Genomic DNA, 67815 nt, shown 5'->3' on the forward strand with positions numbered 1-67815 from the left:
TTCATCCACCAAACCGTCAACGCAAAGTGTGACAAGTTCTTCAGTGCCTAACAAACTTCTGAAGAAAATCCTGCCAATATTCGACACGAAGTTTAGAATCTTGCAAGAGGTGGGTAAATACCCTGAAAACCACAGCGCCGACTTAAGGCAGACGCTCACCAGCGAGGTTAACATCACCAGGGTAAATGCTTTTGTTCTATTTGATAGTGGCGCTGAAACAGACGCCCTATCTCCAGATTTTGTCCGAGCAGTGCACATTCCACTGCTCGAGTTGCCAAACCCCTTGGTTCTCCAGATGGGGACCAAAAACAGTCGTTCATGCATAATGTACGGCACAAATACTCCCATAACCATTCATGGGGTTACGACTACTCACTACTTTGACGTTGTCAACATTGACCGCTATGACACCATTCTCGGAGCTCCTTGGCTGAATGCCAATGGAGCGTCCCTCAATTTCGAATCCCACACCGTCCACATAAGGACGGGCATTTGATGTTCTAACAGAACGGGGTAAAACTTCTGTGGGGGCTGCTGCATGTGGTTGCCCCAAACTTCCCCATGCACCGAGGACTGAACTGTCATCTAAACAAACGGCATGACGCAATACGGCGAAGGCTGTTAACCCTTTGCCACGCGTACTTGCCATCTCCGCTCAAAAAGACGCAGACACCCCCCAGTGGCCCAATCACTGGCCAAGCCCAAGGTCGAAAGACCTCAGGCTTCCCGACTGTTCCCATTTAGAAGGGCTGCCAATGACAGACCCTGAATTCGTGCCACTCAGGAATTGGTGGTGTGAACGTTTCAACGACGTCATGGCACCAGCCCCTAGGTCCTACCCCCGTTCAGGGAGGTTAACCACCGGATCAACTTGATTGATCTGAATAAAAAATATATAGAAAGAAGGGCTACGTGCCCTCAAGCCCTCGAACTGCAGCTTCAAGAAAAGATCGCTCATTATGAGCAAGCCAAGTGGTGGGAATGCAAGGCAGTCGCGATGGCTGCTCCACTTCTTTGTCTTGCAAAGAAGGATGGTTCTTTACGTGGGGGTCGGCAATCCATGTTGAAGCGTGCCACCCCCATGTGACCCACTTTTCCCCGTGAAACCTGGCGAGTCCTTTGATCATCTAACAAAGTGCTCAAACTCTCTCCAATCTCTTAATTATTGTTATTGGAGCCTATATGCATTTAGCTGAGGCTTAGGCTGCCAGCTGCACGATAGTTGTCTTTGGGTTTCTTGCCCATTCTATGTCATTGTGTCACGGCCGTGCATTCCGGCCCGTTCCCGGCCCGTCCCGATGCCGCCCGAGCCCGTTCCTGCTATGCGAGCATGAGCGCGAGCCCCGACCCCGGCTCTATCCTCCATGAGGACTCCCTGCTCACTCCCCTGCTTGCCCCTAGGCTCCCCTGCCCCTGGCCGACTCCCCTGCTGCCACACCAACCTTCCTACCCCGAGTCCGCCTCTGGCACCGTGCCCAGCGCGACTCCTCTACCCCGCCCACTTGGCCCCTACAGGGCCACTACCATTCCCACACCCGACTCCGGCCCAACTCCGAGTCCAGCACTGCTATGATACCATCGCCACTATCGTGGCCCTACGCTCCTTCCTTTATTTATCTGTTATTGTTTGTTTTGACCCTCGGTCATTGCCAGCCGCTATGCGGCCAACCCCACTCCTTATTCTTGCTTGCTTCCAGACCCTTCGGCCTTCGGCCCGGGTCCACTTCCATTCATTCTTCCTCCTATATATGTATATCCTGTATGATACTTTATTGTACCTTAGCTCTAATATCGATGTGACCACGACCCCTAAGTCCTGACCCCAACAAGGCAACCCCAGTGAGTCTGAAATGAGGGCCAAGAGACAGCTAGGGGGCACAGCACTCCCTTTAGAGTTGCTGAGGCCAAATGCCCTACCCTCAGGCCTTGTTCAAGGCATCGTGGCCATCGTGGCCTATAGCGGCCTGCAACGGCGACCCTTGGTGCCGACCCCGGACCAGTGTCTAACACATTGGTGAGTTCAACCACCTTTAATGCCTCGATTTTAGCGGTGTATTTGAGTTCCTTAAACTTCCTTTATCTGCCTTTCCCTCCTATTTTCTGCAACCTTCGCTATTCCAGCATCTGCAAGCAATTTTCTACAAGCTTTCTCGGATCCTGACGTGCTGATACATTGACCGGCTGCCCGCAAGATCTTGTGTTTTCTTGGTGTAAGCTTTGCTGTGATGAATTCATCGACAATTGATGCAGCTTTTTGATTACAAGAATGGCCATTCCTTTTGACCTGGTTCCACTGTGAAGCCATGATACAATGGGATCCCTCATCAGTGCCCAACCCCAGTGTGTGAATGCACTTAAAAGAGCAAAAAAGGCCCACTTTGCGTGCAAATTCAGGCTTTGGCAACTGCTGCATGCACTCGATAACCACAAACCCTGCTGCCCAAATTTCTCCTTCATCTCATAGTGTCTTGACTTTACAGATGAATTGAATATATATTGTATTGGATGTATCTAGGTATCTGTAGGTTTCGTTTTCAAAATTAATGGCATCTTTCATGTTTTTCACTGTGATTTCTTGCCATATCTCAACAAAGAAGCATATTTCAAAATGAAAAAACCTAAGGTGCACTGGTATGGGTCACCAAGAACACTATTTTGCAATCACTTGAGTTCTATATTTGTTGTGTAGAGAGTCAAATGTCCTGCCGTTCCCAGCTTTATTCGCAATAGACAGCACAGCCACGGGTGGGTGAACAGTCGTCAACCTGAATTGCCGACCCCCACTTTACGGACTGTAATCGATGCGAGAAATCACAATGCGAACTCTATTCTCGATGTCACACCCATGCCTGACATGCGTTTCATCATGGATAGTATGGCTCAGGTAACTTATCGATCAAAAATCGATATGACGGACGCATACGAACAGATTCGTATCGAAATAGACTGCATACAATACACAGGGATGAGTACCCCATACAGTACTTTCATATCGAATGTGCTGCAACAAGGGGACTGTAATGGCCCTTCCACGTTCCAGCGCATTTTGACTTGGATCCTAAGGGACCAAATCGGTCGAGCCGTCCACATATAGTTCGACGACATCTTCACTGGAACTACAACAGTGAAGCAACACAACGAGAAATTCTTGTGGATATATACTCGTCTAAAGGATGAGAAGCTCTATGTGAGCCCAAGAAAATTTGAGCCATTCACCCCCATACTCGACATACTGGGGTGTAAAGTGGACTCAAACAGAATCCACGCAGATTCCGACAAACTAGACAAAATAAGAAACTGGCAGATGCCAGAGAACCACACTGAGGTTCTTCGATTCCTAGGTCTCATTGAGTACCTAGCAAAATTCCTGCCCAACGTCAGTGCATACACTGGGCCGTTGCAATCCATATGTACCAACCATATGCCGTTCCGCTGGAGCGCCCTACACGAAAAATGTTTCACACAAATCAAAGTAATCGCATGCAAGACGCCGATTCTAAAGCCCATAATCGGGATATACCAGATTCAATTGGTTCAGAAAACCGAGGGAAGTACCGTGTCTGGGTGATCACCGATGCCTGCCCTGCTGGCATCAGGGCCATGCTCGCACAGGGTGAGGAATGGCAAACCTCTAACCCTGCTGCATTTATGTCAAAGAAATTCACCCCGACTCAACAGGCGTATTTCACCTATGAGCTGGAAGCTCTAGGCGTTCTGGAAGCGCTCACCAAATGGCTCGACGAGCTGACTGGTGGGCGAAAATTCACTGTGGTCACTGACCACAAGGCGCTTACTTACTTCAAAGAGAAGAATCACACTGCGCTGCATCACATTCGTTGGCAAAATTTCTTTCATGGTTTCAATTGTGACATTGTGTATGTACAGGGCCACACAAACAAAGTGGCTGACACCCTGTCGCGATACTATGAATCCTTGTCAGACGAGGATGTCCACTACGACGATTATGTATCCACAGATATACGGATTGATAAAGAGGGTGACGACCTGCCCTTGGTGCGTGCTGAAGAAGCACGAGAATTATTACACCTGCACAGGTTAAAACTGCAGTGCATATGCCTGGGTGCGTCTCACTCTATCGGAGACACTCAGGAGCCATGAGATCTTGAGGCATCCGAGCTCGATCCCCCTGACGATCGTCAAGGGAGGAGGGAGCTTTCCCTTGAAGATGTACTGCCGCCATTGGCAGAACTACATCCTCATGTAGAGGACAAGGCTTTCATCATGAGTGTGAAAGATGGCTACTCCAAGCACACTGCTTGGAAAGGGATCCTCGCAAAACCTGAGGATTTCCCTAAGTTCTCAATCGTCGATGGCCTAATTTTTTGTCTGAATGATTCAGGCGAACCACGACTTGTCCTCCCTGAATCTATTCATAAAGGGGAGAGGATTACGGGCATCGCGATCGAGCACACACACCAAATCCTTGGTCACCTCAGCGTCAAGAAGACGCTCGAGTACATACGCAAACACTACTGGTGGTCTTCGATGTCAAAAGACATCGAGAAATTCTGCACGTCCTGCAGGACGTGCCAGATGACCAAGAAAAGCAAACTCAGATATCCAGGACTGCTTCACCAGCTCCCAGTCCCTGAGAAACCTTGGGAGTCAATCGCCATGAATTTCGTCGGACCATTCCCGACGAGCCTGAGTTATAACTACCTTTGGGTAGTTCTGTGCCATCTAACGTGCCAGGTTCACCTAGTGCCTGTGACGACCCAGGTCAAGACAATTGAGCTGGCGCATCTGTTCCTGCAACATGTCGTGCACTTGCACAGCATGCCAACATCCATCGTGTCAGACCGCAACACAAAGTTTACGTCTCAATTTTGGACTGAGTTACACCGACTAATGGGTGTTAAACTCAAGTTAACTACCACGTTCCATCCTCAAGGGGATGGCCAAGCAGAACAAGCTATCCAGATGGTGGTCCAGATCCTTTGGTCATTCATCCAACCTGATCAACGAGATTGGGCCATGCATATACCCATGGTAGAATTCGCATTGAACTCAAGTGCAAATAAATCAATGGGATTCACCCCGTTTGAGTTGGTATATGGATACCTCCCACAGATGACTGTGTCTCTGCTGTCATCCAAATTGCCAGGGGTAAAATCCTTTGCCCAGCAGGCCCTGGACAACATCCAGGCCGCTCATGACGCTATTATTAAGAGTCGTGTAGAACAGGGTATCCAGGTGAACCGACATTGGCGCCCTGATTCCCCCAAACTAAAGAAAGGGGACTATGCATATCTTTCAACAAAAGATCTGAACCTCCCCAAGGGGAGGGCGCATAAGCTGTTGCCAACTTACATTGGCCCCTACGGAATACTGGAGGTATTTGAAGACTCATCAAACTACATCCTCAGGCTTCCCCCAGTGTTGATGCAAAGAAATATCTTTGCAAAGTTCCACGTCTCACAGCTTGCACCTCATGAGCCGAATGATTCTGTGCTGTTCCCTGGGTGTGCCGTAGAAGTATTTTATGACTTTGGCAACGACCCAGAACGGGAATACCAGGTTAAGGAAATCGTTGACCATTGGTGGGACAACGATAAGTCTTTATGGTTCTGTGTCCAATGGGGACTTGGTGACCTTACTTGGGAACCCTTGGCCAACGTAAACGATCTAATTGCATTGGATGACTACCTAACAGTACAAGGGGTAGAGAACATCGAGGAACTGAACCATCAACGATGGGATCAGATGCCAGACAATAGATCCAGCAGACCATCACGACCACGGCGTGAACGTCGCCTACTGGTCTGATACCAGTGGATATCAATGCCTTATCACAGCCAACTATGGCGTTGAAGCCATGAGTTGCCTAAACTGGCAAGTCCGGGAATGTCCGAATAATATCGGATAAATGCGACGAAAGCGGGATCAAATCCTGCTTCCTACCATCAAATTTGAAATTGCTCAAATGAATGTGACTGAATCCCCCCTCGCTGATTCTTCCCTCGACCTTTCCCCCATCAAGGAGGCCCTTGTAGACTCCAGTCCAAACTCCCCACCTGTAAGTCCCACCACAGATGCTGCCATGTCATTGATGGACGACAACTCCACAGTCGCTCAGACTGTCACCCCTGAAGCACCCAGCACGGGCGTTTTAACCCCAAAACAGGACCATTTGGTCCGCCCACTCGTGTAAGTGCGAGTGAGAAATACCCCCACCTGCTGCGTTCCATGCAGACAGGGCTCAATCAACTCGAAATGATTATGGAAGTCATGTGGGCCCGTATCAAGAAGAAACTCGAGAAACGTAAAGAGACTACGTTCGAAGACGAATGTAGGAATGATGAGCTCAATGAGCTCAGGAATAAGTATGAGATGCTGCAGAACAAGGCTGACGACCTGCGTTCTGAAAACGACCATCTTCATCGATGGATCAAATCCCTCCAAAAGGCCAACGACAAACTCAACGAGGACATCTTTAGAGTCACACGCATGGCAAGGGGATGCCCTGCGTCTCCCAAACCCGCCCTGATCCAATCTTCTGCTCCCTCGTCGTCACGGCCCACTGTTCCCCAAACCATCGTTATCCCCAGGGTTGGCCTGGTGGATCCTGTGTCAGCCAAGTCTGCGCTGTCAAAAAAATCACCTCTTACAAGAGATGGGCTCCCATGTCCAACGATGACGGGATGGAAGGTGAATGGGTCATCGACCCTGATGCCCCCTTCGAAGAATTCGTTGCGAACTGTCCACCCGGCTACCACTACTACGAGTACTATGATGCCAAACTCACTGAAGTGCATGGCAAACCCCTACCCCCACCAACGTATTGTCGATCAGTGGCCCTTCCTACCTGTCATGACCCGGCGTTCCCCAGGGTCAGATGACCTCCTCCCCGGCCTTCTCCCACGCCCAAACACTCCCCACACACTCCGCTCACCGCCCGTCGCCGTCTAACCCCTTCCCGCCACCTCTCCACAACCCCTCTCCTAATTGTCGTTGAACGATCTAGCGGTGCAGAGCGCCGTGACCTGTTGTTCCATGTTTCGCCGCACCTTGTTATCTCGTGGCGAAGGTCACACTTGACCTTCGCTGTCTTGAACATGTGCTTCTTGTTTGTTTTCCTCCTTCTTTTCTCTGCCCGCAATCTCCGCGAGATCTGGCGACTTATTCCCTATTCAGTTCCCTAGCGCTTATATACAGCTTGTAACTAATGCTTGTACTGTAGTTCGAAATCAACTAGAATTCACCCCTAAGCTTACCTCTGTCCCCCCATAAGACCTCCGACCTTCTGAAGTATCGCGACCGCGTCGAGAACGAGGCGCAACGCTCCTCCTCGAGTCGTTGAAGCCGAAATCCCGGCTCACTCGCCTAAGTAGCCTCGGCCTCGAGATCAGTGGGGTTTATCCCTCGCTAAAGCTCGGTCATGTGTAGGACGCCTTTACCACTAGCAGGCAACGTTCGGTCGCCTACGGCTACCATCGGCGAAGATTTGCACGGTTCTGACAGTATTTCGAACTCCCTATCACTCTTGACACCCTTACGATGTCACGGCGTATGACTCGCTCGCAGGTCAGGAACGCTGTGGCAGGACCTTCTATGACGCCTTATAGAGACTACAGCTCTAGTACGCCATTTGAAAGAGGTAGGACAGAGGAGAGACAATTTGAGAGTTTTACGGCGGGCGATGAGTACTACCCACGCTCCTCAACCCCGAGAAGGCGACGCCGAGACGCTAGCAAAAGCGACTCGGATGACGACTTTAAGGGTGGTAACGAGGGCGAGGAAACAGCTCAGGCTCCGCCACCGCCGGTGACTGAGAGAAGGACTTCAGGCGCTGCAGCTGAAGCAGCCGCTGCGGCTACCGAAGACAATGGTGAGGATGACATCGAGGAAATCAATCCCGAGGAAGTCGATCCGAAGGATAAAGTCAACTTCATGCTCACCAGAGCAATCTCGGAACTAACCCACACTACCCGCAGCATCCGCCTGATCATCCCTACGCCTCTGCCACCAGCACCACCTCCTCTGCCTCCACACCACGAACCCCCCCGTAAAAAAGTCCGCAAACCCAACCAGTTCAATGGATCAGACCCTAAAAAACTCCGCACGTTCTTCGTTCAATGTGAAGTAAATTTCAAAACTCGAGCCTACGCCTTCCCCGACGAATCCGACAAGGTGTTGTATGCAGTGTCATACCTAAAAGGGCCGGCCCTCAACTTATTCGAGCCTGACCTCCTCCGCTGTCATCGCCTAGGTCAAGAACCACGTTGGATGAACGACTGGGAAAGGTTTGTGCACGAGTTAGAGCACAACTTCGGCCCGCACGACCCTATTGGCGAGGCTGAAGAGTTGTTATTCAACCTCACGATGAAGGATGGGCAGCGAGTTGGTAAATACGTAATCGAATTCAACCGCTATGCGGGCAAATTGGATAATTTCGGCGAAGGGGCACTCCGCGCCATGTTCTATCGCGGATTACCCGATCGAATTAGGGATGAGATCACTCGTTTCAGTAAGCCCACATCGTTATACGACTTACGAGACCTAGCCGAAGATATCGACGGCCGTTACTGGGATCGTAAGGTTCAGACCGAGCGGTGCAACAAGCCCGTTCACGACACTAACGACAAATCACCGCATAAATCCTCTCCCGCAAAACACCAACGCCCTTCCGACCCCCCACCTAACCCTAGTAACAAAATGCCGAAGGACAAGGAGTCCAACGGCAAACCAAAATCCGACCTCGCCGCAAAACTCGACAAAAATGGCAGGCTCACAAAGGAAGAGCGCCAACGCTGTAACAGGGATTTGCCGGTGTACCCTAAACGAGCCAAATCCCGCGATTCTACCACCCTCAGCAAGCACCTCACATCCATCACATGGAGCCTATATCCCCTCACACTCTTTACACACATTTCCTATTTTTCCTAATTTTTCTGATTCCATTTCCGATGTCTAGAGGCCAATGTTTCCATTTTCTTATTGTCATGTGATATTCTTTCCTATTTTGTCTATCGGACTCTTCCGTGACCCGCTGTACAGTAGCGAGAGAGTATCAGCACCACACTCTAGAGGACCAATATACGACCTCTTACCTGACCTCAGTGAGATTTCTATCCCCCTCCTTCCTGTTGCGAGTCTAGTTGGATAGACCCGTTACAACGCCGCTTCGATAATAAGCTTTGTATGTTCTGCGGAAAGGCCGGTCATGTAGCTAAGGATTGCTACAAGGCTGGCTCTAGCGCTTCCAAGGCTAGAGCAGCCAAGGTGGCAACACCTGAACCGGAGTCAGACTTGTCGTCTGACCCAAAAAATTAGCCGGCAACCATCCGGACCACGCACGATCAGACGGTTGCGGTCAACCGGTTCATGTGCAGAGGGAGGTGCGCTTGAACACGTCCGCCCTCTCCAGCCCCAATTCTTTCCCTGTCCTGGTTTCCTTTTGTTCCATTGATGGTCGATTTCCTAGTTCAAGGGGGAATGCCCCCGGCTTTCCTTTGTTTTCCACTTCCGGGACTTCTGTCTCCCATTCGCATATGTTCTCTCCTGATGGTCTACTTTCGCCAGACAAATGTGATCCCTCTGTTGTTTTCTCTGCTCTCATAGATTCAGGTTCCTCTGACTGTTTTATTGATACAGAATTGATTAATAAAATAAAGATCCTGACCTATACCGTGACCCCTATGCAGCTCCGCTTATTTGATGGCACCACAAACAATGTGATAACCCGCGCTGTCGATCTTTTATTACCGGTGATGTTACCCCGATGACATTCTTTGTCACCCCATTGGATGGCTCTTGTGCTATCGTCCTTGGACATAACTGGCTCGCCCGATACAATCCGTTGATTGACTGGGTAAAGAGCAGTTTAACTTTCCAGACATCTGAACAATCCAGTCTGATCCCCCAGAGCTCTCCTGAACCATTGCCGAATGCTGTTCCTCCAGCGGACACATCGGTTCCCGTACCCAAAGACACACCGAGTAATCCTGACCGCCAGGCTCCTTTGATCGAGTTAGTCAGCCCTGCAGCATTTGTCCGCGCTGCCCAACTAGAAGGTTCTGTAACCTTCAGCCTGAGCATCCCGTCCCAAGCGAGCGAGCTGCACTCATCCACCTTGTCCGAGCCCGCCGACCTCGAAGCCGTACCGAAGGTCTATCACGAATTCGCCGATGTGTTTAGCAAAAGCAAGGCTAACACTCTGGCGCCACATTGTGAGTTCGACCTGAAGATCGAGCTAGAGGAAGGTGCGCACCCCCCGTTGGGAACCCTGTATTCCCTATCCCCGACCGAACTTGAGGCTCTTCGAGCATTCCTAGACGAGCACCTGGCAACCGGCTTCATTAGGCCGTCTTCATCGGCTCACGCCGCGCTGGTGCTCTTCGTCTGCAAGAAAGATGGATCGCTCCGTCTTTGCATGGATTTCAGGGGCCTCAATCGGATTACAAAGAAAGATAGATACCCGCTGCCTCGCATAGCAGACCTGCTAGATGCCCCGAGCCGAGCGAAGGTCTATACAAAACTCGACCTGCGGCATGCCTACCACCTTGTGCGCATCGCTGCAGGCGACGAGTGGAAGACCTTGTTCAACCCGCTATGGTTCCTATGAATGGCTAGTCATGCCATTCAGGCTCACCAATGCACCTGCGGCGTTTCAGCATTTCATCAACTCTATCTTCACCGACCTCTTAGACGTCTGTGTTGTTGTATACCTGGATGATATCCTAGTGTACTCTGAGGATGAAGCCTCCCATGAGGAGCACGTCCGGGAAGTCCTCTGAAGGCTTCGACAGCATGGGCTGTTCGCCAACCCGAAGAAATGTGAGTTCCATACCGAGACTATGGAGTACCTCAGGTACGTACTTTCTCCTAGCGGACTTGCCATGTCCTCAGAGAAGGTGAAGGCCATCCAAGATTGGCCTGAGCCCCGTAAGGTAAAAGACATTCAGTCTTTCTTGGGATTCGCCAATTTCTATCGGCGATTCATCCACAAGTATTCCGATATTGTGGTACCACTGACCCGGCTCACCCGAAAGGGGGCCCCTTGGGTATTCACTGACGATTGTCGTTCGGCTTTCCAACGACTTAAGGACACCTTCACTTCCGCCCCCATTTTGACCCATTGGGTTCCCAACGTGCCGATCATAGTCGAAACCGATGCCTCCAATTACACGATTTCAGGCATTATCTCTATCTGCTGTGCGGATGACGAGATACACCCTGTCGCTTTTCGTTTGAGGACATTGATGGCACCGGAACTCAACTACGACACCCACGACAAGGAGCTTCTAGCAATCTATGAAGCATTCCGAGGGTGGCGGCATTATTTGGAAGGTTCCGGTACCCCTGTCGATGTGGTTACTGACCACAAGAATTTGGAATACTTCTGCACCACGAAGCTCCTAACGCGCCGCCAGGCTCGTTGGTCTGAGTTTCTCTCTCATTTAACTTGGTTGTCCGTTTCCGCCCAGGAAGACTTGGTGCGAAACCAGATGCGTTGACTAGACACTGGGACGTCTACCCCAAAGAGGGGGATAGGGACTACGCTCGCGTAAACCCTCAGAATTTCCGACCGGTGTTCACGCAGGAGCAGCTCGTGTCCTCCCTAAGAGCTACATACCTCACCGAACCTGTGCTCCGAGCGAGCTCCCTCGTCAACGTCGACGCCATCCACAAAGACATCCTAGCCGCCCTCCCCGCTGATCCCGCCATTGCCGACTACCTCACCGGCCCGATCCCAGAGGACTCCCATTGGTCTCGAGACGTAGATGGCCTATTACAGCTAGACAACCGAATCTACGTCCCCGATGCCAATGACCTCCGGCTTCGCATCCTGAGGTATAAGCATGACCACCCGCTCTCTGGCCACTTTGGGCAGAACCGAACCTTGGATCTGTTACGCCGAGAGTACACCTGGCCAGGCGTCTGCACGTTCATCAAGGACTATGTGTCCTCCTGTACAGCTTGCACCCGCACTAAGGCCCCACAACACAAGCCGTATGGCTTGCTCAAACAGCTACCTATTCCTGAACGCCCATGGCACTCCATATCAATGGATTTCATTGAGCAACTTCCCGACTCCTCCAGCTTCACGGCTATCTTGGTTATCGTCGACTGGCTATCAAAGCAGTGCGTCTTCGTGCCAACGACCGATACCATAACAGCCCCGGAGTTAGCGAAGTTGTTCCTCCTTCACGTCTTCTCCAAGCACGGCGTTCCATCCCACATAACCTCTGATAGGGGTTCAGAATTCATCTCCCACTTCTTCCGCTCCCTCAGCAAGGCTCTGGACATTCGCCTACACTTCACCTCGGGTTACCATCCCGAAGGCGACGGTCAGACCGAACGAATGAACCAAACACTGGAGCAGTATCTGCACGTCTATTGTAACTACCAGCAGGACAATTGGTCTAAGCTCCTGCCTCTGGCGGAGTTCGCCTACAATAACGCGCTGAATGCTACAACCGGTGTTTCACCATTCTTCGCGAACAAAGGTTACCACCCGAACCTTGCCATACACCCCGAGCGAGATCTGACTTCGGCACGAGCCCAGGAGTACTCAGTCGATCTCGACTCTCTCCACCAATTCCTACGCGAGGAAATGAACCACGCACAGCAATGCTACCAAGGCCCTGCGGATGCTCGACGGCTACCTGCTCCCCCATTCAACATTGGCAGCTCCGCATTTGTGAAGGCCAAGTACTTCCGCACCACTAGGCCTTTGGTGAAGCTCGCCGATAAGAACCTTGGGCCGTTCGAGATCATCATGCAGCCAGGTTCTCATTCTCGTACTCTCTGCCTCCCCAACACCATGAAGGCTGTGCACCCAGTCTTTCATGTCTCCCAACTTGAGCCCACTGTCCCCAACCCCATCCCGAACCGCACGCAGCCGCCACTGCCGCCAATCGAAATCGACGGCGAACTTGAGTATGAGATCGCCGAGATCCTCAACTCTAAAATCGATCGCTGGCGAAGCTGCAAACTGTTGTACCTCGTACGTTGGGATGGTTACGAAGGGACTACAGAAGAGACTGAGTGGCTCCCTGCGACCAAACTTGGTCACGCTTCAGACCTCATTGCGGACTTTCACTCACGATACCCGGATAAGCCGGGACCAAATCGCGCCTAAGGCACGGGACGGAATGGATGGATTGCACTTAAGGATCATGTAAGAACAAAGTGGAGTAGGAGTCGGAAGTAGACGTCGTGGGACGATCGACCCTAGACCCCGTCACGCTTGCCTCCCTCTCCCCCACTTCCCTCGCCTCACGCCTCACCCTTGCCTCCATCAACCACCTCTCTTCAGTGTCACAAACGTGTTCCAACAATCGTCCCGCCACGGCGGTTAGACCAGAGATCGCTTGATGGATGTCGCGAAGCACATCATAGATCCTGTCCTTGTCGTTGACCACCTCATCTTCCTCCGTCTCCACATTGTCCACATCCATCATTGACCCCTCTCCTTTCGGCGCTTTGATATGGGTCGCTTCGTAGATTGAGGCGTCCCCGCTCCGCATACACACTTCTGCCTGGACTTCTGACATGCAGTGCAGATGCCATGATTGCTGTTGCCTTTAACACACTCCACGCCTCTCTTCACGCAATGTTCGCAGGGGGGCAGTCCTTCCCCCACCACTGATGTAGCAGCAGGACGCTTTGATCAGGACGATCAGTAAGGGTTCCTGGCAAAGATCACACTGATCGGGATACTCACCTTGCCTGCGACCACATCTGACGCCTTCGATCGCCTCTCCTCCTCAGCGGTGAGACGTGCAGCCTCAGCTCGAGCCCTGGCCGCCTCCTCTTGTTGTTGGGCCTCACAACGCGCAATCTCAGCCCTGCAACGCCGCAACCTCTCCACCTGCTTCTGTTCCATCAGCTCTACATCGTCATCGGACTGATCGATGATCTCCTCCTTGCTCCACGTCCTTATATCCGCTGGATTTTTCTTGGGAGCCATGAGGATGGAAGATCAGGTTGTTGTGGTGGTAAGTTCGATCACCGCACCGGCGGAACCAAAATTTCGGGCTCAGCCGAACCGGTTCCCACGCCAGTTCCCTGGGACTTCAAGGGTTCAGTCCTAAGAGGGGGATACTGTCACGACCCAGCATTCCCCGGGGTCAGACCACCTCCTCCCCAGCCTTCTCCCATGCCCGAACACTCCCCGCACACTCTGCTCGCCGCCTGTCGCCATCTAACCCCTTCCCGCCACCTCTCCACAACCCCTCTCCTAATTGTCGTTGAACGACCTAGCGGTGCAGAGCGCTGCGACCTGTTGTTCCATGTTTCGCCACACCTTGTTATCTCGCGGCGAAGGTCACGCTTGACCTTCACTGTCTTGAACACGTGCTTCTTGTTTGTTTTCCTCCTTCTTTTCTCCGCCTGCAATCTCTGTGAGATCTGGCAACTTATTCCCTGTTCCCTAGCGCTTATATACAGCTTGTAACTAATGCTTGTACTGTAGTTCGAAATCAACTAGAATTCACCCCTAAGCTTACCTCTGTCCCCCCGTAAGACCTCCGACCTTCTGAAGTATTGGGACCGCGTCGAGAACGAGGCGCAACGCTCCTCCTCGAGTCGTTGAAGCCGAAATCCCGGCTCACTTGCCTAAGTAGCCTCGGCCTCGAGATCGGTGGGGTTTATCCCTCGCTAAAGCTCGGTCGTGTGTAGGATGCCTTTACCACTAGTGGGCAACGTTCAGTCACCTATGGCTACCATCGGCGAAGATTCGCACGGTTCTGACACTACCCACTTCTACGACATCGACCATGTCGATAGAATCGAATTCCCAGACGCGGCTGCGCTCGTCCGTGACAAAGAACCTAAGTGGTTTGAGTTGGTTCGAAACTACATACACACCGAAGAAGGTGTGAGGTTCTATGCTACAATGTACCATCTTGCCTGGTCATTCAAGACAGGCAAGCCCTCGCAAGAGGATGTCGACACCTGTACCGACTGGTACAGGGTGGCTACAAACAACCGCACCTCATGGATGCATATGTTGCGCGATGACATTGAGACGGAGGCAAAAAGACTTCCCAACCAGTACCCCCCGGCTCGTATTGCACGGATGTACATCCTCACGTGTCGATGGATAAACCAATGACTGACAACGCTCATGAGCGTCATAAAATTCAATGTCAGGAATGAGCACTTATGTACTCGAACCCTCCCCCAACGTCATACTCAAACCCACCTATGATGTACATGAGCCCACACCCTGTGGCGTATGCAAACGCCCCACCTCCGCTGCAATACCCCCCTCCAACATATGCACACTCGTCAGTGTACAAATCCGCCCACGCACCACCAGTGTGTGGGCATGCTCCCTCCTCTTCTCATGGACGCGGCCATCCTGCACACCTTGCCCATTACTCGCACCGTCGTCAAGACGAGGATTCATCCATGAATGACGCTGACATTGAGACTCATCACTACGACAACAACTATCTCAGCGACGATGTCGCTGTCGACGCAGCTAGGTCCATGACGATGTAACAGGTCTATTGCCTAGACTTGAGACAGAGAGAAGGGGGAGGGTGGTAGTGTGCGTGGGTGTGGTTCGTGGGGCCGGGTTTTGGTCCGTGGGTGCTACTGAGTCTGCAAAAACCTCAAACAAACACTCACCTACATCTCTCTTGGACGTCAAGGCTGAGTATTATGATGTGAGGGGTCTTAGACGTGAGCAACTGGGCGTTAGGGTCGTGGATGGCGTCTTTGCCACTTGGATGTAACTTCTGCTTGTCCCTTCACGGGTCTATTCAATACTAACTTGTTATGTACAAGCTGTTATCTAGTTTATATATGTTTGAAATGGAATGAATGGCATGGGGGAATGTAAACGGGCCGTTAGGCAACCGTAAATGATGAATATCCAATTGGGAACAAAGAAACAATAAAAGAAATATGAATGAATGGGGAAAATGTGACAACGGGTCCGAAATGGGAATTGTGAAAATTAACTCCGCAACAGTTCGCCACAGCGCCCGCCTATCCTCCCGTCAGCAACCTCCTCGTCTCCAGCTTTCCAACGAGCCCCTATTCGTCCCATTTGGTGCAGTACTTCTTGAGATGTGGCCATTGACAGGTGCTGTCAAGACCATGTGAGAGTATACTCCATGCTGAACCATCCGGATATGGGATTGCCATTCTGGGAAATGCTCCGGGGGTGAAGAAGGGTGGTAGAGCATCACTATCGGGTGGAAAAATGGCTGGGTTGTATGTGTAGGTATGGAGATCTGGAGAGGGGGTGAAATTGGCGGCGTGGTTGGGCGTGGGAATTTTGCTTGGGGTTGTCGGGAATGATGGGGAAAATAGGGAAAAATAAGGAATGAGTTTGTAGAGTGTTAGATAGTGATAGAATGAACATCGGGAGCGTCAGAGGGTACGTGGTATATGTTGGTGGCCAAATTCCGCAGAATCCGACTTTTTGCGGTACACGGAGTTGTCCCCACAACAACAACTCGTAGGACTATGTCGAATCGCCCATCCGGCTCTGGCCCGTCCGGGTCCATGCTGCATAAACAGATGAGGAACTGACCCCCTCATATCCATACCTTCGTCAACGACAATGCCATCGTTGATTACTCACTTTCGTCAACGACAAGGCCGTCGTTGATTAATAACTTCTTACCTTCGTCAACGACAATGCTGTCATTGATTGTCTATTCTGTACCCTTCCTCTTTCGTCAATGACAACGTCGTTGATTATTCATTTTCTTCGACGACGACAACTCTGCCATCAACGACCTGCACTGTCAACATCGTCACGGTGGACGATGGTATTTAATAAACTCACAACGACGAGAAAATCGTTTCATCGTTGACAACTCTGTCGTCGAGATCTGGGTGCATATGTTCCAGGAGAAACTCTAAGTGGGCTTCGCCTACAAACTACTATTATAGCCTCCTGCAATGAGTGTGCCCCCGTTTGCATACATCTTTCGTATGTAGAACGTTAAAATTTAATTTCCTTAAAATGCTTGCTTTCCCCTTGTGTATATATGCTTGTACCCTGTCTGCGATTTAATATCGCAAGGGAGGAGGATGTGAGGCCCCGGCCCATGTCTATATTCCGCCTACAACATCAGTTGATGTTGTGTTGTCTAATAATTATGTCGCGACGCTAATTTAGCGTTGCGGAAGCTTCTCTATTTATTTGTGCCAAGAATGCATTAGATTGTATATAAACCCTCGGGGTAGCTGTAAAAGGCAGATCAGCCTTTACTTCTACCCCGTTAATATACAGCAAACCAAAGCATATACTTAGATGGACAACTGAGGCCTGAGGCGAATGGGGGAACGGAACGTTACCGTCCCCAAATAGTAAGATACCTTTCACCGCATCAGGCCGTCTAAGTCCCCAATGGGGGCCCCCGTGTTTTTTGTCAAAAAGAAAGATGGATCCCTCCGACTTGTTCAAGACTACCAAAAGCTGAACGAGATCACAGTGAAGAACTCATACCCTCTCCCACTTGTATCAGATGTGCTCAACTGTCTTCGCGGTTCGAGGTACTTCTCTGTCCTGGACCTCAGATGGGGTTTCAACAATGTCCAGATCAAGGAAGGGCACAAGTGGAAAGCTGCTTTCCGCACCAACCAAGGACTGTTTGAACCCCTGGTCATGTTCTTTGGTCTTTGTAACTCCCCCACAACCTTTCAGACGATGATGAATGATATTCTTCGAGAGTTTATCGACAGAGGTGTTGCCATCTGTTACATGGATGACATCCTGCTCTTCACATTGACTCTCAAAGAACATCGCCAGGTTGTCCTGGAGGTGCTAGCCACCCTGCAGAGACACAAACTCTTTCTTAAACCAGAAAAGTGCAAGTTTGAGCAAACTCAGATAGAGTACCTAGGGCTGGTGATATCGGAGAACCAGGTAGAGATGGACCCAGTGAAAATCAAAGGCGTCATGGACTGGCCCATCCCAAAGCGAGTGAAAGAGGTACAATCCTTCCTTGGGTTTGTGAACTTCTACCGGAAGTTCATCTGCAACTTCTCTGAGATTGCAAGGCCCCTGAATGCACTGACGCAAAAGTCTAAGCCCTGGAGGTGGGGTAGAGAGGAACAAGAAGGGTTCAATGCCTTGAAGAAGGCGGTTACCTCAGCTCCGGTCCTCGCTTTCCCATCAGACCATGGGCATTTTCGTCTTGAATGCGATGCCTCTAATTTTGCAATGGGAGCCATTCTCTCTCAACTCCAGGAAGACCAACAATACCACCCAGTGGGGTTCATGTCCCGAAGTCTCAATGATGTCGAATGAAACTGCCAGATCCATGACAAGGAGATGCTCGCGATAATCTGTGCCCTGGAGGAGTGGAGACATTTCCTGGAAGGAGCAGCGGAGCCTTTCGAGGTCTTCACAGATCATCGAAACCTCTCCCACTTTCGGTTGGCCCAGAAGCTCAACAGGTGCCAAGCTCGCTGGTCTCTATACCTTTCTCGCTTCAACTTCACACTCACACACAGACCAGGGAGACTCATGCGAAAAGCAGATGCCCTCTCGCAACGAGCAGACCACCCATGAGGAGAAGAGGACAACTCTGAGGTCACACTGCTATGCCCAGACCTTTTCCGCATCTGAGCTGCAGCGGCTGTCTCTCTCCCAGCAGAAGAGGAGAGATTGCTGCAGCGGATCAGAAGGTGCAAAAGGATCGAGGGCTTGGTAGCAAGCGTTACCCGTGAGTTAGAATCTGGACCTGAGGTGCCTCCAGGGTGGGAGCTACACAAAGGGCTTACACTCTATCAAGGGAGGGTCTATGTCCCCCAGGACCCCCTTCTCTGCCATGACATAGTCCATGCTCATCATGACACTCCAATAGCTGGACACCCTGGTTGGTGGAAGACATTAGAACTTGTGTCTCAGAACTACTGGTGGCCAGGGCTCTCTCACTATATCGCCAAATATGTATCTGGATGTGACACTTGTCAATGGGTGAAATCTTTCCCAGCCTGGAAGACTGGGAAGCTCATGCCAAACAAAGTACCAGACCAACAATGGCAGGTTGTCTCAGTAGATGTCATAGGAGAGCTTCCCCTATCTCGAGGGTTTGATGCAATCATGGTAGTGGTTGATTGCCTGTCTAAAAGGATACACGCAATACCCACTACCACTCAAATGGATTCTGCAGGTGTAGCCCATCTCTTCCTTGAGCATGTTTGGCAGCACCATGGCCTCCCAGATGAGGTTATCAGTGACAGGGGAACCACATTCATCTCTAAGTTCTCCCAAGAGTTAAGTAGACTCTTAGGTATTAGACCCACTCCATCCACTGCCTACCACCCTCAGACAGATGGGCAAACAGAGCAAGTCAACCAAGAGATTGAAACCTATCTTCAGGTCTTTGTGAACCACAGACAAGATGACTGGGCAGACTGGTTACCCATTGCAGAGTTCAGTTACAACAACCATGTCCACTCAGCCACCTGTCACACACCATTTGAACTTGACACAGGTCGACACCCATGCATGGGGACAGAACCCCCTAAAACCACAATGGTGGAAGAAAAATTGGAAAAAACATGGGAATGGTATCTGGGACTGTTTTCAATGTGTTTTGGGAGTGGGGTGCTTAATGAGGGTGGTAGAATTGCGATAATTGGCTTGTTTGCATGGTACCAGCTGTGCCTGCTGTCAGAGACCAGGTTGAGACGAAGGAGTGTCTCCGTGACAGAGGGCTTTGGCCTCAGCGACTTGTGCCAGGAGTGCTGTGCCAAGTAACATGTCCGTGCCCTAACTTACTAACTGGCAACCAGAACTGAAGGGGGGTAAACTCTAGTCGATTTTATTACTGAGGTGTAACCTATGTACAAGTTGAATATATATAGTTACAATGAGGGCAGGCCCGCAAATGGCAGAGCAGAGCTAACGGGGTTAAACATTAGCCAATTGAATATTACCGACAAGTCGGGTTATGGGGTTAACAGAATGGTAGGTGATAACCCAGAAATGGGAAGGAGGAATAGGCCCGAAGGTGGGCTTGCAGGGCAAGCGAGTGTATTGCCCAGCAGAGGTGGGAGTGCGCTAGCGGACGTCGGAGCTGTCCAGAAGCCTTCAGGGTTCCATACTTAGGGAGGCATAGGTAATAAATTGAAAAGAGGGGTGGTGACCATCAAGGGATACCGAGGTGATTGCGGAATACAGGAGCTCCGAGGTTAGTGAAGAAGGAGCGGAGGTAGTCCGGAGAGATCAGAGGTAGTGGAAGTCGATGGCCATGGATGGATATGACAGATGAGGCAAAAGCAGCTCTCACACAGGCAGCAGAAGAGATGTCGAAATACTATGACAGGAAGCGGGATGAAGTGCCTGAGTACCGTGAGGGAGAGAAGGTGTGGCTCAGTGCACGTAACCACTCAACCAATCGGCCAACTAAGAAACTGGACCACAAATGGCTGGGCCCTTTCAAGATCCTTAAGGTAGTTTCATGGGCTGCACTGAAACTCCAACTCCCCAAAGGATATCGAATGCACCCTGTTGTATCAGTCTCAGATGTTTGCAAGTACCAACCAAATGAGATAGCAGAGCGCTCCACACATCCAGAACCAGGCCCCACCATCATTGATGGAGGTGAAGAGTACGAAGTAGAGAAAATCCTCGACTCCAAACACATACAGCGCCGACTTCATTACCTTGTCCAGTGGAAGGGCTACCCAAGTTCCAAGAACAGCTGGGTACCTGATCATGATATCCAGAATGCCCCAGACCTCATCACAGAATTCCACCAACTGCACCCCTCTGCCCCACAGGTAACCTCAGCCACTCCGAGGCGTAGTGGCATAAGGGGGGGTGATGTCAGAGTATGGCTACTTACGCACCACTGATGACACTATAGAGCACCTGACCTATCCTGATCACCATCCCCAGACCGGCATAGCCTGATCACACCCCCGGACTAGTACTGCATTTCTTTCTGTGAAGCGGCCCTGCATAGCTGGGTGTGCCGACCTTATCATTCTCTGGGTAGTGAGTGAGGAAGGTAGTTTTCTTCTTTCACTTCCCCCTCGCTGCTCAGCTGGAGTCCTCAGCACGGTGTAACGGGTCTATCCAACTAGACTTGCGACAGGAAAGAGGGGGGGATAAGGATCTCACTACAAGTCAGGTCTGAAGTGGGGTATATTGGTCCAGTCGAGTATGGTGCTGATAACTCTCTAGCTGTACAGCGGGTCCCAGAAGAGTCCGATACAAATATAAAAGGAAAGTCACATGCGTGAATGAATGAAAATAGTAAAGAAAATAAAGAAAATGTCAGATCTCCTCAACTACTCCGCCAAATCCGACGATCTTGGGCTCGTCAGAACCACCTCCACAGTCTCTACAACTCCTACTATTACCACGACTCACCAATCCTAGTCCCTGATGCAGTAGGGGGTGAAATGTGTGATAAGTGTTGGTTTGACCTGCATGGACTTGTCCCCACAACAACGGACCGCATCCTCAGGGTCTCCCATTGAAGTGGACCTCCATCCTTCTAGCGACAACTCTGTCAACACCTCCGAGATCCTTGATTTGGATTCAGAGCAGCTCGGTGCCCTGACAGCCCGGCTCCACCTGGGCTGACATGGCACCCCCCATGTGACCCATTCCTGCCTGTATATAAACCAAGCCGGAGCAGAACCAAAGAAGTAGCCTTCTTCTCACTACTGCTTCAGGCAAGTATCTTACTCTAGTTTAGCCTTTCACCCTAATAACAATCACTACTGCTTCAGCCTAAGGAGCCAGACAGGGATGTAAGCCCAAGTGAGGGCCACCCACCATACATTCCCATTACTCCATTGCCACCTGGGCCGCTAGTGCCAGGGGCTACGCTGCTACCCCTGCCTCTCCCGTACCGTCCCTGACAGTAAGTCAACCTCTGCAGCCTAGAAATCAAGGACCCCTGACAACAGCAGTGGCACAGTGCTCTGCTTGAGTTGCTGAGGCCAAAGCCCTTTCCCCTCAAGTCTTCTTTCCATCTGAACCACCTTGCATCCTCCTCTCCTCTCCTTCCATTTGCCCCACATCATGCCTGCATCTCCTAACACTGAGAGCATGATCCTCAACTTAATGTTGGCTCACACTGCTCAGGCAAGCCCACATCATCTGTGAGGCCCCAGCCCATGTCTATATTCCACCCACAACATCAATTGATGTTGTGTTGTCTGATGTCATATCCATCCACAGCCATCGTCCCATATTCCACAATCACCTCCGCTTCCCTCAATGGTCACCACCCCCTCTTTTCAATATATTACCTACGCCTCCCTAAGTACAGAGCCCTGAAGGCTTCTGGACAGCTCCGACGTCCGCTAGCGCACTCCTGCCTCCACTGGGCAATTCACTCACTTGCCCTGCAAGCCCACCTTCAGGCCTATCCCTCCTTTCCGTTTCTGGGTTATCGCCTACCATTCTGCTAACCCCGTAACCTGACTTGTTGGTAATATTCAATCGGCTAATGTTTAACTCTGTTAGCTCCGCTCTGCTTGGCCCCACCATTTACAGGCCTGCCCTCGCTGTAACTATATATACTCAACTTGTACATAGGTTACAGTCATGGACAGGCAAACCCATTAAGGTTTTAAGGGAGGCTAAATATATTTGCGAAAAGTCTCAAACACTGGGAAACAGTTAATTACATCCCTAGTAATCATTTCCCACCAACCATAAGTGTGAATTCAAAGATTTGATTTCTTGATTTTGGAGAAAAATTGTCCGCACGCTCAAAAATAAGCGCCTATGCTCAAAAAATACATCAAATTAAAGACAATTGCAAGCAGAATGTGATTTTGAATTCAGATTTCCAGGGGAGATGGGTTTGAAGCATGAATGTGATGATCAACATGCTGCGAGGGTTTTGCTTCCGAAGTAGCGGAGCGCTGCCTTCCCTGTTTAGTATCCGGCACTTGATGTCACTCCTCAGCTGGCTCCAATCTGTCCCAGAAGCAGTTGATAATAGCGAAAATGATGATTGGGGCCCTGACTACAGTCAAAACTCAGAATCATACCTGCTAATCCCATTCCTTGCTTCCGAAGATGAGGATTTCAGTGTGTCGGACTCTGGTGAAGACATCAATTCATACATGGACAATGGAGAGAGCAAGGAGGATACAAGCTTACAAAACACAATGGCAAAGAGGGTGGCAGCAATAGTGGAGTATGTCGACAAACTCGATTATATCCCCAAGAAGGGTGTGAGTCCGGCAAGTTTGAAAGTGCGCGCAAAAGCTGCACAGGTGGCTGGAGAAAGGGAAAATAGTGAGTGTCCCTTATATTGGAATCCTAGTTGACCATAGGAACCTACAGAGTTGCATGAGGCAAAGATGCCTTACTCCACCGGGCCTGTCATAGCAAACAAGTGTGAATGGTCAAAGCGCAGATGGAGAGCGAAGGAAAAGAAAGAAAGACTGACACAGACGAGTTTAACTGGGCTCAAATGCACTCCCTGGGCCCAATCCTTCCATAAACCCTGTCCCTCATCTTTTACTTCAAATCCATCCTATCTTGCAAGTGCAGTTGAGTCCCTGAATTCTGAGTCCAGTGAGGTCGGCCCCAATCCCACTCCTTGCGACACACCAGCGGTGGCACTGGTAGATGACAATGACCCACTTCCAACCCCACTTCCAGCAAAGCGAAGGCGCTGCAGGCGGGATAATTGCCCATGCGCAGAGCCGGCTCGGATACCCGCTTCCACCATTCAGAAAACCCCTTCCATCTATGCGACGACTCAGTACAGATTTGGTATCTAAAAACAGTGCTAATTCGTGCGATTCCGACGATATCAAGAACATCCCAATCGGTGGAGATTTGATGGAGTTCCGTGTTGGAGAAGTTAGGCACAGCAGGTCACGAGTATGTGCAGGTGTGGGAATCTCAAGCGGCAACCCAGAATTCCAGCCTCACTCATTCCCACAGCGTCTGATAAATTGGTAAAAATGCTCATTGGCTGCGGGAGAGTTATCTCCGGCTACATTTTCAATTTCGGCTTTTAATTCCGTAAATCCGTTGAGAAATCGCTGATTTTCTTATATTTTTATATTTTGCCATCATTTCAGTTATTGATTGATGTTCTTTTATTGTTACTGTTACCCTTTTTATTATTTCGCCTAATAAGGTATGCAGGTGCCATATGGTACCAATATTCCCCATCAATTATTTCTAAAAATAATTATTTCTTATAATCCTGTACATACCGGATTTTTGAAAAGAAGTTCTCCCTTCCCCCAAAATTCTCTAAGGTGCTAGGATGCGCTAGAGTTGGAGTGAGTGTGTGGATTCCAACAGTAGGAATAAGGGCAGTGATCTAGCTCACAACGAGTGAGTAGTGGACACTGAGCCCGGACCTTGCGGAAATCCCAGAGAACTCACCACGGAGTTAAGGATCGAGATAAGCAGAGTATAGTCAAGAAAGTAGGAGTTTAGGGAGTTTGGCCCCACAAGCTTAGTCGGCATAGAGAGCTGCGAGCCCTCGTTCAGTGTGTGCCGCATATTATGGGAATACCACTTCCGCTGACTGAACCCGAGTCCATGGGGAAGCGCCAGCATCAGATCCCAGACCAACACACTGAGATGGATGAAAGTGATGGTGTGGGTGACAGAATTGATGCTATGGATGGGGTTGATGATGAAGAAGTGAATGATTTGATGAACAATGTTGCACAACCATCACTGGTGAAGCCGAAATTGAAATTGTGGGAGGAGTTGTGGGATGGAATCGATGATATCCTGGATCAACAGAAGAAGAAGAAGAAAGTTAGCTTGTCATTACACCAAGTAAGCAACTATGAGCCCTTACTTTAGGGATGTGATGCTGACTTCAGATGAAGTTGCATCAATATGAGCTGCTCCGAAGCTTTGCGACTCTGCATATCAAAGGCTATAAATGGATTGCAGCAAGTATTCACATAGCCATTGACCGGCATGATGGAGATGGTGCATACTTTGCATCGCGTGTTCGGGCTCTTGCACGATATTATGAAAAACATGAAACTCTTCCAATTGAGTGGCGTGGCAGATACAGAAAAAGCTCATCTCACCTGGAAGACCCAGATGTTTCAGCTGCTGTCCATGTGTGGCTGGCAAACCAAAGTTCAAAGGAGATGACACCCTCAACATTCTGCTGAGCCCTCAACACCACTATACTGCCAGAACTCGGTATCGCACTTAAGCACCCACTCTCACATCAGACAGCTAGGTGGTGGCTTCTGAAGATGGGATATCGGCAATGTGTGCTGAGAAAGGGTGTATATATGGATGGTCATGAGTGGGAGGATGTGGTAAAATATCGCAATGAAGTGTTTTTGCCCCAGATGAAAGGGCTTGAGCGCCACATGACTCAATATCATGGCTATAACCTGGAGTGCAAAGAGCCCATTCTAGAAGAGGGGAGAAGTGCCTCATTCCCTTATTCCATGATGAGACTTGCTTCCGTTCAAACAAAGCATGTGGTATGAAATACCGATTATTTTGTGGCACTCAATTCATTAACAATTCACATTGCATTTCTCTAATCTAGGCTCAAACCAGGGGAGACAATCCTTCAAAAGAAGAGCCATGGCCGGCTCATTCATGTCTCTGACTTCATTAACGAGGAGAGTGGCCGGCTCGTGGTTGCCAACTCAGATGGGACAATATCGGAAGACAACGATGCTCAAAAAATAATCTATCCTGGGACTGGTGGTGATTCTTGGTGGGACACTAATCAACTGTTGGATGACCAAGGCCATTCCAATTTTTGAGCATGCTTATCCAGGATGTCAGGCTCTATTCATTTTTGACCAGTCCTCAGCCCATGCATCACTTGGCCCTGATGCCCTGAATGCTTTTGACATGAATCGATCTGATGGTGGAAAACAGAGAATTTGACATGATACAGTGATCCCAAATGATGAGAGTGTCCCAGACATCTCCCAGTGCGGAAAGAAGCAAGCAATGAAAACCCCTGATGGCAAAGCAAAAGGTCTAGAGTCAGTGTTGACAGAGCATGGCTTTGATACAAAAGGGATAAATGCAAAATGCAAGCCAGTCTGTTCATTTGAGAACACAGACTGCTGCCTTGCATGCATTCTTAGTCAGCAATCTGATTTCATTAATCAGAAATCTATGCTCAAGGAACTAATTGAGAAAGCCAGACATCTTTGCATGTTCTTGCCAAAGTTTCACTGCAAGCTCAATCTGATTGAAATGGTATGTTTTGTTTTCAAATATTCCTTGGCATGTGTCTAATGGTTTCACAGTACTGGGGGTATTGCAAGTACTGATATCGTGACATTTGGAAACCTTCCTTTGCAGCTGCCAAGACAGCAGTGCTTGAGTGTTTGAACTCATGCCCCCTCAGCACTATTCGCAAGTTTATTAATCATGCATAGATGCATGTTGTAGTGGGTTGACTGGGAAGGCTGCAGAGTGGGCAGTAAAAAAACAGAAGGGCCATCGCACTGCATCTGGAGCAGCAATGGCTGCAATGGAGGCCATTCTCAACTTAAATTCACCTGAGCCTTCTAAATGTTGATATACTCTTGCAAAGTCACTCAAATACTCATAACATGTGAAAATTTTTGCTCAAAAAATTGTCCAGGGCTAAAAAAAAAAAAGAGAGAAAAATCTAAAAACACCGTTTTTGGGTAGCTGCACCCAATAAGAATTTGTTTCCCTCAAAATTGAGCTTATTGTGATGAAAAATTCCAGTCTGGAAACTTTAATGTATTTGCCTGTCCACGACTGTACACCTCAGTAATAAAATCAACTAGAGTTGATCCCCCTTAGTTCTTGTTGCCAGTAAGTAAATTAGGGCATGGATGTGTAACTTGGCACAGCGCTCCTGGCTTGAGTCGCTGAGGCCAAAGCCCTCCACCATGGAGACAATCCTTCGTCTCGATCCAGTCTCTGACATCTGATATCTATGTTGCAATGCTAAATTAGCGTCATGGAAGCTTCTTTATTTATTTGTGCCGAGAATGTATTCAAATGTATATAAACCCTCGGGTAGCTGTAAAAGGCAGACCGGCCTTTACTTCTACCCCATCAATATACAGCAACTAAAAGCATATAACTAGATGGACTAGGCCTGAGGTGAACAGGGGAATGGAACATACCATCCCCAAACAAGTAAGAAACCCTTCATCATCTCTACCACTTGTACATATATAATCAACTTAACATTGGCTCATGCTGCTTAGTGATCATCCTTCCATGCTATTATCACACATCACTCTAACAAGCTTCAACCTTTGGAGGCCTGTGCTCAAATTTAGCTAAAATGACAGTTTAGGTGCAGTTAAGGATTGGCAGTTTTGATGCACTTTAGGCTAGTTTAGCCCATCATGAAACCCCTAATGGATTACAGATGAATCTAGATTGAATCTATATAGAGCCAAGCTTATCAAGGGCAGATGAGATATCAAGAATGAGGACTTTCCCAGACCTAGTTCCAATGGCTGTGAGAGACTCATGGGAAACCCATGTGGTCAGAGACAAGTGGGAGGGTATAGAGAAAATGTAAGCAGCATCAACACAGAACCATTTCCCTTCCTTGATGTGTATTAGAGCCTTTCCCTGGAAGGCCACATCAAAAGCCACAGAAGCCACTGAATGAGAATGGCCCTCAAGTGTCTTGAGGTGACTCCCAGTGTGAGGGTCCCACAGCCTGATGGTATGATCATTTGATGCTGATGCAAGGAGTAATCCATCTGGGGAGAAGGCCACAGATGTCACCAAACGAAAATGGCCCTCAAGTGTCTTGAGGTGACTCCCAGTGTGAGGGTCCCACAGCCTGATGGTATCACCACCTGATGCTGATGCAAGGAGCAATCCCTCTGGGGAGAAGGCCACAGATGTCACCCAATCAGAATGGCCCTCAAGTGTCTTGAGGTGGCTCCCAGTGTGAGGGTCCCACAGCCTGATGGTATGATCACCTGATGCTGATGCAAGGAGCAATCCATCTGGGGAGAAGGCCACAGATGTCACCCAATCAGAATGGCCCTCAAGTGTCTTGAGGTGGCTCCCAGTGTGAGGGTCCCACAGCCTGATGGTATGATCATGTGATGCTGATGCAAGGAGCAATCCATCTGGGGAGAAGGCCACAGATCTCACCCAATCAGAATGGCCCTCAAGTGTCTTGAGGTGGCTCCCCATGTGAGGGTCCCACAGCCTGATGGTATGATCATGTGATGCTGATGCAAGGAGCGATCCATCTGGGGAGAAGGCCACAGATCTCACCCAATCAGAATGGCCCTCAAGTGTCTTGAGGTGGCTCCCAGTGTGAGGGTCCCACAGCCTGATGGTATGATCATTTGATGCTGATGCAAGGAGCAATCCATCTGGGGAGAAGGCCACAGATATCACCAAATCAGAATGGCCCTCAAGTGTCTTGAGGTGGCTCCCAGTGTGAGGGTCCCACAGCCTGATGGTATGATCATTTGATGCTGATGCAAGGAGCAATCCATCTGGGGAGAAGGCCACAGATGTCACCAAACGAAAATGGCCCTCAAGTGTCTTGAGGTGACTCCCAGTGTGAGGGTCCCACAGCCTGATGGTATGATCATTTGATGCTGATGCAAGGAGCAATCCATCTGGGGAGAAGGCCACAGATGTCACCAAATGAAAATGGCCCTCAAGTGTCTTGAGGTGACTCCCAGTGTGAGGGTCCCACAGCCTGATGGTATCATCACCTGATGCTGATGCAAGGAGCAATCCATCTGGGGAGAAGGCCACAGATGTCACCCAATCAGAATGGCCCTCAAGTGTCTTGAGGTGGCTCCCAGTGTGAGGGTCCCACAGCCTGATGGTATGATCACCTGATGCTGATGCAAGGAGCAATCCATCTGGGGAGAAGGCCACAGATGTCACTGAATTGGAATGGCCAATCAGAGTTGCAATGTTGGAAGGCCATTCCAAATCATGCCCAGCATGTACAGTTACAGTTGGATTGGGTCCTTGTTGGAAGGCAGGCAACAGCTGGCTTTTGGGGGAAGGAATGGCAAAACAGACTGGCTGATGTGTGCTGCAGTCGCTTCAATGGTTGGTGCATGGGCCATAATCATACGGTAGGCTTCATGCAAAATATGGCCAATATGAGCCAGGTGACTTCTCCTTCTCTAATATAATAGTCAGTAATAGAGTCCTCAAGCAAGCAGCATCATCACTAACCATCCAAGGAAGAATGTCCAATATACCTCTAGCAGCATCACTGACATGCCCCATCATACTCATCACAGCAATCCATCGTAACAAAAGCCCTTTTCCAGCATTCCCAAGACCAGTGAACTTCTCCAGTGCATCCCTAATTTCACCATCATCAACCTCCTGAAGCTTCCCCAAATGGGCTGTCCAAAAGCGGCATGCATACTGCACTTCTTCCCCCACCACTGAAGTAAGCTTGGCACTTAGGTTCACCACCCCCACATTGAGTGAATTCCATGGGACAATCTCATCAATAGATGGAATGAGATTGGTATTGAGCAGAGTAAGGCAGCGAAGGGCCATCCACCTCTCATGCTTCTCCACATCAACCCTAAGCTCAGGGTTCCTGCACCGTTCTATGATGAAATCTGGAAAGGAAGGGTGGTAGACTTCAACTCTGCCCTTCGGCTCTGAAGGCAGTGGTATGATGGATTGTATGCGATCAAGCAACGGTGTAGGATTGGAGACCATGGCAAAAGCACCGAGTGCTTTCACAGGCAACGGATCCTTAAGCAGAACAACAGCATGTAGAAGACGGTAGAGCTGGGTGGGGATATCTTGGGGGGTTCCGAAAACACTGGCAGACAAGACCGCTTCATAAAGATTATCCAGCTCAGCATAAGGACTCGCATCATGCGGATCCACACCACCCATGATGGTGTCCAATCGACGCACAGGATCCCTGACATTATCATCTCCGATGAATTTGACTGCAGTAGCGGCCCAGATGAATAGCCCATCAGCTTTGTTTGTGAGGCCAGAGACCATTTCAGATGATGGCCATCCGTCTGGGACGAAACGACTAAAATCTTCGTGAATAGATTTGAGCCGATCTTGCAGATATAACTTAATGTCATGCGAAGCAATGTTTTTATCCACTTCATGAACCATGATCTTGTCAACATTCATCGCTGGGTCAAGTTTGTTAGTGATATGGTACTCTGGCCGGCTTGTTATGAGTATCCGGAGGCCCGGGATGCCAGTGCAACGAGGGATGAGATGGTGGAGTATTTCTTTCGCATCTTCTCGGCTACACTCATCCAGAGCGTCAATTACTAGGAGAAGAGGCGCAGAAAGCTCGAGCTGTCCAACGGGCGCGAAGAAAAGCTCGGAGCATTGGGTGGAAATGGAGACATGGGCAAGCTTCTCATTTTTCTTCAGCGCGTCTGCAACAGCCGTGCCGAAACTCGGAAGCTTTTTGGCGAAGTCCCGTATGATCGTCCCAAGGAAGAACTTCGCATTGGATAATTCGGCATGTTGACGGACAAAGAAGAAACTCGATCCGAGGAGGCCAGATTCCTCGGCGTACTGCGCGATGGTGCGGGCGATAGTCGACTTGCCGATCCCGGCCAGACCGTTTGCCCAGAACACGGATTTAGTCGTATCGTTGGCTGGTCGGTGTAACCATTGCTTGATGTTATGAAGAATCTCAGTTCGCGTTCCTTGGAAGCAATTGGATGGGGCCCCTGCCTGCTGGTGTCATAGCCGGCGTCGAGGGTATAATGAAGAGTGTCAAGTAACCGATTTGCTTCTTCATCCATGCGGAGTTGCTAGAGGATTGGTTAGCCTGAAGGCTGACAGAGCAGGTACAAACTGAACCGCACCTCAATCCCTAAGGCAAGCCGGACTACTTGCGCAGCCTATGCCCATTAATTAGCGTTTGGCGCACGGCTTACAGGTAGCGAAGGATACCTACTTGAAAGGCCCTCACTGCATCACGTATCCCTTCCCCAGCTGCCTGGACATCACCTCCGATTTTGTTATGATCCGCCCACTGGAGAACAAGACCTCGATCTAGGTACAATTTCAGCGGCGAAACAACCTTATCAAGATCACTGAAAAGGACAGTCAGACTATTTCGACTCCGAGACACTCTTAGGAGACGTAAACGCACGCCGATAAGTCATCAATTGCCTGGGCAAGTTCGGGTGGAACAGGCCCTTTCCCTTGAACTGTTCGAGCGGCTTCGATACTGACTGATTAAAGAATTCGACACTGTTCTCGAGTTGACGAATTGCACCAGCGTTGCCACTGACTTGCTGTAAGAGCGGAAATTATTGGCATAAAGGCCGATTGAAACAGTTTTAGTAACTCACTTTCAGCTGGTTAACTACTTCGAGGAAGCCGCCGACCGCGCTCTTGAGTCCAGGGACCGGGACAACATCCAGAGTCTCTTTAGCAACACTCAGCAGGTTCAAAACGCCATTCCAAACGGTATCGAGACCCGTTTCTTGGCTTGACGGTGGCAGCGTGGGTGCGACAGTTAATGACCCGCCTGCAAGAGGCTGGCTTTGCTGATTTTGCGATGATCCGTCTTTCTTGAAGAGTTTCCCTTTGACTTTCTCCTTGCCTTCCTTGACTTTCTTAACAGTTTGGACATTTTGGACAAATTGGAGTGACGGTTTCAACAACACGTTGTCAGGACTCAGGTGCAATGTCAGTTCAGCAACAGCCTTCAAGTCGCCTAATCAGGAAGTCCTCACAAGCGCGCCTGTTCTGGCAGAGAGCGCTAATACACGGCTAGAACATTCATCATACTCTCACGCCGCAACTTGAGTTTGATCAGTGGCGTGTTGTTCCGCACGAGAAATCCACCAAGAATAGTGCCTGCAATATGACCAAAGGAACTCTGGCACGCAGTCTCCCCTTTCAAATGGCCAACACATAGTTATTCATTGCGACACCCCAGCACGATGACGAATCAAGGGCATTTGGACAACAGATGGGACCCGATCGGAGGTCTTGTGACTGCAACAAGATCGAGCCCTCAAATATTGACTCCAATATTCATTCAGCCCTCCCATGTTTTGCTCCAATGCCTCTCAACTCAATTTGCATATCCCCCTCGATAATGCACCATTCATAGCAAGTTCATAGATCTATTCACCACCAACGACTGAAGTTCGAACCCAGCTCCACCTAACTCGTACTCGCTGGAGTCGACCAGAACCTAGCAGCCACAGTCCCTCAACGATCCACAACGCACCTGGCCTGAGTCATAACCTGTCATTTTAAAGCGTTTGGACTTCACTTGTAGACTTCACGTTCAAATGAGCAGCATTTTCAGCTTTGACTCCGTTTTATCTTCTAACATGTTAGCGGCGTTCGGCGCAGCACTCGCCTTGTCAAGACCTTGAACTCGTGACGTTTTCGCTCTTCGCTCCTGGTTCTAGATCTATTGCCGACGGTAGTGGCGGTCGGGTCGGCCTTCCACACATCCACCGAAACCCTGATTTGCCAGCACGTTCCGCCGTCCCACAGTTCTCGTTGGGCCACTTATGCTAATGAGGGTTTTCGTTGCCGTTGCCACCCAAGCCGAACAACCTTCACTCAACGTCACCGATGCCGACCACCGTATATGCTGTTCACCACTCTTTCCCCTTCTCCTCCCGTCATAAACACCGTTGAAATAACCCATTTTCATTACGTTGGAGAATTATCCTTGCAGTCTATCGGCGCCAGTTATTTTTGGGCATAGTGAGCAGTTGTTGGTTCTGTGTTTTTTTTTTGCTCTCACATTATATCACATCACTTCTGTATATCTCTCACTCCGCGCTTTTGCTTTTACTTTCTGGCTTCACTCGATGCCTGCGCACCTGGTGGCAGATGGCTTCACGCAATTTTGAGATATGGTGATCCTGGTCCGCCGGGGCCGACCGCTGTTTGGGTGTTGTACAACAATCGCGTACCTTGACCTCGTGCTGAATCGTGCATACCGGCAGGTGGATTTCCTTTTTTATTCTGTAATTGGGTCATCGGAGGAGTCGTGCATCTGAAGGATTGCATCGCTGACATGTTCTCTCATCTTGTTTCTTGTCAATTTGCAGACCCAGTTTGTTGTTGGATCAGCGAATTAGGCGTCTGCGGTACGCATGCGCAGTCACCATTCGTCCGGAATGCTCGCTATTGGCTTGCTCTTCTCCTCCAATGAGGGGCCCGATTCGTTCACCCAGCTGTTTGCTTGTCGATCGTTGCATTCGACAGAACGTGGTATTGAGGCTGCCATTTCACGTGTGCATGCAATTGGTCTCATATCGCACGGACATACATCAGTTCGTCCTTTGTTTCCACCTTCCGACTGGATTTACTATTGGACTTTATTGGGATATCTCAATGGCAGCCTACTGGGAATTGGTATGACCTTTCATTCGGAATGCAAGGGACATATTCGTTGTAATTCCCAGGCACCCGCCCCTTCAATTGGCAGCGAAGAGCGCAAAGGAGTTATTACTCGTAGTGGCCTAGGGGTGGTTCGGTTCTGGGGCGATTTTTTGAGAACCAAGTTCCGGTGATGACATTGAACCGCTAAACTACAATACATATTACGATGTGAAATTGCCGCTACTCTGCAGCGGGTCTTGGACGCGTAGACTGAATGGCCGTGCACAAATATTGGTTATACCCCGGTTATACCCTTTTTTTGCCTCAGCTTGCTGACATACGATTTTAGCTCATCACGCTTGCCGACAGCTGAACGCTGGAAACCTCCTTGTTCATGTCCACGTGCTTTACAACCTGGCTTATCCGATCTCCCCCTCGACACCAAGTGCACTCTCCCCTCTCCGTACTCTTGCACTACACCATGTCGTCTTCTCCCAACTTAGCGTTTTTTCACGGTTCGTGGCCATTAATTTTCCTAACCAATGACGGGGTTTCCAATTACCATCTCACCAAAGAAACGATAGCTCACGGCCTGTATGACTTCTCATTGACGATCAACGATCAACGGATTTTGCTCTTACGCCACATTCTCTGTGCTCATTGCTATTCCAGCTGTCTAGATGCGTGTGTTGCTCACCGCTCTCAATATCCTTCGCGTGATCTCTTTTGCCGCGCTCTGTTTGAGTACCTCCTGTCTTCTCATGCTTCGCACGCTCTTCGTTACTCCGTGTGCATCGCTCTTTATGCTATCGACCCTAATCAATCGCTCCCCTCTTTCGATGCCTGCCGTGAGTTTTTGCTAGGTTTCAATAACATCCACCAACAATTCCCCAATTTCACGCTGGCGTTATCTGATAAGTCCGCGGAAGATACTTTTAGAGGACCTCTTGCACAGATCGCGAAAACTGCTACGGAATAGCGGGAATATTCCTCGCGTTCGATCTTTCTCCCTGAGACATGATGGATACTGAATGTCATGGGCATATTTCCGATCTGGTCTGCGTGGGGTTCGGCCCCGCCGCCCTGGCCCTTGCAATAGCTTTCCTTGAAAAGAAACGCGCATATATCGTATGTGAAGTGCGCTCTTACACATCATACACACTCCAAAGTCCAAGCATTAGGCACGAGGAAAACCACTACCCCTAGATACCATAACATTCATAGAAAAAAGCTCGTCATTTCAGTGGCATCCGGGCATGCTCCTGCCAGGCGCAAGCATGCAAATCAGGCGAGTCTTGTGAACCTTTTTCTCCTTTCATGGCGAAATTTACAGACCACAGCTTCCTAAAAGATCTAGCCATGCTACGATCGCCAACCTCTTCAGACACTTTCCTCTCCTACCTTCACGAACACAATCGCCTCGTCACATTCATTAACCGAGGCTCTTTCATCCCCAGTCGACGTGAATATTCCGACTATCTGATATGGGCTGCGGAAAAAGTTGCCCGCGAGCCCGGTGTATTGGTTCATTACGGCGAGAGGGTCCTGAGCATTCAAAGCGATGGCCTAGTCGTCTCAGTAACCTCGCTTTCCGAAAGTGGACACCCCGTAAAACGCGTCCGGAGAGGAAAGCATCTTGTTATCGCGCCCGGAGGAACACCGAGAGTACCTCCCTCGCTATCTGCGCTTGCTGTCAGAGCTCCCAGTCGAACTATCCACACCTCAGTATATGCGCACCGCATCGACGGCATTATGCATGATATCCTCAGTGACATCATCTTCAAACGCCCCTCAACTACGACTGGGAGTGGGAGTACCAATTTCCGACCAGTCCGTATCGCTGTCGTTGGAAGCGGTCAGAGCGCAGCCGAAGTCCTCCTCGACATCCAAGCCCGTTTGGGTGTCTTCCCTCCACCTGCCCCTAGCTCCGAGCACTCAGTTCCATCCAACCATTCCGTCGATCTCATCATTCACCGAGGAAGTCTCAAACCATCGGACGATTCTCCATCCGCAAACGAAATCTTCGACCCCGCTTTCGACGGATTTTTTCTTTAATCTTAACAGCAAAAGAAGCTAGATCAGAGGTAAAGCGAGAGTATGAAAATACGAATTATGGTGTCGTCAATCCCAACACCCTGGCCAAGGTCAGTAGCACTGGTATTCTTTGTGCAATGGCAGCTGAGCGTGTCAATATGTCCAGATATATGAGCATATATACGACCAGAAAGTGGAAGACGGAGCACATGCCCGGGGCGCACCTTCCGATGCATTGAAGACCCCTCGGATTAACATTTTCAGATACCGAACCATAGTTGCAGCCACTCAATATTACACGACTTCGGACTCTTCATCCGACGTAGCCCCGATTGCACACCGAGCTTCTTCGCATTGGCATGGATTACTCACGCTTACGCTCCAGCACCCGGGATAATTACTAAGCCTCAATCACTTGGAGCAACTCCTTTCCGATACTCCCAAACATAATTAGGTGCCCTGGGGCTCCTCGGATTGACATTTGTGCTTGTTGGAGACTCTGGAGGTGATATGACGGAAGGTACCCAATCGAGACTCCGTTCGACATTGTTGTGCCAGATGTCCAGGACTTTCCACGGGGAAAGCAAGGTAATAACTGAATATAATTGGAGCGTCGAGCAACTGTATTACGGGAGTAATAACTTGTGAGAATTTGTTCCTCAAGTAACGATTCAGTGGTAACCCTAATTGGAACTTGGTGGAATTGACTTTGAGGCGCTGCGGTGAGGACGAGGACTCAGTGACAGTGACAGTTGAACGACAAACGCGTGCACCATGCTCCTTCCACGCATTAATTGCTGCATTTTTCTGGTTGCTGTAGTCCGATTTCATGACAATATCGAAGACAGCTACCTCCGCCAGTTTGGAACGATCGCTGACCGTCGCTATCGGTGGAATGGAAAGCATTGTGGGAGTGAGGAAGAGTAACAATCGAGAGTAGAAAGAATGCAGGGGGAAGGAAAACGAAGTGGAGAGAGTAATGATTGAAGGACCCTGGGTTATTGAGAATTTGCAATAATGGAGGACCTTGTCCGAAAATGAATTTAGTCCCGGGCGAAAAATTTGCAGGTCCGCTACTCCGTAGGAGGAATTTGAAAAAGATAGCGCCTAAGCCGCCCCGCGGAGCTGCCAGGTCCCAGGTGCGCATCTATGCACAGGACAATGATGGACCGAGGGGACGGCCCATGAATTGATTTGAGCCAAATCCAGTGGTCCACATGACAACTCATGGAGACTCCAAATGCGTTTGCTCCCTAGCTAGTGCGTCACCTTCGTCCTAGTGGTTCCATCCACCCTCATTCTAAAGCGGTCATTAAGGCCGGAGACGTCAAGAAAGCACCCTCGGGCCCAGCGCATTATGTCAGGCCTGTATTATCGGGAAATGAACTGAGGCAAAACAGAACCCAACTTAGGGCCACACTTGTTTTATGTAGGTTTTGCGATTAATGGAGGTCAGCCTAGATAGTACGTACCTTCAGAACAGCGGAGTTGTCTTCTGTTCTGTCCTTTCATCTCAAGCACTCCCGCAAATGGTTCGGTCCCATCCTACTTCGTTCTGCGCACATCACAACGGAAAAGTTGCTAGATAAATAACCAACGTGAGCTGGTTATCCTTAGTCTTGCCTCGTTGGGTGGTCTCATTTAAAACTGCTGCAGGAACTGCCCTAACACTTCATGACGAACGGGGTCGAGAGGCAGGCTCGCTCATTGTTCAGTTGCTGGACACTACGAAGCGAGTTCCTCAAGCCGCACACGACATTGCCAGGACCTACCTACGTCACTCGAGATTCCCGAGCCGGTTCGAGGCGCTACTGACTCAGCGGCTGCGGTTCGAGATCTAGGCAGCGTGCTCAAAGTGGTCGACAAGACCAAGACTGTGGTGGATTTTGTCGATAAAACAGCCAAGGTATGCATTGCTCCGCGGTAACATATCTTTAGTTTGCGCGACGCCGTCGGGCAGCTCCATCCTTACGCAAATATTGTTTGGCAGGTCTTGAGTTCGGTGTGCCAAGTATTAATTCGTCGTTATTATAGCGCAAACCCGTGCGCTGACAATTTCGAGCGGTTGTTTCAGGCTGTTCGAGGGCAGATAGAGGGAGACGATGCACTCTGCGGTCTTGTCGCGTCATGGCTGACCTTTATTCGTTCGTCGATGCCGTTGATGAGCTGAAGAACAAAATTCAGCTCCTCGAAGCCAGCATTATCCGAATTTCTGTCCAAACGACGGAATGTGGAATTTTCATCAAGCAGTATGTGTCCCGTGGGCTCATAGGTAGGCCGCTCGTTGTTGGTTGTGTTGCTTAGTTCAGTGAACAATCAATGTGCCCAGGCCGACTCGCTCACCAAACATTCTCAAACACCTCCCAAACAATCTCGAACCTCTCGGGGGTGCTGACAAGGACCTTCATATGGGAGTAACATCTTACAGTGCATTCATCTCGGTCCAAATATCCAGGGGCGTGGAAAAACTTGGTGCGATGACTTCCACCTTCTGTGCACCGGACATTACTTACCTTCAGGGTTTGCAGTTGAAATCGAGGCATTGAAGCCTGCCACCATGGATGCGGGAGATCGAGATACATGCTTGCCTGGGACTCGAGTAGACATCTTGAAAAACCTCATCGATTCCCTGACAGATCCTAGCCTGCCTCCCGGTCATAATGTCATCTGGCTTCGTGGACCGGCTGGATCCGGCAAGAGTACCATACTCAACACGGTTGCTCAACACTTCTCAGAGCTGCGCCGACGTGGCGCTTTTCTGTTCTGGGACCGGAACGACCCTCTTGATGGTGAACCCCTTTGTGTGATACGTACTCTTGCCTTCCAGCTGGCTCGTTTCAATCCTAGTTTTGCCGTGAAAATGGCCGAACAAATCGAAAAATTGCCCGACATTACTACATCCGCCCTCGATATGCAATTCAAGCATCTTCTAGAGGCGCCTCTGGCCGAACTTGCAGCAGAGCTTGATTTAGGCCCTATTGTAATTGTCCTTGATGCCCTGGATGAGTGTGGTACTATGGAGACGAGGACGAAGCTCCTTCGCGCACTCTCTGAAGGCCTTGCAAGGCTTCCGAGTACCTTTCGGTTTCTGATAGCCAGCCGGGACGAACCCGACATTGGTGCTGCCCTATCGCGTCTGGGTGTTGACGTGCGTGACGTGCCGATCGGGGATGAGTCGACATCATCTGACATCAAGCTCCTTTTCCAACAACGGCTTACCTGCAGCGCTGATGCCTTCGTAGGCCATGGTCTGTCATCCAATTGGCCAGGAGACCCCGTAATACGGCAGCTTGTCGCTCTGTCCAGAGGTCTTTTCATTTGGGCATCTACAACCATTCGCTTCCTTGAATCCGGCTTTCCTGAAGAAAGGCTGAAAAAGGTGCTAAGTGCATCAGTACAGGCCCCATCGCATGCTGGGTTGGATAATTTGTATCGGGTCGCTCTTACTCATCCATTCGACTCATACGACGAAAACAAACTCAAAGCTGTACATTCCATCCTCGGTGCAATAGTAGTCGCTCGTGAGCAGCTAACAGATTGGCAGCTCAGTCAGCTACTAGGACTGGAGTTAGGTAAGGTCCAGGTGGTGCTCTCGCGGTTGCAATCGCTGTTGCAGGGTGGTCGCGGGCGTCCTGTTCAAGTCTTACATACATCCTTTACCGATTTTCTGTGCGACTCCAAACGGTGTCAAGATCCGCAATGGCACATAAACACACCTGTTCATCACCTTGATCTTGCATCTGGCTGTCTCCAGGTGATGAAACGAGATCTCAAATTTAATATCTGCGGGATCGAGACGTCCTATTACCGGAACAGGGAAATCGAGGGAATTCAACAGCGAATCGATCGGGCCATAACGCCTGCGCTGACGTATGCAAGCGAATACTGGGCAGACCATTTGGGTTTTGGATCTATGTCAGAGCCAGGTCCGCATCCCCTTGTCGATGCGGTTATGAACTTCATCAATCGCCAGTTCCTATACTGGATCGAGGTATTCAGTGTGAAGGACCGCATGTTTATGATACCCTCTATTCTAAGGAAGGCGGCTAGTTGGGCTAAGGTAGGCCACTTTTCTCGTGTGCAATGGGAACGAGTGATTGATTTACTTACATAGAATTACGAGCGGGGACTCGAAGAAATCATCTCAGAGGCATATACATTTGTGAACGTCTTCGGGTATCCAATCGGTCAGAGCGTGCCACACATCTATCTCTCAGCTTTGCCGTTTTCACCTTCTCAGTCTGCTGTTCTACAATGCATGCGCAATGCATTCCAGAATACTCTGTCTGTTCAATTAGGGCTTCCCAAGCGATGGCCTGTGATTCGTCAGACACTTAGAGGACACTCTGGCTTCGTCCTGTCACTCGCAATCTCTCCCGACAGCACCCGCATCATCTCAGGCTCTTTCGACAAGACAGTCCGGATTTGGGATGCTGTGTCAGGTGCACCAATCGGCGAGTCTCTGTGGGGGCACTCTGGCTGGGTCTACTCGGTTGCATTCTCTCCCGATGGCACCCGCATCATCTCAGGTTCTTCCGATAACACAATTCGAATTTGGGATTCCGCATCAGGTGCTCCAATGGGCGACTCGCATCGTCTCAGGCTCTGAAGACGAGACAGTTCGAATTTGGAACGCCATGTCAGGTGCGACAATTGGCGAGCCTCTGCAAGGGCATTCCGGAAAGGTCTGGTCAGTTGCATTCTCTCCCAACGGCACCTGGATCATCTCAGGCTCATCTGACAAGACAATTCGAATTTGGGATGCAGTGTCAGGTGCACCAATCGGTAGGCCTCTGCAAGGGCACTCACACTGTTCGGTCGGTCGCATTCTCCCCTGATGGCACTCGCATCATCTCGGGCTCTGGTGACAAGACAGTTCGGATTTGGAATGCCGTGTCAGGTGCGCCAATCGGCGAGCCACTGCAAGGGCACTCTGCTGAAGTCTGCCCAGTTGCATTCTCTCCCAACGGCACCTATATCGCCTCAGCTCCTTCGACAAGACAGTTCGGATTTGGGATGTCATGTCAGGTGCTCCAATCGGCAATCTTCTGCAAGGGCACTCTGCTGGGGTCTGTTCAGTTGCATTCTCTCCCAATAGCGCCTACATCATCTCAGGCTCCTTAGACAGTTCGAATCTGGGATGTCATTTCAGGTATACCGATTAGCGAGTGTCTGCAAGGTCACTCCAACACAGTCTGGTCGGCTGCATTTTCTCCCGATTGCACCCGCATTGCCTCAGGCTCCCAAGACAAGACAATCCGAATTTGGGACGCTGCATCAATCAGTGAGCCCTTGCAAGGGCGCTCGGCCCCATTGACCGTGCTCTCCCCCGATGGCACCCACATCGCCTCAGCCTCGCCCGATAAGACGATTCGATCGTCACGGCCTTTGGCAGGGGTGGCTGACAGTATATCTCGATCATCGCGCTCTTCTCTCGCCCTGTCCGACTCCATTTCGGAGAATGCCGATGTGCGTAACGGGGCGCCGATGTTTTCTGTTGTAATCACAAGTCACGGGGACCGGACACAGCCGGTGTTTATGTGGAGGACTATGTGGAGGGAATTACTAATTCCGTAGTCGCACAGGAGTTACCTTAACAGGCCGCTCCACAATGGATTTACATTGTATATAAATACGCACAGACGGGCGTTGACAAAAATCATTAGATTTTACCTTAGCTTACATCTGGTCTCATGAGTGTTACCGCTGAGGTAGCGGATTGCCTTATATGGAATCCCTACATTACAAGAGGTTATGAGCCCAGCCTAAGGGTCATACCTATCTAACTCAATACACTCGGACTTCGCTTGACTTCTCAACTCAGTTGCTACTATGGCTTCCTCAGCTGACAACATTTCTCTCAGCGGATATAAAATTCCGGCCTTAACCGGCAAGGAGAATTACCGAACCTGGAGAATTAACATGAAAGATTCAGAGTCCTCGACCTACTCCCACATATAGAGAAATCCCTTGATGACTTAATTGCTGCCAATCAATCTGATGAAGTGTCAGAGACCAGATTCGAGACGAGGGAGTGTCTCTGTAGCGGAGGGCTTTGGCCTCAGCGACTTCTGCCAAGAGCGCTGTGCCTAGTGACATGTCCGTGCCCTAACTTACTGACTGGCAATCAGAACCGAAGGGGGGGGGTAACTCTAGTTGATTTTACTACTGGGGTGTAACCTATGTACAAGTGGGATATATATATGGTTACAGCGAAGACGGGTCCGCAATTGGCGGAGCCGAACGGAGCGGAGCTAACGGGGTTTAAACATTAGCCGACTGAATATTACCGACGAGTCGGGTCGCGGGGTTAGCGGAAAGGCAGGCGATAACCCAGAAACGGAAAGGAGGGATAGGCCCGAAGGTGGGCTCTGCAGGGCAGGCGAGTGTATTGCCCAGTGGAGGCGGGGGTGCGCTAGCGGACGTCGGAGCTGTCCGGAAGTCTTCGGGGCTCCGTACTTAGGGAGGCGTAGGTAATAAATTGAAATGAGGGGGTGGTGACCATCGAGGGGTTGTCAGGGCACACCCGCCTGACCCGGCTCCACCCGGCCCAACCTGACCCGGTACCCCGCCGGTCCACCCTTCCTTACCTCCTCCCCCTTTCCCTTCTTCCCCCCTACATCCTCCCCTCCTCAGTTTCTCCTTATCTTACTTCTCCTTTATTCTCCCTTTATTCTACATGGACGACTTTCTCTGTATCAATGTACAATTGACCCACCTGCAGCGTGCCCACCATGTACCCGGCCCGGGCACCTCGGGCGACTTCCCGCTGTGCCCAGCACGCGCGCCTGCACCAGATGCCCTCAGGATCTCCCACGGAGACACCCGGGTGGTTATGGCTGTGTGCAAGGGTGACGTGGCACCCATCATGTGATCCAAGCCGCATGTATATAAACGAACCTGAAGTGGGAACCGAAGAAGTAGCCTTCTTCTCAACCTTCCACTTCAGGTAAGTAGTACAATATCTCTCCTTTAATGATAATAACAACCTTCCACTTCAGTCTAAGTGGCCAGGGACCACTGTCCCGCATCGGGCCTGTCAGTACGCATGCCCGATCCGCCCCCCGCCAGGCTCTTGGTCCCGGACGCTATACCCAGACCCCCTCGACCCCGGACGAGTCCCTGACAGGGGTACCGAGAGGATTGCGGAATACGGGAGCTCCGAGGTTAGTGAGGGAGGAGCGGAGTTAGACCGGAGGGATTGGAGGAACCGGAAGTCGATGGCCGGGGATGGATATGACATGAAGCTAAAATCTGAAAGTCAGACAGCAAAGCCATGTTCCAAATGCGTGTCCGGTGCAACCCATTTGTGCAAACATTCATTGAATCGGTAGATACTGCGAAGGAAATCTGGGACACACTCCAGAATGAATATGAGGATTCTGGGAGTATTGCATGCATCTATCTTCGGTGGCAATTCTATAGTGCAAGAATGTCGGAAGAAGATGACCTCACATCACATCATCAAAAATTACGGCGCATGTATCAAGATCTCCAGATCACTGGAGGGAAGGTGTCAGGTCCGAAGGTGAGTATTGGAGCAGATGGGAGAAGGGTAGGAGAGTGACGGAAGGGTGGAGGTGTTGTGAGGAGGAAGAGGTGTGGTGTTTGGTCCGAGGTGAGTATTGGAGCGGACGGAGATAGGGCAGGAGAAGGACGGGGGAGTGGAGGTGGCATGAGGGGTGAGGGGAGGTGTGGTGTCATGTGTGGTGTCAGGACTGAAGGTGAATATCAGAATGGACAGCGGTAGGGTAGGACTCTGGAGGTGGTGAAGATGGAGGTCCAGGAGTTGGGTCAGGATCAGGTATGCACAGATATGACACCCTCCTGGACAACCAGTGGCGATGCTTCCAGGCAATGCAGCCCCACTTGCCCCCAGCCAGGCCCCAACTCCCACCTGCAAGATCCCTACTCCCTACCACCTTCCTGCAAGCTTGCCCAGCCCCTGCACCACTGCACCCCCCACCTGCTGCTGCACCGCTGCCTCCCACAGCCTGCCCTGCAGTGGGGGGAGGGCCGCAACCCATCGGACCTCGATCACTCAAGGACTGACCAAAGATGAAACAGGCTTTGCTACAATTGCAATGCACCAGGGCACATCGTGCAAGACTGCCCACAACCAAAAATCCACCAAGCCAGACAGATGCACCCAGAGGACCTCAGGGCACTCATGGAAGGGCTGAGAAGGCAGCTAGTGGATGAGCCGGAGACAGATAGAGGGGAAGGGCAGGAGGTAGAAGCCCAAGAGGATTTTCAGGAAGGCAACCAGTGAGCAGTAACTTGCAAAAAGTGTAATGGCAGTTCATGAACCATCATGGAAGTCATGACATTTCATGAATGGTCACCAAACTTCACAAAGCAGCATGAAGTGTCATACACAGTCATGATGGTTCATGACAAACCATCATGGAATTTCATGAGATGTCATGAACCTGCATGGGGGTCATGACTTAAGTGGTTCCAGGCAGGTTTTGAGTGGTTACATGCCTGTCTATGAAGTGTCATGAAGTGTCATGAGCCTTCATAAAGGATCATGGACCCTCATGGACCTTCATGAATCACTATGAGTCTTCCCAAGAATCATTGTGATTGATCATAAATTAGGATTCTTGGTACAACAATGACAATTGGGGCCATACTGGTTAATTACATGTTGAAAGTGATATGAAAGCATCACACAAGAGGGGGGTTGCTCTAGTTGATCTTCAGACTAAGGTCCCTGAAAGTATTTACAAGGTATAAATAAGGGAGAGAAATCATGGGAAGGGCCAGTTGGTCCAGTGCAGAAATGAGTGGGGATTGTTAAATATCAATGACAAGAACCCAGGTGAAGAATGAATAAGTAAAATATTGACACTTGATCTGCTACTATATTGGCACCCAGGTTGTCAGTTGCCTCCCTACTTTGACTCTTTGTTTAATTGTTCATTTCATTCTCTCACTCTCTGTCTCCCTGGTTCTTGTCCCTCATTTAGTTTGTCGCATTCACCACTCTGCCTCCCATTCAGGTGCCAGACCCACCAGCCCCTCTTCTGTTCTCCCTTTCATATTTATGCATTGTAGATAGTATACTACCTATGTACCCCAGTTTGAATGTCAACTAGAATACCCCCCAAGTCCTCTTGTCCATAGTTCACCTCTGACCTTGTCTTCACTTGAGCCTACATCACCACCAGGTTCCCTCTGCTACACCTGAAATACAGGATAGCCTAGAGCATGTGACACAACACTCCCACTGAGTTGTTGAAACTGTCATATCCATCCCCAGCCATCGACTTCTGGTCCCTCCGATCCCTCCGGTCTACCTCCGCTCCTTCTTCACTAACCTCGGAGCTCCCGTATTCTGCAATCCCCTCGGTACCCCTCGATGGTCATCACCCCCTCCTTTCAATTTATTACCTACGCCTCCCTAAGTACGGAGCCCTGAAGACTTCCGGACAGCTCCAATGTCCGCTAGCACACTCCCGCCTCCACTGGGCAATACACTCGCCTGCCCTGCAGAGCCCACCTTTGGGCCTATCCCTCCTTTCCGTTTCTGGGTTATCGCCTGCCTTTCTGTTAACCCCACGACCCGACTCGTCGGTAATATTCAGTCGGCTAATGTTTAACCCTGTTAGCTCCGCTCCGTTCGGCTCTGCCATTTGCGGACCCGTCTTCGCTGTAACCATATATATATCCAACTTGTACATAGGTTACACTTCAGTAATAAAATCGACTAGAGTTAACCCCCTTCAGTTCTGGTTGCCAGTTAGTAAGTTAGGGCACGGATGTGTTACTAGGCACAGCGCTCTTGGCATAAGTCGCTGAGGCTGAAGCCCTCCGCCACGGAGACTTTCCTTCGTCTCAAACCTGGTCTCTGACAGAAACCAACATCCCAACCCCCTGATGCCTTGCAATGGAGTAACCTATCAGCTAAGTGATCACTCACACTGCCATACCCTCAAGCACTGTTTCTAACACCAAGCAGCAAAGGTGGCTGGAGGTTCAGTGCAGTGCCAACACAAGTCCATGAGTTGGAGGTTGATCAGTCAGTGCTGTCACAAATAAGGTCTGTCACATGACAGTTCATAAGTGCTTGTGACATCTCATGCATTGACTCATCATACATGTTCATGGAGCATTATGAATGTCCATGATGCATCATGGGACATTATAGCATTTTACATGATGGGGAAAGGTCAAAATAAACATATGACACTCCATGACACTCCATGAACCTTCATGACCTGTCATGAAAGGTCATGAAGGTTCATGAACATCATGACCACTCATGAACCTCCATGAGACATCATGTCATATTGTGTCACCAGCAGTCATGAACCTTGTCAGCACATGATGGTTCATGATGGTTCATGAAATTTGGTGACAGTTCATGACAATTTGTCATGAACTGTCATGAAATCCAAAATTTTCAATGTAAAAAATGTCTGATTCAATTCAATTGTCATGACATGTCATGACTCCTCATGATCTCATGATGCAGGATTACACTTTTGGAGAGTACAGTTGAGCCCAAGCAAACACTTGAAAGTTTTTTCGTCGACCTAAATTTTCCCCGGAAACCCCTGAATATGTGTGAAATGCTTCATTTTGTGTGTCGGTATCATTTCCATTTGTCACAATTGCCCAAATCAAAATTTTATTTTTTGTTGAACTGCAAAATTTTGCCATGGGCTAAAAAATAAGTGCCAGAGCCTGGCTCTAGCACCATTCGAAAGGCCTGCCAAAGGGCAACATTATTCTGAATAGCTCTTTGTGATACATGCAATAATGGTGCCGCAAATGGTGCAACTTGGTTTGGCCACTGAATCACGAGACAAAGTTGCTTCTGATCCGCCAACCCATCAGGCCTAAACTCAAATACACCTAAGTCTATGTCAATTCTGGAATACTTGGGACCTATTGAAAAGGTCTCTGATTATATTTCGGACTCAAGTGATGAGGATGAATGGGACCCTTACCGCTGCAGGGGTGAACTGAGCCCTGGGATACCATTTTTAGCATGCAGTGATGAAGATCCCGACAGTGAAGATGTCCATGGATGTGGGGAGGACGAAGTAGTGGAAACTCTGGCAAAGAGAGTCAGAGCTGCTAATAGACTTGTGGAAGAGATGCCATACCATCCAAAGTATGGCTTCAACTATGCAACAAATAAGTCAGATTGTGCACGGCAGTCTAAAGCGAAGGAAGTTGGTAAGCCAAACTCTCATTGTGACATTATTAACAATAAGAAACCACTTACTCATCAATTTCCAGTGATGTGCCACTCACAGACTCGAGGCCCATATGGAAAGGGACCAGTAATCGCCAACAAAGCAGAGCGAACACGGAGACTTTATGCAAGAAAAGACTGTCAGGCAGGTCTGAAACAGACACAACTGGATGGATTCCTTCTCAAGAAACCCAGTACCACTCTTGAACCCACCACCTCCACAATGTCCAGCGATGTGCCCACTTCTAGCACCCCACCCCTGAATGATCCATCCAACATTATTAGTATCCCAATTAATAATCGGGATTGCGACTCTTCCTCACCTGTCATCAGTGGCCAAGCCAAGTGGAAGCGTGCCATCAATGTGTTGGGCCTTCCCTTGACAACTGATGGCGACTCCTGTGTGGCTGAAGGTAAACGGCAGCGCAGAGATGTTAATTACATGTTTGACAGTAATGATGATGGAGCAGCGGTGGGTGAAGAGGGAAATGAGATTGAGGGTGAAGACATTGGAGATGAGGAAATGGAGGAGCTCATGAGTGACGTGACACCCATTACTCCATTGACCAAGCTAAAAACATGGGAAGAGCTTCAGAAGAAGATTGATGACATTCTGCTGGACCAGAAAAAGAAGAACATAGTCAGCATGCCGCTAACTCAGGTGAGTTTTGAAATCATGACTGCGTGGGCACACCAGTGACATTGTTGGTAACCATGCTCTAGATTACTCAATATAACCTCCTACGGAGCTGGTTTACCCTTCGTATGAAAGGTTATAAGCAGATCCCAGCAAGTATTCACATTGCAATTGACCAACACGATGGAAATGGGAGATATTTTGCGGCACGTGTCCGAGCATTGGCATGCTGTTATGAAAAGCATGAGTCACTTCCCATTGAACGCTGGGGAGGAAAACGAAAGGGGACTTGTCACCTTGATGATCCTGATGTTGAAAAAGCGGTCTGGGGATGGCTAGCATTGCAGTCAGCAAAAAATTTGACCCCAGAATTGTTCCGTTGCACCCTCAACACAGCAATCCTACCTGAACTTGGTATTACCTTGAAGAAACCATTGGGACGCCAGACAGCATGCCGCTGGCTTGTTAAACTAGGCTATCGCAGGAGTGTGTTGAAAAAAGGGGTTTACATGGATGGGCACGAGCGCGAGGATGTTGTGAAGTACCGGAACGAGGTTTTTTTACCCAAAATGAAGGAGTACGAGGCCAGAATGGTCCAGCATGTCTTCAATGGCACCTCTCTGGAGCGAAATGAGCCAGCGCTGGGTGAGAATGAAAAGCAGATCATTCCAATCTGGCACAATGAGAGCTGTTTCCACACAAATGAGTTCAAGAGAAGTGCCTGGTGAGCATCACATCAATTTCAATGAAGAATGTGGTGCAAACTAATTATAATGAAAGGCTTTCCGAGGGGCAGTCTGTGCTCCAGAAAAAGAGTCGAGGCCATCTAATCCATGTTTCCAACTTTATATATGAAGAAAGTGGCCAACTCATTGTCAGGGACGCGTCCGGAGTCGAGAGGGCCCGGGGGTAGTATCCGGCACTGAGGCCGTCGCGGGGTGTGGAGCGGGTGTGCATACTGGCGGGCCTGATCTGGGACAGTGGTCCCTGGCCACTCAGACTGAAGTGGAGAATGTGTTATTATTATTAAAGGGGAAAACTATACTACTTACCTGAAGTGGAGAATGTGAGAAGAAGGTTACTTCTTCAGTTCCCACTTCAGGTACATTTATGTACATGCGGCTTGAGTCACATGACAGGTGCCACGTCATCCTTGGGGGCAGCTGCAGGCATCCGGGTGTCCCCGTGGGGGATCCCGAGAGCGTCCGCTGCATGCGCGCGTGCTGGGCACAGCGGGAAGCCGTCCGGGGTGTGTGGGCCGGACGGGTCAATAGTACATCGATACAAAGGAAGGTGGTCCGTGTAGATAGAAAGAAATAAACAGGAAGAGAAGAATGGAATAAAGAAAAGGGGAAAGAAGAGGGAAAAGAAAGGGGAGGAGAGGGAGGAAGGAGGGGGGAGGGGGATAGACAGCGGGGAGCGGGTGTGGTGTGGCCAGGTGGGCCCGGGTGGGCCCGGGTCAGGCGGGTGTGCCCTGACACTCATGACAACAATGGAATAGTTTCGGAGGGGAATGATGCTCGCAAAATCATTTATCCCAGTGCCAATGGTGACCCTTGGTGGGATACTCAGCAACTTCTAGAGCAGATCCGCACAAAGGCAGTCCCAATTTTTGAACGTGCTCATCCAAACTGCCAGGCTCTCTTCATATTCGATCAGTCTTCAGCGCATGCATCACTCGGTCCCAATGCTCTCAATGCATTTGATATGAACAAATCTAATGGTGGAAAACAACGAAAGCGGCATGACACTGTTATCCCAAATGATGACACTGTCCCTGATTGCTCAAAGCGGGGGATGCCTCAGTCAATGGTGACTGAAGCAGGTGAACCCAAGGGCCTTGAGGCTGTCTTGATGGAGCGCGGTTTCAATACACATGGGAAATGAGCTAAGTGCAAGCCTGTCTGCCCATTTGAAAATACAGACTGCTGCCTTGCCCGCATTCTCAGTCATCAGGCTGATTTTGTAAATCAGGTCTCAATGCTGGAAGAATTAATTACACAGGCAGGACACCTGTGCATATTCCTGCCGAAGTTCCACTGTGAGTTGAACCCGATTGAGATGGTGTGTTAAAACCTTTCTTGTCTGAACTAGTTCCAATTTCTAACTATAACATCTATAGTATTGGGGTTATGCAAAATACCGATATCGTGAAATATGGAAAACTACTTTTGCCAATGCAAAAACAGCAGCGATACAGTGTTTGGATGCATGTCCAGATGAAACAATTCGAAAATTCATCAACCGAGCTTGGCGCTTCATGGATGCCTACCGGAAGGGCCTTACTGGGAAGCTTGCAGCCTGGGCTGTGAAGAAACAAAAGAGTCATCGCACTATATGTGAGGATGCTATGGCTGAATTAGATACTCTTCTGCCAGATCAATCAATGTATGCTAGCTGAACTCCTGTATTTAAATCTCCTTTAATTCTCTTGTTACATAGTGGCTACTGATTATGCAGATTTATTTAAAAAAAAAAAAAACATTTGGATTTTGGGTCAAAAATTTTGCCGTGGCTAAAAAAAACAGGTAAATATCTGAACATTGTATTTTTTGGCAGCTAGATCGAAAAGGAGTTGTCCGGTGGAGAAATGAAGCTTATATATTCAGCACAAGCCGCTGTAGAAATTTTCCAGGGTTTGCCTGGGCTCAACTGTACCTCCCAGTGAGGGATGCATCCCAGCTGCCTGCAGGCAATAGTACCAACTCATGTAGATACTGTGAGGCACCTAAGTTGGCGCCAATGTCTAATTCCACCAAGTCATCACCAAGAAAAAGAGGAAAACTGCATCCTCGAGCAGAGAATACCAAGTGCAGTGCCAGAGGTAGCAGTCCCACCATCCACCATCTACGTGCTGTCAAAGCAATCCCCCAGATCCCTCAACCTAGCTGTAAAGCTAACTACCTTGACCTCCCTTGCTACTGTCTCTGTATCAGCCCTCTTAGACTTGGGAGCCACTGTGTCAGGGCACACACCCTGACTAGCCCGGACCTGGACCCGCATCCGGACCCGCTACATTTCCCGCACGCATTCCTGTGCTGCATGCTCCATGCACCACATGATCCGGCCCTGGATCCTGCCTTCATGTGACTTCCAGATATTCCTGGAAGTTTTCCTGATATGGTGGCCACTGTGGGAAGATGAGAAGTTAGCTTCCTTCTCATCTTCTTACCCACAGTAGGTTGTGCCCTGGATAGGGCTGGTTACACCACAGGCTGTGGACCATAGGGGAGGGTCATGGGGACCTGGGAGTCGTCCCCTGACACACTGGGAACTTTGTAAGCCCCGAGTTTGCCAGAAAGCATGGGCTCGAGACAACCCTGCTCCCCCAACCCATTCCTGTCTGCAACATCAATGGGGCCCCAAACAAGAATGGGGCCATAACTGAGGAACTAGAGGCCCTCCTGACGTTTGGATGGCACATGGAGCAGGCCCACTTTGCCATCGCAAACCTTGGATGGCAGTCCCTCATCATAGGACATTCGTGGTTGCTGCACCACAACCCAGAGGTAGACTGGATGCGGCAAAAGGTCAGTATGTCTCGCTGCCCATCCTCCTGTCGGTTGATGTGAGGACACACCGACCAAGACCCCATAGTGAAACCAGGGGATGGGATTTATGCTGCTATCATCCCTCTGGGGTGGGGACATGAACTGAGAGCGACCACAATGCCATCTCAGTGGATGGCCCAGGAAGCCCATGAACCAGAAGCAGAGCCTGCACCGTTTGAGGCGCTAGTCCCAGAGCAGTACCAGGACTTCCGGGACGTATTCTTGAAGGAGGCCTTCGACCAGCTGCCCCCACGGAAGCCCTGGGACCATGCAATAGACCTGGTGCCAGATGCCAAACTCCTGAGAGGGAGGACCTTCCCTCTGTCATGACCAGAGCAGAAGGAACTAGACAAGTTCCTGTGCGAGAACCTGCAGAATGGGTGCATACAGGCATCCAAATCCCCAATGGGAGCCCCAGTCTTCTTCGTCAAGAAGAAAGATGGATTGTTGTGCCTAGTCCAAGATTACCAGAAGCTCAACGAGATCACAGTCAAAAACTTGTACCCCCTCCCACTCATTTCGGATGTCCTCACACGCCTCCAAAACACCAAGTACTTCTCAGCGCTAGATCTGTGCTGGGGATTTAACAACGTCTGCATCAAGGACAGCAACAAGTGGAAGGCAGCGTTTTCGACCAACCACGGGCTATTTGAGCCCACCGTTATGTTTTTTTGGCCTGTGTAACTCCCCAGCAACTTTCCAAACAATGATGAATGACATCCTCCGAGACTTCGTCAACCGGGAGGTCATCATCTGCTACATGGATGACATTTTGATCTTCACTGCCACCCTGGAGGAGCACCAGAGGGTTGTCCGAGAGGTCCTAGAGATGCTGTGGAAGTGGAGACTCTTCTTGAAGCCGGAGAAATGTAAGTTTGAGCAGAAACGGATTGAGTATCTCAGCCTCATCATCTCCGAGGGAAGCATTGCGATGGATCCTGTGAAAGTCCACGGAGTTCTCAACTGGCCAACCCCAACCAAGGTCAAAGAAGTACAGTCCTTCTTGGGGTTTGTCAACTTCTCCCACTGGTGTATCAAAGACTTTTCCGAGACTGCCCACCCCCTCCATGTGCTGACTCACAAAACCAAGGCATGGGCCTGGGGACTAGACAAAGACCATGCTTTCTGCACCCTTAAAGATGCTGTCACCTCCGCCCCAGTCCTCACCTTCCCTGCCAATACAGGTTGCTTCAAACTCGAGTGTGACGCCTCTAACTTCGCGACTGGCATGGTACTATCCCAGCTCCAGATGGACAGAGAGTTCCACCCAGTAGCCTGCATGTCCAAGAGTTTCACAGATGTAGAGCATAACTATGAGGTGTATGATAAGGAGATGCTTGCAATAGTATGCACCCTTGAGGAGTGGCGGCATTTCCTACAAGGAGTGGAGGAGAAAGTCGAGGTCTACACTGACCACCGCAACCTAGGATATTTCTGCACTGTGCAATGGCTGAACCGGCACCAAGCATGGTGGTCACTCTTCCTTTCCCAATTCCACTTCACCCTCATCCACCACCCTGGGAAACTCATGGGGAAGCCAGATGCACTCTCATGCCATGTGGACCACCCAAAAGGCAAGGATGACAATGATGGGCTACTCCAACCTGCTTGGTTTGAGGCCCATGCAGTGGAGGCAGTCTTGGTGGAGGGTGAAGAGATGACTATCCTCAAGAGGATCAGCAGGGCAAAAGACCTGGATGAAAAGGTGGTGAAGGCGATGTGGGAACTGGGGGAGGGCATGCTGAGGTCGGACAAGTGGGAGAAGCAGGGAGAGCTGGTTCTGTACAGAGGTGTCAGGGATCGCTCGTCAGTCCGAGTTGAATATCGACCAAAAACCTAGTCATAGACAAAGCTGAGGTTCCAACCCTCAGCGGCACATAGAGCTATATACACAAGTGACATCAATCAATTGGAAGAGATAGGATCAAAGGAACTAAACAATGATCCGATAGAAAACGAAGTGAATAGAGATAAAGGAACACTCGGATCAGGGGGCAGAGTCGGATCAGGAGAAGGTGAGGGATTTACGATATATGAGGGCTGATGCAGCTACATGCGGTGATATAGTCTTACGCAATATCGATAGGGTAACAGAGAACCGCTTACGCTATGTCCCCTGACAAGAGGGAAGGTATATGTCCCGAAAGACCCACAGCTCCACCATGACTTGGTGCGGCTACACCATGACATGTGGGCGACAGGGCACCCAGGGCAGTGGAAAACCCTGGAACTCGTCTCCTGTGACTACTGGTGGCCATGGATGGTGGAGTACATATGTTGGGCAGTATGTCCGCAGATGCGACACCTGCAACCATGTCAAATCCTTCCCCTCCTGCAAAGTGGGGAAGCTCATTCCAAACAAGATCCCTGCCCACCGCTGGCAAGTGATTTCAGTGGACATGATTGGAGAGCTCCCCAAGTCGAAAGGCTACAATGCCGTCCTGGTTGTAGTGGATCACCTATCCAAACACATCCATGCAATCCCAACAGTGACAACGGTGGACTCAGCAGGGATTGTGCAGCTTTTCCTTGAACATGTCTGGAAGCACCATGGTCTCCCTGAGGAAATCCTCAGCAACAGAGGGAGTGCCTTTGTCTCACAATTCTCGAAGGAACTCGCAGACCTCCTCGGCATCAAGCTCACCCCCTTGACACCCTACCACCCCCAGACAGATGGGCAGATGGAGAGAGTACAGCCGTTTTCGGCTTTGTTGTCACGTGACCCTGTTTTTTTTGGGTTCCGTCATGCTCGCTGCCCAAATACAGGCCCCGACAAAGAGTCCACCATATCTCGGCAACCGCATGAGCTAGTCACTTGCAGTTTGCTGCAAAACGTTCATACATTTATTACGCCCGGACCTTTTCTAGTGATAACGATAATTCTCATTTCTCATGATTTTAGGTTTTACCCCTTTGTGCATGATTTTCTCAACAATGGCTGGACAGAATGTGCTGAAAATTAGGCTGAGAGAAGTTGGAATATGTCCTTTTGAAATGTTGCATTTTTAACTTTCTATCACTCAATCATTCTTTTTGGTAATGCAAATCCATTGTGCATAGTTTTCTCAATAACAACTGTGTGGAATATGGTGAAACTTATGCAGAAATCACTTCACCCATGTATCCCAGGAAGTTAATCCATTGTGTTTTTGTTTTTTTTTATCATTTACACATTATGTGTATGTGCTCATCCAGTTGGCTCATTCTGCCTAGTGCCTAACTCCAAGTGCTCAATTGCCCGTGATGGCTGGCTAAAGCCCCCCCCTCATGTTGTTCAGTGAAGTGTACAAGCATCCCCAGTTAGAATTGACGTTCAACTAACTGTTTCTCTATACATGGTAGGCATTATGAAGGGGAAGAATCTGCGACATCTCTCAAGGAGAAGCGGCCTGGTGAACTATCCCCCGGACTGGTTGAAGCACTCTCCATCCCTCCCCTCATTCCCCCTCCATGGCTTATTGCCATGCAACCATTTGGCCCCCTGCCAAGTTACCCTACACTTCGGATACCTGGGTTGAATGTGCCGATCCCAGAAGGGTAAGATTTAGAGTTCAGACCTCCCCCGTTGCGCAATTGTCACCGTCTGCGGCCCTGGAGCTCTGAGCACAGAGGGTGTTTCAACTCCTGGACATGACAGCCGATCTACACTGCTCTGTTCAGGGTCCAGAGAACGGCATCTTCCATTCTGCTCGTCTTCTCAATTTTTCACTGTAACGATGTCAGGCAGAGGTGGTAAATCCAAAACTAGTAAATCCAAAGGTCAAAAATCAAGGCTGGCGACGCTCCGATCAGCAAAAAATACTCAGCAAGCTGAGATGCCAGATTCCTTTTCTGGCGAAGCTTCCGCCACCATCACTGCTCCCACTGCCCGCCCACGACCACACTACATTCCTCCCCCCCAATCACCTCCATCGAATATGGACATGGCAATGCATGATCCCATTGGCCTGAACGCTTTAGCGGCAGCAGCTACCACAGTGGCCATGGAACCAGAGATGCTTTCTAACAAATATTCACACATGCCCCAACTGTCCGAAGCATATTATCAGGCCTCCCCAGATATGGGCCCTGTGCTGCAGGTGACTACAGAGAATCGCGTTGACATACCTGATATTACAAGCATGATAGGTAAGTGACCATAATTTTTCGGGAGATTCAAATTTATATTTTTTGATCTTAGGTGCATCCAATGCCCTTGTCAGAACCGTGCGAAGGTTCGCCGAGGGTAGCCGTAGGCGACCGAGCGTCGCCCGCTAGTGGTAAAGGCGTCCTACACCCGACCGAGCTTTAGCGAGGGATAAACCCCACCGATCTCGAGGCCGAGGCTACTTAGGCGAGTGAGCCGGGATTTCGGCTTCAACGACTCTAGGAGGAGCGTTGCGCCTCGTTCTCGACGCGGTCCCGATACTTAGAAGGTCAGAGGTAAGCTCTAGGGGGTAATTCTAGTTGATTTCGAACTACAGTACAGGCATTAGTTACAAGCCATATATAAGCGCTAGGGAACTGAATAAGGAATAAGTCGCCAGATCTCGCGGAGATTGCGGGCGGAGAAAGGAAACAGGAAAACAAACAAAGAGCACGTGCTCAAGACAGCGAAGGTCAAGCGTGGCCTTCGCCGCGAGATAACAAGGTGCGGCGAAACATGGAACAACGGGTCACGGCGCTCTGCGCCGCTAGGTCGTTCAACGACAAGGAGGAAAGGTGTTGTGGAGAGGTGGCGGGAAGTGGTTAGACGGCGACGGGCGGCGAGCGGAGTGTGCGGGGAGTGTTCGGGCGTGGGAGAAGGTCAGGGAGGAGGTCGTCTGGCCCCGGGGAACGCCGGGTCGTGACAGCCCTGTCCTCAGGAGACAAGCTACCACAGCGTAGTGAAAGTCCTGAACTGCCTGAGCCCCTCGAGATTACCTATATGGTCAACATCGGAGGCAAATTCAAACGCTGCCGGATGCCAAGTACCGAGAAGTACAAGAAATGGCGTGCTGCCATCATTCAGGCCTCAGGATTTTCAGAGACACTCACTTTCAAGCATGAACTATCATGGAAAATGTACACAGCGCCAAAGAACCAAGATCCAGTTGCAGTCGACAACAAAGATGATTACAAAATGATGGTTGGCGAAGTTGAGAAAGCAAGGGCAAAAAAGGAGCCAACAGTTGCGATAATTATCAATAATTTGGTATGTTAATCAACAAGAATATCTGAACTAGCCAGTCATTGATTGGATTTATTGTTTAACAGCCCCCAAAAGACAATACTGAATCATCTCGAGGCAACAAGCCAATTCGTAAATCGAAGAAGGCCAGGGTCGAGCAGCCAGACTCACCAGTCTCAACCTCTGAATCCAATTCGGACTCTGAGTCTAAGCAGTGCAAGATTCCAGTGGGAATGCCATCAACCCACGAGTTAGAAGAGCTCATCAAACAGAGGGATCCTTTCTGCGAGTCTCACATGGAGCACTGCCATGTGTCAACAGCTTGTGGTACTGATGGATATCATGTCATTCTAACCAAGTTGAACATCAAGCAGTGGGCACTGTAGGAGAAATAACGGCCACACTATGGAAACCCATTATGGAAATATGCCAGATAAATCACAAAACCTCATACGACAAGTAGATATGAGAAAATAGAAGGACCTGAATTTTAACGAATTTTACGAATTTTTACGAATTATTATGACTATACACGATAAATCGAAAGAAAGAAAAATAGCAAAAATACTTCAAGCTTACCTTCAACGAGACGGAATTCTCGGGGGAATTTATAGCAAATATTAAACCAAGAATTAGGACAATCGACCAAGATTTGACTATAAAAATAATCAGAGAACCTCCACGGAAACTACTTTCCCACATCCGCACACATAGCCAAAGATGGAAGTACCACGGAACAAAGATTCCTCAGGAACTAATGCAAAAGTCAAAGTCGTGTTTATAATAGGAAATGTAGATGTCCCCCAAACGGAACCAATGAGAGTAATTACAGGGGAAACTACCCATAAACGATGGAGATATGACTAAAACTCCTGCAAAACGAGGACAATGTCTAAAAGGCAAGCACGAAGATTAACTAGTAACGACCGAGACAAGCTTGATAGCCCATTAGAAAGGAAGGGATCTAATCTTAATCCTCCCAAAGTTTCATAATAAAAGGATCATGCATTAATGAGATATCCAATAACAGGAATAGCGACATCAAAAGTCCGAGCTCAGGGAAAAGACGATGTTTGCGTAGGATCCATAATTAAAACATACAACGAAATTTACACAGAAATTATTAAAAATGGGGAACTATAGTTATGCAAATTTTCAGCCCAAACGGTCCAGCCGTTGTGAGGTTATACCCATGACGGGAATATAGGAATCTGCATCATGTATAATGACATGTGAGGGTGGCGATGCACAGGGAACCGGCCGTCGGAACCAAGATCCGCACTTCGGCAGATCGCGAAGACCAATTTCCGTCCAAATAAGGAAGAGCCCGGTCAAAACAAAGCACAGAAAGTGCAAAACAACCTTAGATCATGAGGGAAAAATCTGAAATAAATCACAGAAGCCCATATGAAAGAAATAAAAACCCGCGCATATCATAAATCCCGAACAATTAAACGAAAACGGCTCCTGCATACGAACGACTATGGGAATGACGCACGTGATTACTGAATGTGCACGCGAATCTTTGCTAACTCAATGAATACCAGGAAATAGGACACAACCTTAGTACCATTGGAAAGGTGGGAATAAATAAAAATTTATGATACCAAGAACGTGAGAAAACATCCAGAAATGAATGAGATACAAGGACATGAAGTTAGAAACCTGAAAACGCGCGGGAAGACAGCTTCAAGAGGTCCAGAGTCCTAAATAAAATAGATAAAAATATGATATCTTCAAGGACAACCTACTATAACAACCAACAATACATATGGAGGATTAGGATGTGATAATACAAAGGGGAATCAGGGAATATGAACGAAATTCACGAAAACCACTAAACTACGACGGACCATGGCGGGAATTTTAGGGAACGATGTTCTAATGAAGTGGAGAGCTATAACACATTCGTTTGAGTAATTCTTGACTACTAGCAACTTTTTCTTTCAGTTTTAAACCTGAATAATTCACTCATTTATCATTTCAGTCTCATTTTAACTAAATGTCACTAAATAAAAATTGGAATAAATCAGCTGAAGGTCTCAGCACAGCCGTACGCATAGTAATGCGAAGTTTGAATTCAGAATCATCGAGTCATAGCAAATTTAATGGTATATATAGGGAATTTGAAATAGGTAACTGCGACAAATACAGCGCAGCCAAGTTCCAATTAACCATTAAAATAGCTTAGGCGAGGGAGGACAATAAGAATTCTAGGCGCAGTCTGACTGCAGTAGAACCACAGTTCAGCACAGCACAGCATGAAAATTTCATTTTTTATTCAGTTTGAGAAAAATACACTGTAAATAAATCCTGTAAATAGAAGGTAGAGCATGAAAAAGGAAGGCGACCCAAGGAGTATAAAAGGGAGACCCTTTCTGTGACTTTTCGCCCCCCTTAGAGAAGTAAGAAAATAGAGTATTATTTTTCTCAAGCATTTCTGGTTGTCACTCCAGTGCGAAAAAGTGATATACAGTTAAGATTGCCACTGTAGTAAAAGGCAGCAATAAAGGAGAGAAATATTAAGTAGATATTTCAACAGGAGAGCTGGTTAACACTCCAGATTTCAAAGTGTAAACACAAAACAGTTATTTTGCTACTGTTAAAACAAGCAATAAAATAAGACAAAAATAAAACAAACCCAAGGGACACTCCAGACACAATCCAAATCCATTAACTGATTAGAATCTTTGAAACTTCACCAAGTAGAAGATTAAATCCAAATTAAAACAACGCTACACAGAATTACACCTAGACAAATTAAGAAATTTCAATAAAGAAACAGCTCCGCAGGGCTCGGTTTATCTGTAAGTCAATTCCCAGGAACTTTAAAACTAACCCATAAAAATAGAATTAGCCAAAACACTCGGATTGGTACTATATTTACAATAAATAACACTAGTACACTTCCCCATCCTAACTAAAGAACCAGGGAACAGCTTGGTGGTGGTCTCGTTTGAACCTCCCAACTGACCTTCCTTCGTTCTCTCCTTCAGCGCGTGTGCAGCACATGCCCTCAGGATCCCCCACAGGGACACCCGGATGACTGTGGCTGTATGCAGGGTGACATGGCAAACCTCATGTGACCCAAGCCACATGTACATAAAGGTACCTGGGGTGGGAACCGAAGAAGTAACCTTCTTCTCACAGTTCCCACTTCAGGTAAGTAGCATAGCCCTCCCTTTTTAATAACAACTCACAGTTCCCACTTCAGTCTGAGTGGCCAGGGACCATCGTCCCGGACCGGGCCTGCCAGTATGCATGCCTGCTCCACACCCCGCGATGGCCTCAGTGCCGGGCATTACCCCCGGGCCCCCTCAACCCCAGATGCATCCCTGACACCCCGCTCCTTGTTCCCTTTTGCTTCCGGACCCCTCAGCCTTCGGCCCGGGTCCGCTTCCATCCATTCTTTCTCCCTATATATATCCTGTATTGTACCTTAGCTCTAATATCAATTTGACCATGACTGTCAGGGGACAACTCCCAGGTCCCCATGACCCTCCCCTATGGTCCACAGCCCTGTGGTGTAACCAGCCCTATCCAGGGCACAACCTACTGTGGGTAAGAAGATGAGAAGGAAGCTAACTTCTCATCTTCCCACAGTGGTGTCAGGGCACACCCGCCTGACCCGGCTCCACCCGGCCCAACCTGACCCGGTACCCCGCCGGTCCACCCCTCCTTACCTCCTCCCCCTTTCCCTTCTTCCCCCTCATCCTCCCCTCCTCAGTTTCTCCTTATCTTACTTCTCCTTTATTCTCTCTTTATTCTACACGGATGACTTTCTCTGTATCAATGTACAACTGATCCATCTGCAGTGCGCCCACCATGTACCCGGCCCGGGCACCTCGGGCGACTTCCCGCTGTGCCCAGCACGCGTGCCTGCACCGGATACCCTCGGGATCTCCCACGGAGACACCCGGGTGGTTACGGCTGTGTGCGAGGGTGACGTGGCACCCGTCATGTGATCCAAGCCGCATGTATATAAACGAACCTGAAGTGGGAACCGAAGAAGTAGCCTTCTTCTCAACTTTCCACTTCAGGTAAGTAGTACAATATTTCTCCTTTAATAATAATAACAACTTTCCACTTCAGTCTAAGTGGCCAGGGACCGCTGTCCCACATCGGGCCTGTCAGTACGCACGCCCGATCCGCCCCCCACCAGGCTCTCGGTCCCGGACGTTATACCCGGACCCCCTCGACCCCGGACGAGTCCCTGACAGTGAGCACTTCTGTTCTATTCAGTGAGCTGTGTGCTGCAGCTACTAATCCATCTGTCCCTTCCGAGCCTATCGACCTCTCAGCCGTACCAACAGCGTACCACGAGTTTGCGGACATCTTCAGCAAGAAGAAAGCCAATACGCTTGCGCCGCACCATGAGTTCAACCTAAAGATCGAGCTAGAGGAAGGTACGCATCCACCACTGGGTACTTTGTACTCTCTCTCTCCTTCTGAACTTGAGGCCCTATGCACTTTCCTTGATGAGCACTTGGCATCAGGATTCATCCACCCATCATCCTCTGCCCACGCCGCCCCCGTGCTCTTTGTCTGCAAGAAGGATGGTTCCCTCCATCTTTGCATCGACTTTAGAGGCCTCAACAAGATCATGAAGAAAGACCGCTATCCACTCCCATGAATTTCTGACCTCCTAGATGCCCCAAGCTGTGCCCAAGTCTACATGAAGCTCAATCTTCGGCATGCCTACCACTTGGTACACATCGCTGCTGGGGACGAGTGGAAGACCTCTTTCCGCATGTGCTACGGTTCCTATGAGTGGCTTGTAATGCCCTTTGGTCTGTCAAACGCCCCTGCGGCATTTCAGCGGTTCGTGAATTCCGTCTTCGCTGATCTCCTCGATGTGTGTGTGGTAGTCTACCTTGACGACATTCTTATCTACTCCGCTGACATGGCCTCACATGAGGAACATGTTCGCGAGGTCCTGCGTAGGCTCCGCATTCATGGCTTGTTTGCCAATCTGCAGAAGTGTGAGTTCCATACTGATACGATGGAGTACCTCAGGTACATTCTCTCGCCAAATGGATTGTCCATGTCCTCAGAGAAAATTAAAGCCATCCAGGACTGGCCCGAGCCGTGTAAAGTAAAGGATATCCAATCCTTTCTGGGATTTGCTAACTTCTATCGCCGCTTCATTCACAAGTATTCCGACATTGTGATTCCTCTCACCTGCCTCACTCGTAAGGGAGTACCCTGGGTATTCTCTGACAACTGTCACTCCGCCTTCCAACACCTCAAGGACGCTTTCACCTCTGCTCCTATCTTGACGCATTGGGTCCCTGATGCCCCGCTAATCATTGAAACTGACGCTTTGGACTATGCGATATCAGGTATTATTTCTATTTGTTGTACTGATGAAGAGATACGTCCTGTTGCTTTCCGCTTGCAGACATTGACAGCGCCAGAACTCAACTACGACACACACGACAAGGAGCTCCTAGCCATTTATGAAGCCTTCCGTTCCTGGTGTCACTATCTTGAAGGTTCCACCAACCCCATCGACGTCGTCATGGGTCACAAAAACCTGGAATACTTCTCCACCACGAAACTCCTCACTCGCTGGCAAGCCCGCTGGTCTGAGTTCCTTTCCCAATTCAACATGATTGTCCGTTTTCGTCCTGGTAGACTCGGTGCCAAGCCTGATGCGTTGACTAGATGCTGGGATGTCTATCCCAAAGAGGGGGATAGGGACTACGCCTGCATCAACGTGCAAAACTTCCGCCCAGTCTTCACCCAGGAACAGCTTGCGTCTTCCCTTCGAGCCACTTGCCTTGCCACCCCCATTCTCTGTGCAGGCACATTGGTCGACGTTGAGGCCATCCATCAGGACATCATCACCGCCCTTCCCAACGATCCTGCTGTTGCCCAACACCTCACTTCCCCGATTCCTGCAGATTCACAATGGTCACTAGATAATAATGGTTTGCTTAGGTTAGACAACCGCATCTATGTGCCGGACGCTAACAATCTCCGTCTGCAGATTCTGAGGTATAAGCACGATCACCCCCTGTCTGGACACTTTGGGCAAAGCCGCACCCTCAACCTAATCCGTCGAGAGTACACTTGGCGAGGCATTTGCACGTTTGTCAAAGATTACGTCTCTTCCTGTACCGCCTGCACCCGTGCCAAGGTTCCCTGCCACAAGCCCTATGGTCTGTTAAAGCAACTCCCCATCCCTGAACGCCCATGGAACTCTATCTCCATGGACTTCATTGAACAACTTCCGTCTTCCACCGGTTTCACCGCCATACTAGTAGTCATGGATCGCCTCTCCAAGCAATGCATCTTTATCCCGACCCACAACACTATCACGGCACCCAAACTAGCTAAGTTGTTCCTTCTTCACATTTTCTCTAAACATGGGGTTCCGGCGCACGTCACTTCCGATAGAGGGTCCGAGTTTGTCTCTCACTTCTTTCGTTCTTTGGGTAAGGCCCTTGACATGTGACTCCATTTCGCCTCTGGCTATCACCCTGAAGGTGATGGCCAGACAGAACGCATGAATCAGACACTGGAGCAGTACTTACGCATTTATTGTAACTATCAACAGGACAACTGGTCTGAGTTGCTCCCTCTCACCGAGTGCGCCTACAATAACACACCGAGTGCTACTACCAGTGTCTCGCCGTTCTTCGCCAACAAGGGCTACCACCCAACCATCTCTGTCCATCCCAAACGAGACCTCTCCTCTGCCCGTGCCCAGGAGTACTCCATGGATCTTGATTCCCTGCATCAGTTCTTCGTGAGGAAATGTGTCAGGCTCAAGAACGTTACCAGGGTCCCACCGATGCTTGCTGAATGACCGCCCTGCTATTTGAAATCGGTAGTTCAGTTTATGTCAAAGCTAAGTACTTCCGCTCTACTCGACCTTCGAAAAAGCTTTCAGAAAAGAACCTTGGGCCCTTCGAGATCATTGCGCAACCTGGTACACACTCCTGCACCCTCTGACTTCCTGATACCCTGAAATCTGTCCACCCCATCTTCCATGTCTCTCAGCTCGAACCGTCTACCCCAAACACCATTCCCAACTGCGTACAAACTCTGCCACCACCGATTGAGGTTGATGGAGAACCCGAGTATGAGATCTCTGAGATTCTAGACTCCAAGGTCGACCGACACCGCTGCAACTGTAAGCTACTCTATCTGGTACGTTGGCTAGGTTATGAAGGGACAGACGATGAGACTTCCTGGTTACTGGCTACTGAGCTGGGACATGCCTCAGAGTTGATTACTGATTTCCACTCACGCTACCCAGGCAAGCCGGGCCCTGATCACGCTTAGTTCGAAGTGGATGAGGAATTAATTAACAAAAAAAAATGGGAAGAAGGATCTAGATTACAACAAGGGCAAACCAACGTTGGAAGCCTCCACGTCCATGGCCTCGTTCCCAGCACCGTTATCGCCGCCATCATCACCCACTACTCCCTCCAACTCTTCCTCTGTCCTCTGCTCGTCCTTATCCTCGTCCTCCTCACTTGAATTCTCTCCACTATCTGCCTCACTCTCGACCACACCCCTCCTCTTCATGTTGCCACATGGCTCCTCACCAACTCGTCCTGCGATCCTTTCCAGGATATCACCAACTCACTCACCAACTCGCTCAATCGTGATCCTGACAGACCTGACATCCTTCCTCAGCCCCCCAAGCTCTTGTATAAGGTCTGACGACCCCACTCGGTGGCGCTTAGGCATCGTTTCTGCACCATGCTTGACCAGGTCACACCTCTGCCTCACCCAGGAACATTCCTGGCAGGCCTTGCCAGGACCACGCACGCAGCGGACCTTACGTCTGACACACTGCGAACAAGAAGTCCGCTCTTGACTGGGTAACTCGACCTCAATGACTTGGTGCTAATGAAAGAAACCATCAGTACTGTTCAATTAAGGATGAGTTCAAGAAAATGGGCCTACTTACCTTGTTAGGCACCGAGCCCTTGCCTGATTCCTCTGCGCACCTCTTCTCTCGTCGAGCTCACGCCAACTCCTTCTGGGCTCTGGCCCATTGCTCCCTTTTCTCCCTCTCAACCCTCCTCCTTTCTCGTTCTTCTGCCTCACGTGCCTTACGCTCCTCCTCCTCCCTCACCCATTGATCCTCTTCCTCCCTCTGGGCCTGCAATCGACGCAGGCATCGTTCACGAGCTTTGGCCATTGCCAGCTCCTCAGAGTCCAACATGCGCACTTCTAGCACCGTGTCCACCCAGAGAGACAAGTCGAGAATGTTGGTAGCGCATGCCAAAGACATTGTGGGAAATATTGAGAAGCAAGAATGAGTGATGAACGAAAATTTTGATTCTAGCCAGCGGAAACAAAATCCCCGGAAGTTGCCAGGAAACTCTCGCACCGTGGAACTTAGGCCTTCAGGGGTTCAGGCCTAAGAGGGGGATACTGTCACGGCCCCGCAAAGTCCCTGCCCTTCTACCACTTTCTGCACTCCCATTCTACAGCCCCATAGCAGCGCCTCCTTCGTTCTCCCGCCACCACTTGAGTTCCTCGGCCATTTGGCCGATACCGTTTTATTCTTATTCATTCGCTTAACTAACTAGCAGTTGATATGGTCACCGCTGATCCACTCCTTATTGACATTTGATTTATTCCTTTATTGACACTTGGTTATTCCTTTATTGACATTTGATTTATTTGTATATTGACATTCTGATCCGCCACCATATTGGCACCTAGATTGTCATCCTATTCATTCTGCCTCCCAACTTCGCCGTCCTCTGTTCCATTTCCCTGGTCCTCATCGCTCTTTTAGTTCTGTCATACTTACCATCCCGCTCCCGTCCCGCACCGGAGCGACCAGCCCTTTCTCTGTTCTCCTTTCATATTTATACTTGTAGTTTACTGTCGATGTACCTTAGTTCGAATATCGACTAGAATTCCCCCCCAAGTACTCTCATCTTAAGTTTGCCTCTCAACTTCATCCCCACTTAAGTCAACGTCGCCGCAAGGTCCTTCCCACTAACGTGAAATACGGGACAGCCTAGAACGCATGGCGCAACGCTCTAGCCAAGTCGTTGAAGCCGAAGTCCCAACCCCCTTGATGCCTTGCAATGGAGTAGTTCATTAGCTAAGTGACCACTCACGCTGCCGTACTCCGCTCCGCTTCCCACGATCACCTTGAATACAGTTTCTGACAATCTCTCCCTATGAACGTTACTTTGGTAATAAACCAAACCTTTCAACACTACATACCTTTGGCTGCAAAGCCACACTCCACATTCATCACAACCTCCATTGTACGCTGGATGACCACTCCATTCCCAGCATTCACCTTGGATTGGCCCAAGGGAAGAAGGCATTTGTAATTTACAATCCCAAGACTCGGAAACTTCATGAGTCCAGGGATGTTCACTTCTTCGAAGAGTTGGATAAGGAATCAGAGCGCGTGACAATTGAGGTAGAATCACCTGATTCCCTGTCACATGTGATCACTCCTGGGAAGAATGATGGAATGGATAAGGTTGAGGGAGATGGAAATGGAGGAGGGGAAGATTGAGAAGATCGAGAGGGAGAAAGGGGTGAGAGTGAGGATGAAGATGGATTAGATGGAGAGAACCCACCGACACCTGTCCCCGAACCCGATGTTCAACTGCCTGAACCATGTCGATCAACATGTATACGTCACATGCCTATCCCAGATGATGACATCTGATATGAGGCCTCATCCTACAACAGAACGCAAAATGCCCCTGAGTTAGTGGGCGTAACTTGGGTGATGTCAGCGACAACAACAATACCACGTACCAATAAGGAAGCTATGGATCGCCATGATTCGAATTCGTGGCTTGAGGCCTGCACTGAAGAGCTTAGTGTGTTGAAGGAGACAGGGACTTACCTTCCTGTACGAAAGAGTCAAGTTGACCCTCATAATGTTGTGGGATCTAAATGGGTATTTGCATTGAAGAAGGGGGCCGATGGGGAAATAGAGCAATACAAAGCTCGCATCGTCGTGAAGGGTTTTAGTCAAATTTACGCAATTGATTATGAGGAGACTTTTGCACCCATTGTTAAGTGGGCCTCCATACAGATTCTCCTCGCATTAGGTGCCCATCTAGATCTGGAGATCCACCAGATGGACGTGAAGACCGCATTCCTAAATGGCAAACTTGAACACGACATTTTTATGCAACCCCCTCCTGGATCTCTATTGATATGGGCAGAAGGACATAGTGTGGAAGTTGCAGAAAAGTTTGTATGGTCTCAAACAAGCATCGCGAGCATGGTACACGAAAGCCAAAGAAGAGTTGAATAAACTCGGCTTTACCCAATTGAACTCAGATCACGCTGTCTTCATTTTTACTTATCGGGCAACCTTCTGTATCATCACGCTCTATGTCGATGACTTGATGATCCTCTCCAACCATCTCCCCCTCCTTCAGAAGAAGAAGCAATTAATGTCCATGTTCAAGATGAAGGACTTGGGGGAGATTCACTGGTTTCTTGGACTGGAGATCACACGCAATCGCCAATGGCGACTACTCTTCGTCTCTCAATCATGCTATATCACTGATGTCGTCGATCGCTTTGGATTCAATGGCTCTCGTAATGTCTCGACACCCATGTCCTCTAACGTAAAACTTGCTCACCATGAAGAACCTGACCCCGACATCAACACCCATGAATATCAATCCCGCATTGGATCCATCATGTACGCTATGCTCGGGACTCGCCCCGACATCAGTTTTGCCATTACCACACTAAGTCAGTACTCTTCTAATCCAGGAGAGGAACACTGGACTGCCATCAACCGACTACTTCACTACCTCAACGCATCAAAACATCTCAAGTTAGTCTATGACGGTAATTCCACTAACGACGACAAAACCGGGTACTCAGATTCTGATTGGGCTGGCAACTCAAGGGACTATCGGTCCATCTCCGGTTTCGTTTTCATTATGGCAGGAGCTGCCGTCAGCTGGAGTTCAAAGAAGCAACCTTCTATTGCTCTTTCTAGCACAGAAGGCGAGTACATGGCTACAATGCATGCAGCTAAAGAAGCTCTTTGGATACAACAGTTTCTCTGCGACATTAACCTACCCCTCGCTGAACCAACAACTCTCTTAGTCGACAACCAAGGCGCTATCGCGCTTGCAACAAATCCCACTTTCCATGCCCAAACCAAACATATCGGTGTACAACAACACTTCATCTGCGAACGCATCGAAAATTGCGAAATCAATCTTGAATATGTCCCAACTGACAACCAAGTTGCCGACGTACTAACGAAACCCCTATCTTATGTCAAGCATTCGAAGTTTCGAATCGCTATGGGATTGTGTGAGTAGGTCCACATCGAGTGGGCATGTTGAATTCTTGTTTCTTGGTACGCTGTGGACCAACCATACCATGTTGATGGACGCAGTCGAGGATGGCTTAAAAGCTGCCTCACGCAATTTTTCCCTCTTCTCTCCTCAGTTCACGTACTTGGAACTGAGGTGAGATATCTATCCTATCTCTTTGTGTCCTGTATGTTTTTCTGATGATTGTACATACTACCCTAGCGCTTACATGCGACTAGGTGATTATCAATCTTATAAGTTCACGTACTTGGAACTGAGCGCTTATATGTGACTAGTTCATAATTTCAAAACCTCCATTGCCAGCTCCCCTGACAATGTGTTAGACACTGGTCCGGGGTCAGCACCAAAGGTCACCGTTGCAGGCCACTATAGGCTGCGATGGCTGTGATGCTGTGAACAAGGCCTGAGGGTAGGGCATTTGGTCTCAGCGACTCTAAAGGAGCACTGTGCCCCCTAGCTGTCTCTTGGCCCTCATTTCAGACTTACTGGGGTTGCCTTGTTGGGGTCAGGACTTGAGGGGTCGTTGTCAGGGCACACACCCTGACTAGCCTGGACCCGCTTCCACCTGCTGCGCTTCCCACACATGCACACGCTCCGCATGCCGCATGCTCCGGGCCCGGTTCCTACCCCTTCATGTGACTTCCGGGTATCCCCGGAAGTTTTCCTGATATGGTGGCCACTT

General features: G+C 49.5%; 6 protein-coding genes across 6 annotated transcripts; 5 read left to right on the forward strand and 1 right to left on the reverse strand.

The window, feature by feature from the left end:
* The first annotated feature begins 33527 nt into the window (after positions 1-33527).
* On the forward strand, positions 33528-34578 carry EI90DRAFT_846999 (uncharacterized protein). Its single transcript, XM_039068152.1, has one exon. It carries the CDS (start codon positions 33630-33632, stop codon positions 34212-34214), a length of 585 nt encoding a protein of 194 aa, XP_038916761.1. The 5' UTR covers positions 33528-33629; the 3' UTR covers positions 34215-34578.
* Positions 34024-34981, forward strand: EI90DRAFT_3055096 (uncharacterized protein). The gene is made up of 3 exons (XM_039060126.1): positions 34024-34083; positions 34165-34363; positions 34417-34981. Exons 2-3 carry the CDS (start codon positions 34253-34255, stop codon positions 34534-34536), a joined length of 231 nt encoding a protein of 76 aa, XP_038916762.1. The 5' UTR covers positions 34024-34083; positions 34165-34252; the 3' UTR covers positions 34537-34981.
* Positions 34352-35956, forward strand: EI90DRAFT_3055097 (L-lysine 6-monooxygenase (NADPH-requiring)-domain-containing protein). The gene is made up of 3 exons (XM_039060127.1): positions 34352-35216; positions 35300-35419; positions 35445-35956. Exons 1-3 carry the CDS (start codon positions 34553-34555, stop codon positions 35522-35524), a joined length of 864 nt encoding a protein of 287 aa, XP_038916763.1. The 5' UTR covers positions 34352-34552; the 3' UTR covers positions 35525-35956.
* EI90DRAFT_846740 (uncharacterized protein) lies at positions 35534-36309 on the reverse strand. The gene has a single exon (XM_039068151.1). It carries the CDS (start codon positions 36173-36175, stop codon positions 35720-35722), a length of 456 nt encoding a protein of 151 aa, XP_038916764.1. The 5' UTR covers positions 36176-36309; the 3' UTR covers positions 35534-35719.
* A 1087-nt stretch (positions 36310-37396) lies between these two features.
* Positions 37397-39329, forward strand: EI90DRAFT_3289050 (uncharacterized protein; the record flags this gene model as incomplete). The annotated part of the gene is made up of 3 exons (XM_039067143.1): positions 37397-37518; positions 37599-37741; positions 37798-39329. Coding segments are annotated over 3 exons (1797 nt in total), but the record flags the coding sequence as incomplete, so codon positions are not given.
* A 6814-nt stretch (positions 39330-46143) lies between these two features.
* Positions 46144-46864, forward strand: EI90DRAFT_3015925 (uncharacterized protein; the record flags this gene model as incomplete). Its single annotated transcript, XM_039056942.1, has 3 exons — positions 46144-46462; positions 46526-46765; positions 46815-46864. 3 exons carry the CDS (start codon positions 46144-46146, stop codon positions 46862-46864), a joined length of 609 nt encoding a protein of 202 aa, XP_038916766.1.
* Between the last annotated feature and the right edge of the window lie 20951 nt (positions 46865-67815).

The sequence above is a fragment of the Cantharellus anzutake genome, assembly GCF_015039405.1.
Source record: "Cantharellus anzutake strain C23 chromosome Unknown EI90scaffold_20, whole genome shotgun sequence".
NCBI lineage: Eukaryota > Fungi > Basidiomycota > Agaricomycetes > Cantharellales > Hydnaceae > Cantharellus > Cantharellus anzutake.

Bases quoted from the DNA above. Each gene is read 5' to 3' on its own strand.
- EI90DRAFT_846999 (XM_039068152.1), top strand. From the start codon at position 33,630: ATGTCCACGTGCTTTACAACCTGGCTTATCCGATCTCCCCCTCGACAC.
- EI90DRAFT_3055096 (XM_039060126.1), top strand. From the start codon at position 34,253: ATGATGGATACTGAATGTCATGGGCATATTTCCGATCTGGTCTGCGTG. The intron at 34,364-34,416 runs GTATGTGAAGTG...TCCAAGCATTAG, and splicing joins AAAAGAAACGCGCATATATC to GCACGAGGAAAACCACTACC.
- EI90DRAFT_3055097 (XM_039060127.1), top strand. From the start codon at position 34,553: ATGGCGAAATTTACAGACCACAGCTTCCTAAAAGATCTAGCCATGCTA. The intron at 35,217-35,299 runs GTCTCAAACCAT...TAATCTTAACAG, and splicing joins TCTCATCATTCACCGAGGAA to CAAAAGAAGCTAGATCAGAG. The intron at 35,420-35,444 runs GTGTCAATATGT...CAGATATATGAG, and splicing joins TTGTGCAATGGCAGCTGAGC to CATATATACGACCAGAAAGT.
- EI90DRAFT_846740 (XM_039068151.1), bottom strand. From the start codon at position 36,175: ATGCTTTCCATTCCACCGATAGCGACGGTCAGCGATCGTTCCAAACTG.